Raw genomic sequence first — 72,089 nt, forward strand, 5'->3', positions numbered from 1 at the left:
TTGTTGTTTTGTCTTGTTTTCCTATGAAGTCAGTGACAACAAGGTTTACCATCTCCCTCTTCAGATTTTGTACTTAGGCTGCTCTCTTGAAATCAATACTATCCAAATACATGAAAATATAGTTAATTGTTTTTATTGAAAGATCTTCATGGATAACAAAGGTACATATAACATCTCCATTTTCAGTTCATAGAGTCTTATCTGGATAGACTTGTAAGGAGTAAACATGGACCATTGGTAACAAACTGTATGGGAAACAGCCCTACTATAAAAGCTAACCAGCAAATTGAAAACATGCATTTAAATGCTACCACTTCAATTTAGGGCAACCCAGTCATAACATCCAGTAGTGTGACGTAAAACCTATTAATGCTGGACCACTTGAAGTTTCTCAGAAAGAGGTGTGTGTGGTAAATTGGCTCCCCATCTTGACTTGGGTAGACATCATCTGAGAAAGCTCAAAATAAAGGAATGGATTCCAAGATGATCCACAGGGAAGGTCAGGAGAATGCTGATTGACAATCTCTAGTTGACTTCCTAAGACATTTGATAAAGAGTAAGCAAAAAGGACTCCCATAAGGACTGTGTTCTACAGTCCTGCATTTTATCATAAGTCTGATAGAACTTCAAACAGGTTCATGACTGGCTTTCTAGTCCCTGCAAGGATAAAAGTGGTTAGAGACCGAGGAACAGCTAGCTAGAAAGAAATATTATTTCAGAATATTTGCATCCCAAGTGGAAAAAACCCCACACACAAAGTAGATATGGGTTTCAAAGCAGTGTTAAACATCACGGCATTCCACCTTCTGGAGGTCGCTACCCTCCGTTTCTCAGTTCCAGAGTGAGGAGTCATGCTGCTGCTTTGTATCCTTTACATTTCAAAACTGAATTTAAAAAGAATATATATAATTGACTTTCAGAATGCTATCCGGTGCTGTCTCATTGTAACAGGCTTTTTAATGTTTTCTCCATTAGGAAAGTGAGTATTATTTTGCCTTTCTTTCATATTGTCCTCTATTTGCGACATACCCTTTAAGGAATATTCAGCATTCTGAACTTCTTTGCACAACTAGATTAATTGTATCCTGCTGGTGGTAAAAGAGTGCTGAGGAACAAGGAAAGCCAACCACATGTGTGACTCTCACAAAAAGGAAGAGCTGAGAATGCTGATTGTATTGACTGAAGGGCTTTATTGAGCTGGAAAAAGTGTGTGATGAAAGGCCATTTTCTACAGGTGATATATTCATCCAGAGCCATTCTCACTTCCTACAGAGCATGCCGGTGAAATAGAAGCATTAAATTGGTTGTAGCTGTAGTTTTGTTGTTTTGGAACAGCCCATTTCCTTCCCCCCTTCTACAGAAGATCTACATATATTGTAAGGTTGTTCCTGTCTGTTCACTCTCAATATCTCTCATACATATCATGGGCCCAAACAAAGGCAGGTTACTCTCCCAGTAGCTCTTGCCCTCAAAACTCATGGGACCCAAGGTGTCCCTTGGTGCTGGAACTTGCTTAAGGGCTTCACCCAATATAGGGCTGGTCTCCAAGAGGCGAGTGTCATGAGGATTTAACTTCACCCATTTTTGTAGGTTCTGGCTGCTCCTCTGGCACATGCACACACCCCTCAAACTTCTCCTCCTGCACCTTTCACCCCCTCCAAGGCATTTCTGTGGATATAGTGTTGTTTTTGGCATCCCTCTGTCTTGAGAGACAATGGAGGGTACCTCTGGAAATGAAGTCAAACCATTGCATTAGCACTACTTGTGTAGTGTGTGTGGAGAACCAAAGGTAGACCAAATGAAGTTTTAGGATACAGTGGTACCTCGGGTTACAGACACTTCAGGTTACAGATGCTTCAGATTACAGACTCCACTAACCCATAAATAGTAAATAACCTCGGGTTAAGAACTTTGCTTCAGCATGAGAACAGAAATCGTGTGGCGGCTGTGGGAGGCCTCATTAGCTAAAGTGGTACCCCAGGTTAAGAACAGTTTCAGGTTAAGAACGGACCTCCAGAACAAATTAAGTTCTTAACCCGAGGTACCACTGTATATTGTAAGATTGTCATATTGTAAGAGCCATTGGATAGGGAGCGGTGGTGGACTCAACTATGTTGGAGGTTTTATGGGTGTATAGTTCTGCAGTGATACATTTTATAATGTATTATAATGCATTTTCTATTTTATTTGCATGACTTTCATTTACACAACCCAGAGAACTTCAGTTCTTGGGTGACATAGAAAGGTGGTAGGAAAATAAATAGCATAGCTGTCAGACAACTGGAAGGAGGAGGCCCATCTGGGTAAAAGCCAAGCACAGGCACTGCTCAGCTACCTATGAATCTTCTTCTTTTGCCATGCTGTTGAAAGCCAGAGCTCAAAGTTCAGTGGACTGATGTGAACAGCAATTTGTGTTCACATTCTGAAATAGAGAGAGACCCTTAATGTTATTATTATTTTCCTTCTTGGGCTAAAGAGGTGATGGTGACACAGGTAGCACTGCTTCTCTCGTTAGCCATCCAGGCATGATTCCTTTTATGTCCTCTTCACCCAAAGCCAGTTTTGATGAGTTCCCAAAGATCCACACAAACATCATTCATCAACAAAGAGATTTTCATCTCACTTTGGGGTCACTTCCCTTTATACAGACTGTCCCATCTGAAGGGCAGGGAAAGAATGGAAAAAGAATGAAATTTGGGGAAAGAATGTAATCATTCTTTTCCTCCTGCAAAACTTGAAATTTCCCCGGAGCCTATGACATACTGGGCTGTCTCACACAGAGCTAAACTACTAAGCAAAAACTTCAATTGATATATTCAATATCCTCCTGAAACTTGCACATTATTCGCTGTGCACTTTCTGCTCTTTGCTGAAAGTCCCAGGATTACAGACTCTAAGGAGAAGATTGTGCACATTCCTTATAATGCTAATTATGTTTTCCTAATTTAATAATTTCTTAATATAGCAATTCCTAATGTCAACAAGGATGACATATCTAAATCCTGTTCAGGTATGATATAAGTGATCGTATGCATGATCAACTGTTTAGCAGCACTTGCAAAGCCTGGTGCACAGCAGTTTGCAAGCCCCAATGGGGGCCGTGCCTGCAACCCGCCTTTCAGTTCAACCATATCTTCATCAGTCCTACAGCTGACATCATATAAGGCTTCAGGCACCAGGCCCATTGGCAGACCAATTCTGTGTTACAGAGATGTCTGCAAACATGACATGAAGGCTGGCCACATTAACCCAGCCATATGGGAATCACTTGCAGATGACTGCAGTGCCTGGAGATAGACAATCAGGTAGTACAGTGGCACCTCGGGTTAAGTAATTAATTCGTTCCGGAGGTCCGTTCTTAACCCGAAACTGTTCTTAACCTGAAGCACCACTTTAGCTTAGGGGGCCTCCTGCTGCCGCCGCGCCACTGGAGCACGATTTCTGTTCTCATCCTGAAGCAAAGCTCTTAACCCAAGGTACTATTTCTGGCTTAGCAGAGTCTGTAACCTGAAGTGTATGTAACCTGAAGCGTATGTAACCTGAGGTACCACTGTATATCCATAGCAATGACCAGAGGAGGAATAACCGCTGAGAAGAGTGCAGAGAGAAGTAACGCCACGGTGCATCTGCAGCAGCACAACTGGACACCTTAATCTGCCACAGCTACAACAAAACACATCTCTCCCATATTGGTCTCTACAGCCACAGCAGGTGCTGCAACCTTCCAACAGTTTGACTTCATCTCCAAAGGTGCACTCCCCCATTGTCTCCCAAGACAAATGTTGTCAGGTGTAGAGTAGGTACGCATGGCTTGATCAAAATGATCTTTTTCTGCTAGCTTTTCACTTTATTTTGTTTAACTGAAATATTTTCCATAAAAACATTTTAAAAAATTAAAAATGGCCTGTCAGACCAGATGGAGGTTCCCGATCACTGGATGTCCCCCACCACTGGTGCTGACAGAGGAGAAGGGTTGTGCTTTTAGACCTGCCTCTGATAGAGCATCTTTCCCTCTCCCACTCCCTCATGTTGCATGCAGCTATGTGAGAAGACAGCCCAGACATGGGAGCCCCTGCCTGTGAATACGGATCTCTGCACAGTTGGGATACCTGCAGGTGCCCTGCTCATGTGGTATGACTCCACACAGGTAGGAGCCTGCGGGGTGGGGGCTTTCTTCTCACGCAAATGGATGCAGCATGTGGTTTTGGAGAAAAATGTGGCATCAGGCATGGTGAGTTAAATTGCAGCCCTCCTCCACCAACTTGATCGGCTTTAAAGAAGGGTAAGACAAATCCGTGGACATCAAGGCTATTGATGCCTGCTTGCCATGATGACTAAGTTCTACCTCAGAGGAACCATGCCTCTGAATACCATTTGGTGTGAATTGAAAGCGGGCAGAGTGCTGTTGCGCTCATTCCAACTTGCAGGCTTCCCACAGGGATCTGATTGGCCACTGTGAGAACAGGATACAGGACGAGATGAGTCATTGGCCAGATCTAGCAGGCTTACATTCTCTCTACACCCTTATTCCCTCCCTTGTGAGTTGTGTGGGAATAGGGCGTTAGAGATAATATCTTTCTTTCTTCTTCTTTTTTACAAAAAAATAAAATGCTGGCCTCTGTATAGGTACTTGTGTATCAGAGGCAGCTGGATTTGTTAAGAGGGTGATTTGCAGTGCTTTTTTTTTTCTAGAAAAAGAGGTGCTAGAACTCGCCATAAATCCTCTCTTGTTATCTTATAATGGCTCTGGTGCCCACCTGAGAGGTGCTGGACCTGAGTTCTGGTGAGTTCCCACTGGAAAAAAGCCCTGTTTATTTGTATAGATTTATCCATATATAAAAGTGGTCAGATATGCCATGTTGTTGAAAGCCATGCAGAAGTAATAAACTTGGCTGGATCAGGAAAGCTAGGGAGAGGCTGAAGATTATCCACTCCCAGTGTTCCTGATCTATATAAGACTACCGTCTCTATGCTGTTTGAAGGAGCCTGAGCACAATGGTGAGATGTACTGTATTTAAATTTAGATTATAGTAATGATTTCTAAATTTGCACCCACCTGTGCATATAAATTATCATATGCAAATTTAATGCAAATCCATGTCCCTTTTTCGCTTATAAATCCCCCTCCCCCAACCCACCTCCTCTGTCTCTGAAATCGCACTTTAAAATATATGGACTGCCCAATAAACTCATAATTGACTGGCAGCTATTCTGCAGAACATCGCCGCAGCTAATTTGAGAACTGGCAGTGTGTCAGCCTAAGTGATGAACAGGAGTGCTGGCAGAAAATAGAATGTGCAGCTGTTCGTGTGAGGTTATGATAACTTTCCAGCCCAGTGTACATCTTTGCCTCGGAAGATAAGGGCTATGAAAAGGAAGCACAAATTATTGCTGGACAGATTCATCCAAACATAAAGGACCAGACTGGGCAACCTCTCACCCTGATCCAGCCCACATGCACAGAGGGGAGCCTGCTGATTCATCCATCCAATCAATTTGAAATCGAGTTAAACAGGAAATTGTGGGGTGAGAATTGGGACGGTATCCTAGGCATACAGTTCTTCTTTTCATGGATAAATCATGGGGAAACAGAAGCATACATATACATAAACTGTGGGGTGGCAGCAACTTGTCTGATCATGTCTGCTGTTGTGTTCCACCATGTCCACTGGAGTGAATGAAATTTAGCAATATTTCTGTCAAAAAGCCACAATTCCAGAATGCAACAGGTATTTTTTTTTTTTTTTTATAATATTTTTTATTACGTTTCTTTCCAAATTTTATACATTACAAACAAGGAGTTTACAAGAAACCATTTTTTTTTTTTTTTTAACAAAAATCCCAAATTGGACTTCCCCACCCCTTCCGATTCTGCGTTCTTTATATTAACAATGTCAGCAATTTGTTACCTTATGTCATACCTTATTGTAACTTTTACATGTTATGTATCTATATTCAATGTATTATGTATACCTTTAAAATAAACGTAACATGTTCAATTTCATATTATCTCCTTTTCTCTTTTATCACTTAGTTTACTATTTACTTAATCATAATTGCTAAAGCGTATCATTTTCAAATCATGCACCGTCTTAAGATTCATACAGTTTGTAATACTTTTGCAAGTAGTCTTTAAACTTTTTCCAGTCCACCTCAATTGTTTCTACATCCAAATCTCGGATTCTGCCGGTCAGTTCAGCTATCTCCATATAGTCCATCAACTGCGTCTGCCATTCCTCCAGCGTGGGTAAATCTTGTGTCTTCCAGTTCTTTGCGATGAGTATTCTTGCTGCTGTACTAGCATACATAAACAAAGTTCTGTCCTTCTTTAACACTTTCTGGTCTACCATGCCCAACAGGAAGGCCTCTGGTTTCTTGGGAAAGGTATACCTAAATACCTTTTTCAACTCATTGTAAATCATTTCCCAGAAAGCCTTAACCTTTGGGCATGTCCACCAGAGGTGAAAGAAAGTCCCCTCTGCTTCCTTACACTTCCAACATTTATTGTCAGACAGGTGATGTATCTTAGCTAACTTGACTGGGGTCATGTACCACCGGTATATCATTTTCATAATGTTTTCCTTCAAGGCCGTACTGGCCGTAAATTTCATTCCGGTGTTCCATAACCTTTCCCAGTCTTCAAACATAATGTTGTGTCCAACATCCTGTGCCCATTTAATCATAGCAGATTTAACTGTCTCATCCTGTAAATTCCACATAAGCAGCAAGTTATACATTCTAGATAACAGCTTTGTCTTTGGTTCTAACAATTCTGTCTCTAGTTTCGACTTTTCCACCTGGAAACCAACTTTTTTGTCCATTTTGAAAACCTCTTGAATTTGAGCATAATGTAGCCAGTCTCGCACCTTATTTTTTAGTTTGTCCTGGCTCTGCAACTTCCAATTGTCTCCAATTTTTTCAGTCAATTCCCAATATTTCGGCCAATAGGCCTCCATATTGGGTCTTTTTCGGGCCTTGGCCTCCACTGGTGATAGCCACCTCGGAGTTTTACTCTCTAGTAAGTCTTTATATTTCATCCAGACTGCAAAAATTGCTTTTCTGACAATGTGGCTTTTAAACAATTTATGTGCTTTAACCTTGTCGTACCATAGGTATGCGTGCCATCCAAAAGCATTATTAAAACCTTCCAGATCTAGGACATCGGTGTTTTCCAACAAAAACCAATCTTTCAACCAGCAGAAGGCTGCAGCTTCATAATACAACCTCAAGTCCGGCAGGGCAAACCCCCCTCTTTCTTTCGAATCTGTTAATATTTTAAACTTTATTCGGGGCTTTTTGCCCTGCCAGATAAATCTAGATATATCCTTCTGCCATTTTCCAAAGCAATCCACTCTGTCCACGATCTGTAAGGTTTGAAACAAAAATAACATTTTCGGCAACACATTCATTTTTATAGCTGCAATTCTTCCCAACAAGGAAAGTTTCAATCTTGACCAAATTTCTAAATCCTTTTTAACTTCCAACCAACATTTCTCATAATTATCCTTAAATAAATTCAAATTCTTGGAGGACAAATAGATCCCAAGGTATTTCACTTTTTTAACCACATTCAGTTCTGTTTCTCTCTGAAACCCCTCTGTTTCTGTAATTGTTAAATTTTTGGTCAGAACCTTAGTTTTTTGTTTATTCAACCTAAATCCCGCCACCCGACCAAATTCAGATATAAGTTCGAGAACTCTTTTTGTACTGGATTCTGGCTCCTGCAGTGTCAAAACTAGGTCATCTGCAAAAGCTTTCAGTTTATATTGTTTCACTCCGACCTCTATCCCTTGTACCAACCGGTCCTCTCTGATCATATTCAATAGCACCTCCAGGACTGAAATAAATAACAGAGGGGATAGAGGGCACCCTTGTCGTGTCCCTTTTTCAATTTTAAATTCCTCCGTCACCACATTGTTCACTATTAATTTAGCTTTTTGTTCTGAATAGATTGCATATAATCCATTCTCAAACCCCCGTCCCACTCCCATCCCCTCCAAGTTCTTCTTCATAAACATCCAAGATATATTGTCAAATGCTTTCTCCGCATCAATAAAGATTAACACCGCCCTTGTGTTCCTGTTAGTCTGCAAAAGTTCTAAAATGTCAATGATGTTTCTAGTGTTCTCATATAAATGCCTACCAGGGAGAAAGCCAGCTTGGTCTTTATGAATTACTTCATTTAAGACTTTTTTAAGTCTATTTGCCAAAATGTCTGCAAATATTTTGTAATCCACATTTAGGAGTGAGATGGGACGGTAGTTTTTAAGCTGAGTCTTTTCAGATTCTGACTTAGGTATCAATGTGATGAAGGCTTCTTTCCACGTTTCTGGTGCCCTCTTCCCATCCATAATCTGGTTACATACCTCCAACAAAGGTTGTATCAAATAGTCCTTCAGAACCTTGTAATATTTGGAGGTAAGTCCATCCGGGCCTGGAGATTTGCCTAGTTGCATATTCTGAATGGCACCTTCAATTTCCTGTGTGGTTATTATAGAGTTCAAGATTGATCTTTTATCTTGAGTTATTTTTGATAGTCCATTTATCTTTAAAAATTGATCTATCTCTGATTCTTTCTGGGGCCCCTGTGCATACAGTTCTTTGAAGTATCTGTGGAAGCACCTCCTAATTTCTTCTGGTTTCTGTACGGTCCTTCCATCAATCTCTAGATTTGTTATCGTGTTTAGCTTTTGTCTTTTTTTCAGCTGCCAAGCTAGCAGCTTTCCACATTTATTTGCTGATTCAAAAGATCTTTGCTTCATCTGTTTTATTTTCCATTCAATCTCCTGATTGATCAGTTTTGAGTATTCTGCTTGGTGGAATTTAATTTCTCTCAGCACCTCCTTGGACTTTGGTTTGGTTCTCAGTTTTTTTTCTCCTTGGTGTATTTTCTCCAATATTTTATCCTTCTTTCCGTTCCAGAGTTTTTTCTTGATTGAATTCTGTTGTATCAGAAACCCTCTCATAACAGCTTTACTTGCGTCCCAGATCGTTCTTTTTTCAACTGTAGTATTCAGATTTATCTCAAAATAGTCCTTTAATGTTTTTTGGGCCTTTTTCACAATCTCTTGATCTCTTAGTAGTGTGTCATTCATTCTCCATCTGAAGGAACCGGGTTGAGTTAATCTAAGTTCTATTTTCAAGGCGTTGTGGTCGGAGCATGTTTTTGGGCAGATTTCCACCTTTTTGGTCTTGGGTGCCAGCCCCCTGGAGGTCCAGATTTGGTCGATCCTTGACCAAGACAGGTGGGCCTCAGAGAAAAAAGTTCCTTCTTTACCTAGGGGGTTCTTTGTCCTCCATATGTCGATCAAATCCAGATTGTCAGTCAGTTCGAAAAAAGTTTTGGGCAGTCTGCCATCAGATGTTAAATTTTGGTTGTAAGACTTATCCATATGTGTAGACACCACTCCATTCATATCTCCCATCATTATGATGTTAGCATAGTCCAGATAGTCCAGCAACGTCTCATGCAGCTTCTTGAAAAATTCTGATTTCCCGTCATTTGGGGCATAAATTCCTAATATCAATATTTTTTCTCCTTGGGTTTGAATTTCAATTGCCAAAATTCTTCCTTGTTCATCCTTAAATAGAAATTTGGGTATCAGGCTCTCCTTAGCATAGATCACCACTCCTCTTTTCTTTACTTTGTCAGACGAAATAAATTCTTGGCCTAATCTTTTATTTACCAAAACCTTCCTGTGGAGCCTGGTCACATGGGTTTCTTGTAGGCAAATAATGTCCAATTGTTCTTTCTTCAATATGTGAAATAACCTCCTTCTTTTCTCCGGGGAATTTCCGCCATTTATATTCCAACTGAGTAGCCGCAGAGACATCCTGAACTATTCTGCTACACCTAGAGCGGTGTATCTTCTTTCTCCTCTGGTTCCGAAGGTGCAGGTATTGCTCCACCTGGGTTGGGTATAGGCCAATTAGCTGCTGCTTCTTTTTGGAGGTCTTCTCCGTGGTCGTGCTGGAACTTTTGTAAGTCCTCTGGTGATCTTATTTTAACCTTCTTCTGTTTGTAAGTGAATGATAGCCCTTGTGGGAACTCCCACCTATAAGGAATTGTGTTGAGTCTCAGTAACTTAGCCAAATCTGAGTAGGTGGCTCTCAAGTCCAGTAACTGTTTAGGAATATCTCGATAAATTTCCACCCTTTTCTCTTGTATCACAATTGAGTTTTTGAAGTGTAGGCCTAGTATTTTGTCTCTCTCCTCCCTTGATCTCAAAGCTATTAAGCAGTCTCTGGATCTATCTTTTCTTACTAATCTTCCCAACCGAAAAGCCGATACAATTTTAAAATCAATTTCTTCTTTTAAGTCCCAGAACTTTGTAAACTCTGTTGTCAAAAGTCCTTTCAAATCTTCTTGTTCAATTTCTGGGACTGCCCTTAGTCTAAGGTTGGTCTCGCGATTTTTCAATTCCACCAACGAGAGATAGGTTTGTTGGTCCCCTATCTGTTTATGAAGAGGCTTGACTTCCGCTTTAACTTCCTCGACTTCTTTTTTAGCTGATGTTGCAATTTGAACGGCTTCCCCTGCCAGTTTACGATTCTCTTCTGTTGCTCCTTGCAATTTTTCAATTGCTTGAGTATGTTGGGAAACCTGATCTGTCAATTTCTGAATCGAGGATGTTGCTTGGTCAATTTTTGTTGATTGGTTATCAATTTTTTGATTTATTGCTGACAGTTGTTCCAAAACTTGTTTCAGTACTGCCTCAGCTCCTCCTGCTGCCATATCTTCCTCTTCAGATTTTTCAGGCTTTTCGGTTTCTACTTTTTGTGTCGCAAGCACAGCTGGAACTGATAATCTACGTCCCTGAGTTAAAGTTGTTTGCAAAAGCTGTGCTTGCTTTTTTGCTTTCTCTTTCTCCTTAGCTTCCTTAGCTTTGGCTGCTCTTGTCTTTCCTGTGCCACTCATCAGTCCACGTTCAAGGTCAAGTGTTGTAATCCCATGGGAAAGGCAAGTCCAGAATTAAAAACAGTCTATTGAGAGAAGGTAAACAAAAAAAACTTTCCCAGGCCTCTGTATTCCCAATGTCCTCTAGGGGGAGTGCCACCAAAGTTTTAGTAAGAAGAAGGTAACTTTCCACAATTAAAGTCTCTTTGTTCCAACTTTAAAAACAATTTTAAAAGCAAATTAGTTCCAGCACGCTAAAAAAAAAAAGTCCTGCAGAGCCCTTTTCAACATATAACAAAGTTCCAGCAAGGTGCCTGCAATTGTATCCACTTCAGCTAGATGAGCTCAAAAGTTACAAAAGTATCTGGAAGCTTGCAACAGTTCCGCAGTTTAAACAACTTTACCCGGCCACCCGGGAATTTGGGGTTAGAGTCTTCCCTTGCCCTTGGGGTGTCCGCTCCAGGTCAATTTTATGCTGTATTTATTCTTTAAAAATAAAATTCAAATGTGCACGAAAGTCCCGATTTAAAGCTTCAAAGCTTCCCTGTTCACAGCGCTTTCCGCTCTTTAGACCGTCTGCTTTGATCTTGAAAGCAGTGTCGGAAGACGGACTTCCTCTTTCTCGTCTCCCGTTTTTAGCCAAATTTTCCGATTTAGTTTGTAAAGTCTTAGGTCCTTACTCACGGGTTTGATGTTTCAGCCCGATGTTTCTTGGAAGAAAGGTCAGCGCTCATCCGTGACAGCCGCGCGGCTTCGCCTCCGCAGAAAGAGCGATGAACCCACAGCACCGCTCCCCCTCCTTCACTCCGGAGCCCCTTACGGGGTTCCTTTTGTGATTTCGGGGTCGCTCCAGGTGCCCGCCGGGTCCCACGGCCACGGACTCACTCTGCCCGTGGTTTATCTTGATGGGTTGCCGCTGCGCCGTCGCGAGCAACCCTTTTCTGCGGTGCCCCTCTTCAGAGCTCGAAGAGGTCCGCCATCACGGTTTTGCGCCGCCTCCGGAAGTCCCGGAATGCAACAGGTAAAGCGGCATAAAAGGAGCATTTGGAACTGGAAGAGAAACACTAGCAATATAACTGGGGAAAGCAGCACAATAATCCCCACATCTGAATGAACCTTCAGTGGGGTTTTGAGGCTGGTTGTTTTCAGTTCTTCTACGATATCATAGCCATCACACAATAGTGTTTGCGGGGTACACTTGTCTACTCTTGTAAGCAAACAGCGAGCGCAGTTGATAACCAGTCAATAAGCATTTTCTCATTTCACATGATCTCAGAACCATTTTCTTTTGCCTTTCCCCTCACTGAACTGTGCTGACCTTTGTCAGTTCCCACTGTAATGTGAACCTACCGAATCTGCCTTTCGCAAAACAAGATGCAAACCATCACACAGCTAAAAATATGTATGAGAAAAACATATGCACAGTGAAAGTCTGCATAACATTTAGCATATATTCTCGAAAATAACACACAGGGATAATTATATTAGGGGAAATTGCTTGCAACAATCTGTTTGTTAAGGAGAAATGCACACCAAAATGATGACAAATATTTGTAAGGTTTTATTTATAAATAAATAAATAAATGCAACTGAAATCTGGGAAGCTGACCTTAAGAAACTGAGGCAAGCCAAAATGTACATCCCTGAACCCGATTCAGGGTCCCCCCCGAGTAAGAGCTTGCCTTGTTGTCTGCCAGTACATCTCTACTTGGTTTATTCTCTGTTGTCATTGTTTCCTTCAGAATCCCAAGGCTCAGGCCAACGCATCATCCTGATTTACTGCCAGCATTGCTTTGGTCTACATTCTTCATCAGAGAATTTGCACAGAGATCTATGCTGCATCTGATTTTTGCCTTTCAATAAGCTTCTTGCTTCTGGTCATTGTGTTTCCACCCAAGTAAACTGAGAGTATCATTAAAACCTAGTGTGCAGTTGACCATGATGATGACTATGCTATTTCTGTCCTGTGCCACCAAGTCTTGCCACATCAGGAATGAGTGAGCAGAAATGTGGCAAGGCTTGGTGACACAGGACAGAAATAGCACCGTTATCATCATGGTCAATTGCACACTAGGTTTGAACCATAGCTGAGATGGAGAACCTGAGATGGAGAACTCCCATAATCCCTGACCATTGGCAGCACTGACTAGGCCTGATGGGAGTTGGGAGTCCAGCAACATCTGGCATGCAAAAGCTTCCTCGTCCCTACTTTAGCCCTATCCAATGGCATATGATGTGGCACTTGCATTTGAACAGTACATGGAAGAAACCACAGACTTGCAGAAATGTTGAATATTTGTGTTGGCTTATATGCGCATGGATGTTTCTATGCACATGGATGAATTCCCTTTGCTAGAGCCCACCTATATAACATAACACTTGTAGCACTTAGCATAGAAAAAATGCATTTACCCCTGATCAAGAATGCCTGTCCTTCTCGAAGACATGAAATAATTTGATTCCCTCTTAAAGATAAAGATATCATGTCATGAATTTCCAGTGAATTCCTATTTCCCATTTTATGGCTCTCAGATTGGTTTATAACAACAGTCCCTTTTGGGATTAAAAGCTCAGGAGAGTCATATTTCACTTGTATCTAAATCCAATAACAGTGTACTTTTCTGTGTGAGTGGCTGTCTGTCCTGATAAGCTAGATGGTGGCTAAAATGAATGTGTCACCCCCTAAAATAAATACTAAATTAACATCACTGCTCCAAATCTGTTTACCAAAGCAGAATCCCTCTCCCAAACTGAGGTGGGGAGGCCATTTGAAATGTGTTCTCAAAGAAAGTATTTCTAGAATAAGGATGGTGAGTAAAAGATGCAGTTTTATATAATGGGTAGAAGGGAAGATATAAAGCTTGCTCATATGGAGGAAGTATCCAGAAAAGAGTGGTCCAGACTAGAGGGGGGTGGTTGTATATTTTTAAAATACACTCTCTTTGTTTTTTTAAAAAAATGTTTCTTGTCTTTTACTGAGGATGATTGGATCCAAACTTTAGATAGATACTGTTAATAAATTTGCCAGTTGAAAAATAAACACTGCATGCCCAGACACACACAAATGAACTGATCAAAACTCCCAGTCAACACAAATGGACAAAGGCTGCAAGCCTAGATATGGGTAATAAACTCCATTAGATACAGCAGAACTTACTTCTGAGTATTACTGCATAGCAACAAAATTTGGGGGATTATGCTGCTTCATAAAGCAGGAGGGCAACAATATGCTTCATTGTGTCTTCCCCCAAAAAATCCCTGCAAAGAGAAAACTTCCACACCAGGGAGCAGGCTGGTCTAGAACACACTCTAGTTTTCTATGTGTAGGGAGATGTTAATACCAGGAGTAGGTGGTGGGGTGGAACGAGGAGGGAGAGCTCCACTGCTCTCTGAGCTTCCCAACACCGTAGATTTCTGCTGCTTATTGAGAGAGGAAATGTGTGGTGCGATGAGCTTGGCACTGTGCAGTGCATTGTGGTGGATACAATTCAATGCTCCTGCCATCATGCACTGCACTGAGTTTCCCATGCCTCAGCCCTATCCCTCTTGGTATGCAACAGTGGCCCACAGTGTTGGGAAATTGGGAAGCCAATGCAACCCCACCCTCATTGCCCCACCAACTTCTATTGTTTAATACAGAGAACTCTCTTAACCTGCAACTGCAGTCTGAATCAGGATTCATTTGAAGCACAGACTGATCCAAACAGAGGAGCAGAACCCTTTCGTAATGCAGTTATGCTGAGGTGCTTGAATTTTGCTTGGGTTAGATCTATTGATTTCAATGGTATACAAATCAGCTTAAGAGTTTCATCTTAACTGGGTTATGGATAAAGTCAATTGAATACCAATCCAGTTCAAATTAGATCTTCAGCACAGCTCTGCTGAAACCTGATCATCTTTGTGTCCTGCCTCCTTTAGCACTTTATATTTTGTTTTTCCCTTCAGTGTTGGTTACAGTCAGTCGGGGCATTGCACTTGAAACAATTTTGCTTTCTGGGGACTAGGATCTCAACTTTAAGGACGTTATAATCACTCTAACCCATTTTCATTTTTGTCAATTTGGATCATGTTTGAGTTGGTTTGTTTGAGCATGGTTTGAACTATGGAAAGGTGACATACAAATAAAATTATGTATGTATGCTTAAGTGTGGAAATGTCATGCAGTGAAATCCTGTGAGAGAGAGAGAGAGGACCATGATGAGAATTGTTCTGTCAACCAAGGAATGCACTAAGTCTTGGGCCACATCCACACCACACTTTTAAAGCACGTTTATACCTCCTTAAAATCACGGCTACCCCTAAATAATTTTGGAAACCATTGTTTGTTCAAGAGACCCAGTGTGGTGTAGTGGTTAAGAGTGGTGAACTCATAATCTGGTGAACTGGGTTCGCTTCCCCGCTCCTCCACATGCAGCTGTTGGATGACCTTGGGCTAGTCACACTTCTCTGAAGTCTCAGCCTCATTCATCTCACAGAGTGTTTGTTGTGGGAGAGGAAGGGAAAAGGAGATTGTTAGCCGCTTTGAGACTCCTTAAGGGGAGTGAAAGGTAGGATATCAAGTCCAAACTCCTCCTCCTCCTCCTCCTCCTCTTCTTCTTCTTCTTCTTATTCTTGGATCTGGATATTGTAGCTCTGTGTTGGGAAACTACAGTCCTGAGGATTCTTTGACGGAAGCCATGCTCACCTTTAAAGCAATGTTATATCTCTGTAACAGTCATGGAGAATCCTGGAAACTGCTGTTTGTTAAGGGTGCCGGGAGTTGTAGCTCTTTGAGGTCAGCACCCTTAACAAACCATAGCATTCAGGATTCTTTAGGAGGAAGTCGTGACAATTAAATTGGTGTAGGAGTCCTTTAAATGTATGGCATGGGTGCAACCCACAACTCATACTGGCTTCAGTAATTCAACATCCATCAAGTTTCTAAGAGCATGGGACCTTGCTGTTGACACGTTTTGAGTGCCCGAGTTTCACAAAGAAATAACTGCAACTCTGTATTGATTTTCTTCTTAACCAGACTCCTTTGCCATTGATTTTTTCTCTTAACCAGACTTCATGCCTCAAGCTTACCTTGCTAATTACTTCAAATACCTGAAACCAAGTCTTACAACTTGCTTTCGTGCATTCCATTTAAGCCACCTCACTTCAGAGGGATCCTATTTTATCGACTTCCCTCGGAATGAGGCTGCGTGGACTTCCGGGTTGGCGCCATCGCCGAATGGCGGACTCCCTCCGAGCTCCGGAGGGAGCCTGCTCGGCAGGGGCTGGGTCCTACCGCATCGGCGACGCGGGGACCCTTAAAAACCACGGCCACGGAGGCCGTGGACATGGAGACTCGGCTGGCACTGCTAGCGCCCTCCCGACTCGTGAAGGAGCCTTTTTAAAGGCTACGGATCGGGTGCCGGGGAGAAGCGTGGTGCTTTGAGTCCTCTGCTATCCCTGCCGAGCGAAGCCGCATGCCATCCGGCGGAGAGCGCTGACTTCTTCCATTGAGAATTCGGATTTGTAACAACAACCCGTGAGTAATTTGGAAACCGGGTTTAAAAGGAGAAAAAAAGAATTTTTTTTTCGGATTTGATACGAGCGGGGGGGGGATCCAAAAAGGAAGTCAGTCCCCCTCCCTACTGTAAACTTTCCAAAACAAGGACTGGGAAACCAAGGTCCAAAAAGAATTGAATTGCTGATAAGAACTAAGAATTCCACGATGGGAAACTACAAGAACTGTGCTGGAGGAAGAATTGAGGGAGAAGGAAAACGTAACCCCCCCCCTGGGAACCGGGGTGATTGAGGAGAGAGCCTGGCGAAAAGCGAAGGAGATTTTGACAGCTGTCAAAGTAGCTGTCAAAGTCCGAAATTTAAAGAGGACTTGATTATGAGGACTTTGCTGGTTAATTTTGCTACAATTTGTTACAATTTGTCAAAACTTGGATATAAAATGGCGAAAACATGGATAACAATCGGACTTTTGGACTAGAGAAAACAAAGTTACAACAATCCCCCTAGAGGAGTTTCGGGACATTACAAAGAAGGTCGTAAGTGGAAAAATACCATTGGAATTCTACAGGACTGGTTATCTTCTGGGAAAGCTGCGAAACGGAAACAATATTGTGTCTACAGGGTGTTTAGCTAAACAATAGAATTTTCTATTGAAGAAAGGAAGGGACTGAACGTATGTTTTTGTTCCTGAATAACAATAATCCCTGCAGACCTACTAAACTTCTGAATTAGAACGTTTTGGCAGCGGAACAAGAGGAAACTGGACTACAACTTGGAAAGAACAATGGGGGGAGCTTTATTAAAGATTGGAAATTAAATGGTTTAAAAATAACTTTAAAAATAATTATAAAAAGAAAAAAGCCAGCAAGGAATCGGGGGGAAAATGTGATTTATGGACTTTAAGAATTCCAGGCAGACAATATGGATTAGTGGTCAGGGGGAAATTAAACCGGGGACGGGGGGGGGAGAACTAGAATCCAAAGGTTTGTCAACTATTTTTTGAATTGGCTTTTTTTCATTTACTATACTTTTTATTTCTTGTTTCTTATTTCTTTATTGTGTGAGGTGTCTTTATCACTAAAAAAAAGGGGAAATTGTGGAATGGAAAGGGGGTGGGCCCTGGGGAGAGAACTCTTGTCTTTTATTAAGGAAACAAATTAAGTTTTAATTAGAACTGAGAACTTGTGGAGCCAACAATATGATAGGGGAATATGGTAGGGGTGGGGGAAGGAGGGAGTCCCGGAAAGAGGGTGTTTGAAAAGAAGGCTTTGAATGTATTCTATTCTTTTTCTTTCTGTATCTCTGAAAATCTTAATAAATATTATTTAAAAAAAAAAAGGAATGAGGCTGCGTGGTTCAAGGCTGCTTTACTAATTAGATTGGATATCCGATACTAATTATTTTTGCTTGTTTCAGGGCATTTCATTTAAGCCAGATTACAATTTAGGAACACATCCTGCTGTGCCTGAAATAATCAAGCTTGTACATCTTGTAAGCGGAAGCACCTCACATGGATGGCCTTATTCAGCCTGACATGACAAATTCTTGGGAGTTTCAAAGGCCGTTGTGATATGGCAAAGGGGCAAAGGACTACTTCAAGTCCTTCTGGACATGTGCAAGGTTTTGATAGCTCCTAATCATGAGGTTCCAGATCCTAGATGTCTTATTTTAAGCATAGTGCTTACAACACGTGCTCTCAGACCTTTCCCAGAATCTTCACCTCTCATTTCTAGGGTTGTTTTTCATCTTTGCTCTGTGTTTGGCTAACACAGTCATCCATCTCCCCCACCTCTCATTCTTTTCTTTCCAATCCATTTGTCTGTGAAGGATAAATGGAACTCTACATTATTTTTATCAGTGCCCCCTTCTTCTTTTTTAGTGCAGCAGAATAGCAGAACGGACACAGCTACATGTCTTTCTTTCAAATGCAAAGTATTCAGGGGGGGGAAATGGTCTAGAAGTATCCTGGAGATTATGAAAATGAGTCCAAAGCAATATTTGAATAATGAGAAACAGAGAGAAAGAGAGAGGTGGATATATATTTTTCTTATTACTCTTTCTCCCCTCCCTCTAACTTTTGTTTTAAAAAAAATGCAAGTCTGAGCTAAAGTTTAATTTTAGCACTATTTTCTCTCCCCTTTATATTTGGTGCTCCTTACGAAAGTATTTGTTTGCTTATTTAAATTGCCTACAATTGCCACCAGGGATGTCACCACATGACCAAATATGATTGGCTGTAGATACTGTCATGAGATTTTGTTTTTCACTATGCAATCCCTGATTGGAAAAATGGAGAAAGACGTAATAGAGAAATGAAAGTGTCACTGAAGAAGCAAGATTTGGAGGGGTGTGGCAATGGAACTAAATAGTGGCAGCAACAACTGAATGTTTAGTTGAAGAGATTTCTCAGCAAAGTATTTATTACAAGATATTTCTATCCTACCAACATACTGATGTGAGAACAGGATGCTGGACTAGATGGGCCATTCGTCTTATCTATAAGGCTCTTAAACAAAAACATTCCCTCACTGTGGGAAGTGAAGTTACAGGGAATCAGGCAGAAGGCCTTCTTGGTAGTGCCGCCCGCCCTGTGGAATTCCCTCCCATCAGATGTCAAGGAAACAAACAACTATCTGACTTTTAGAAGACAACTGAAAGCAGCCCTGTTTAGGGAAGATTTTAATGTTTGATGTTTTATCATGTTTTTAATATTCTGCTGGGAACCACCCAGAGTGGCTGGGGAAATCCAGCCAAATGGGTGGGGTATAAATATTGTTGTTGTTGTTGTTGTTGTTATTGTTATTATATAACATATTCAGTTTGTACTTAGATATCATGATGCCAGTCATTTGCAACTACACAACCTTACTTGAGATCAGATGCTGGATCTTGAATCTGCAGGGTATACAGTGGTGCCTCGCAAGACGAAATTAATCTGTTCCACGAGTCTCTTCGTCTTGCGGTTTGTTCGTCTTGCGAAGCACGGCTATTAGCGGCTTAGCGGCTATTAGCGGCTTAGCGGCTATTAATGGCTTAGCGGCTTAGCGGCTTAGCAGCTATTAACGGCTTAGCGGCTTTAAGAGAAAGGAAACAAACTCGCAAGAACTCGCAAGACGTTTCGTCTTGCGAAGCAAGCCCATAGGGAAAATCGTCTAGCGAAGCGACGCAAAAACCGAAAAACCCTTTCGTCTTGCACGTTTTTCGTTTTGCGAGGCATTCATCTTGCGGGGCACCACTGTACTATACTGATTCATTGAGGATATGAATCGTTCAGTATGAATCATCTTCACGCACAACACACACACTTTCTGCCAACCTCAATCAGCAGTAAACTCCATTGGCTGTTGTTTGAAAATCAGCATACCAATACTAGCAATACATAACAGGATTACTGTGGATAGGATTCATTCGTTCATACTTATATTGCCATTCTGCATTCCAGACTTCAAGTATCTTAACCTGAGACTATATGTGTACCAACACTTTATCTTGGGGTGCTCAGTGTGCAACTGCCAGAAGCAATCTATACCAAGCTGTGTTTCTGAACTGAAGTCAAGTCTGACGATCTGAAGAGTCATCAGTGGGAATGACCATGGCATTTCTGTTTAGTCTCCTTGCTCACCACACCAGTCTAGTATTATTGTCATGAATCAGCTCTTGCTTTTTATAATATCCAAGAAATAGAAAGAATATCCAAGAAATAGAAATGTAGCCTTAGCTAAGCATCACCATACTCCTCCAATTATCCCTTTTCTTGAGCTTGGTAACATTAATGTCCATGAAGCCATCATCTCAAGTGATCCAATCCAAGCTATATTTTTGACTGTGTATCAGTTGCTGCAACACAACATTTCAGATCGTAGGAAAGAAATTTAACAAAGAACAATAGCTGTGAACTGAACTGTTGGCATAATTGGTTTTTGACTTTAGAAAAGGCCAAGGAAATCATTCCAAACTGAGTCATTTTCATGTGGATCCTAGCAGTAATAAATATCACGATCATTTAAGCACACCATATGCTTGTTCTGGGTTATAGCAAATCCGTACCATGGTCTTATTTATTGGAAATCCTCTTTCAAATGGGAAGGGTGTAAAGATTGAGCAAAGTACAAAATATTCCATTTGCCTTAACTCATAGCAACACAGTGCTTAAAATGTTGCACTCTGTTCCTATCAATATCGAGTTTCTTCCTTCATTATGTGCTTGATATATAACATGCAAATATTCTGGAATTGTACAGAGGATCTCAAAGTCACCAGCACTTTCAGAAGATTTCCTCCCTTGGCCAATTTTTTCAGCTGGCTCCAATGGACTAGTACAGATGTAGCTAAGCCAAGGTCCTGATCTATTCAGTTTTAAAAGGCACCTTTGCACTATCCATTTGTCCTCATCAGTGTGATTTACTGTTTCTCCGTGACTTTGGGAACCCATGGAAAAATCTGATATTTTCTCATGCCGTGCTTTTCTTAAAAATAAAAAAAATCAGCTGTATGAAATAAACCATTTGGGAAAGAGGTCAAGGGCCCCATAGAGTCAACAGTATCATTACACAATTCATTTTGGCTCCAAACACCAATTTGAAGAGGAGAATAGTTAGTCTATTGAGCCTGACGAAATACATTGCCATCCGTAAATTTTAACTGCTCTATCAGGAGACCTAGCAGTAAATTTCTTTTTAAATGGCTCCATATGATTGCATTCCCCAACAGAGGGGCCTTTACCACGCTACCAAAAATATATATAGAGAGAGAAATGGATCACACTAATAGCACACTTACGCTGTTGGTCTGTGCAGTGTCACTGATGATAGAATGAAGAGACAGCCGGTTAGAGCCTAGGCGAAAACTTGCAACCATCTGAGGGTCCTTAAAAGTTCACTTCTTCAAGAGGCATTTCACATATAATTACTTTTAATGTAATGAGCAGAGAAAGAAAGTTTCAGGCAGGAATCAATAAGGTGTGGGAAAATGCTATTAGACACAGACATGAATGCTGCTGCCTAGATCCCACAAATAGGATATTTGGGACTTCCATAATTTGCCTCCCTTCACAATCAGAAGTTTGCAGGACTCCTGCCAAGATTTAGCATCATATGAACATAGGAAACTTCTTCCTGCTGGGTCAGTATTCTCTTCACTCTCCAGGGTTCCAAGCAAGCAACATTTCCAGCCCTACCAGGTGATGCTGAAGATTGTTGGGAAAGGTACAAAGAGTGTGATCTACCACCAGTGCCGGATTTACGTACAAGCTAAACAAGCTATAGCTTAGGGCGCCACTCCCTTGGGGCTCCCAAAATAATTTAAAGGGGGGAAAGACTGGATGTACATTTCCAAAATATAAGATAAAAATCAAATAAAATAAAACCTACATACAGCAAGTGTTTTGTGTTGTGTAGGCTCCTGTTGTGTTGGCTCCTGTCTTTCCCCTTCATGGATCACTGCCTTGCCGTGGCGAAGGGGCTTGAATAACTCAGAGAAGCTATGAGCAATGCCATGCAGGGCCACCCAAGATTGACAGGTCATAGTGGAGAGTTTTGACCAAACGTGATCCACCTGGAGCATGAACTGGCAAGCCACTCCAGTATCCCTGCCAAGAAAACTCCATGGACAAAGACAACAGGCACATAAAAGTTATGACGCTGGAAGATGAGCCCCTCAGGTCGGAAGGCGTCCAACATGCTACTGAGGAAGAGCAGAGGACAAGTACAAGTAGATTCAGAGCTGATGAAGCGGCTGGGCCAAAGCCGAAAGGACGCTCAGTTGCGGATATGCATGGAAGCGAAAGGAAAGTCCAATGCTGTAAAGAAAAATATTGCATAGGAACCTGGAATGTAAGAACCATGAACCTGGGTAAGTTGGATGTGGTCAAAAGTGAGATGGCAAGAATAAATATTGACATCCTGGGCATCAGTGAACTAAAATGGACGGGAATGGGCGAATTCAGTTCGGATGACCATCATATCTACTACTGTGGGCAAGAATCCCATAAAAGAAATGGAGTGGCCCTCATAGTCAACAAAAGAGTGTCAAAAGCTGTACTGGGATGCAATCTCAAAAATGATAGAATGATCTCAATATGAATCCAAGGCAGACCTTTTAACATCACAGTAATTCAAGTTTATGCACCAACTACTGGTTCTGAAGAAACTGAAATTGACCAATTCTATGAAGACTTACAACACCTTATAGAAATGACACCAAAGAAGGATATTCTTCTCATTATAGGGGATTGGAATGCTAAAGTAGGGAGTCAAGAGATAAAAGGAACAACTGGCAAGTTTGGCCTTGGAGTTCAAAATGAAGCAGGGCAAAGGCTAATAGAGTTCTGCCAAGAGAACAAGCTGGTCATCACAAACACTCTTTTCCAACAACACAAGAGACGACTCTACACTTGGACATCACCAGATGGGCAGCATCGAAATCAGATTGATTATATTCTCTGCAGCCAAAGATGGAGAAGCTCTATACAGTCAGCAAAAACAAGACCTGGAGCTGATTGTGACTCAGATCATCAGCTTCTTATAGCAAAATTCAAGCTTAAACTGAAGAAAGTAGGAAAAACCACTGGGTCGGTAAGATACAATCTAAGTCAAATCCCTTATGAATACACAGTGGAAGTGAGGAACAGGTTTAAGGATTTAGATTTGGTGGACAGAGTGCCTGAAGAACTATGGATGGAGGCTCGTAACATTATACAGGAGGCAGCAACTAAAACCATCCCAATGAAAAGGAAATGCAAGAAAGCAAAATGGCTGTCCAACGAGGCCTTACAAATAGCGGGAGAGAGAAGGCAAGCAAAATGCGAGGGAGATAGTGAAAGATACAGGAAATTGAATGCAGATTTCCAAAGAATAGCAAGGAGAGACAAGAAGGCCTTCTTAAACGAGCAATGCAAAGAAATAGAGGGAAACAATAGAATGGGAAAAACCAGAGATCTGTTCAAGAAAATTGGAGATATGAAAGGAACATTTCGTACAAAGATTTCCATAATAAAAGACAAAAGTGGAAAGGACCTAACAGAAGCAGAAGACATCAAGAAGAGGTGACAAGAATACACAGAGGAACTATACCAGAGAGAAATGGATGTCTCATATACCCCAGGTAGTGTGGTTGCTGACCTTGAGCCAGACATCCTGGAGAGTGAAGTCAAATGGGCCTTAGAAAGCACTGCTAATAACAAGGCCAGTGGAAGTGATGGTATTCCAGCTGAACTATTTAAAATTTTAAAAGATGATGCTGTTAAGGTGCTACACTCAATATGCCAGCAAATTTGGAAAACTCAGCAGTGGCCAGAGGATTGGAGAAGATCAGTCTACATCCCAATCCCAAAGAAGGGAAGTGCCAAAGAATGCTCCAACTACCGCACAATTGCACTCATTTCACATGCTAGCAAGGTTATGCTTAAAATTCTACAAGGCAGGCTTAAGCAATATGTGGACCGAGAACTCCCAGAAGTGCAAGCTGGATTTCGAAGGGGCAGAGGAACCAGAGACCAAATTGCAAACATGCGCTGGATTATGGAGAAAGCTAGAGAATTCCAGAAAGACATCTACTTCTGCTTCATTGACTATGCAAAAGCCTTTGACTGTGTCGACCACAGCAAACTATGGCAAGTTCTTAAAGAAATGGGAGTGCCTGACCACCTCATCTGTCTCCTGAGAAATCTCTATGTGGGACAAGAAGCTACAGTTAGAACTGGATATGGAACAACTGATTGGTTCAAAATTGGAAAAGGAGTACGGCAAGGCTGTATATTGTCTCCCTGCTTATTTAACTTATATGCAGAATTCATCATGCGAAAGGCTGGGCTGGATGAATCCCAAGCCGGAATTAAGATTGCCGGAAGAAATATCAACAACCTCAGATATGCAGATGACACAACCTTGATGGCAGAAAGTGAGGAGGAATTAAAGAACCTTTTATTGAGGGTGAAAGAGGAGAGCGCAAAATATGGTCTGAAGCTCAACATCAAAAAAACGAAGATCATGGCCACTGGGCCCATCACCTCCTGGCAAATAGAAGGGGAAGAAATGGAGGCAGTGAGAGATTTTACTTTCTTGGGCTCCATGATCACTGCAGATGGTGACAGCAGTCATGAAATTAAAAAACGCCTGCTACCTGGGAGAAAGGTGATGGCAAACCTAGACAGCATCTTAAAAAGCAGAGACATCACCTTACCAACAAAGGTCCGTATAGTTAAAGCCATGGTTTTCCCAGTAGTAATGTATGGAAGTGAGAGCTGGACCATAAAGAAGGCTGATCGCCGAAGAATTGATGCTTTTGAATTATGGTGCTGGAGGAGACTCTTGAGAGTCCCATGGACTGCAAGAAGATCAAACGTGTCCATTCTTAAGGAAATCAGCCCTGAGTGCTCACTGGAAGGACAGATCGTGAAGCTGAGACTCCAATACTTTGGCCACCTCATGAGAAGAGAAGACTCCCTGGAAAAGACCCTGATGTTGGGAAAGATTGAGGACACAAGAAGAAGGGGACGACAGAGGACAAGATGGTTGGACAGTGTTCTCGAAGCTACAAACATGAGTCTGACCAAACTGCTGGAGGCCGTGGAAGATAGGAGTGCTCTGGTCCATGGGGTCACGAAGAGTCTGACACGACTAAACGACTAAACAACAACAACAACAGGCTCCTGTTTGGTCCATAAATTACCATATAGCATATATTCAGCACAAAAACCAGCAAATTTGTTGTTGACAAAGGACAGCTGGACATATAAAGGGCCCCATTACCTTCAGTAGCTTAGGGCCTCATCAAAACTAAATCTGGCCCTGCCTACAACTGAGTGACAGCACAGAATTGTACAATAGTATTCTCAGGGATGGTGCAACCCATTTTGCTGTTTGAGGTGAATTGGGAAGTGCCATCCTGCCCTGCTGCCGCACAGAAACATCCTTTACCTAGGTGGCACAAAGCGATGGCAGCAGGTTCCAGTGAGATGTCACAAGATTTGGGTGACGACTTGCAAGAGCTCGCTGGAAATTCACACTGATGCTGGCACTGCTTCAACAGAGGGAGGGAAGGGTGCCCATTTTCTGCCCAAGGTGACCGCTTCACTTTGCCTCATGGTTAGGCTGGCCCAGAGAATTCAACACCAGGTTGCCAGGTCATGTGACTGAGCTGAATGGGCTTAGGATCCAGCCAGATCCCTCCCCCCACCAGCCCTGTCCCACAGCACCACACCTCCAGATTGCTGATTGGCTATTGGAGGGTGATTGAAAACCAGGGGAGTGGCGTATTCTTGAAGAGTCTGTAAGAGTCTGGCACTCTGAACAGGGGTATTCTATACTGCAACATTTTGTTACAGACTCCACTTGCTGACACATATTTATTTTCTTGACTGAAGGGTGGGGCTAGAGGGGGGAAGCCTTCTGGAAACTTTCATCAAATGTCAAACTTGTGACCAGCAACTCATGCAAAGGTGAATGAAGTAATCTCTAAATGCCAGCCTCCGAGAGGGTGTAAAAATCGTTACCATTGCAGTTTGCCGCAGTCAGGGAATGGTCCTGCCCTGAGAAAACAAAGCAAAACAAAAACTGACAGATTCCTACATAATCTCTAGGTATTAAGTGTACTATTGGATTCCTTTCTTTTTAGAGGAACTGATTATATTTCAGGGAAAATAACGCTCAAGACTGCTGTTTTTGTTTTTGTTTTGCCTTTTATGCAAAAAGAAGGAATGGTATTTTTTGTTTAGCTGACACAAGCATAAAACAACGGAATACAAATGTTGCAGGACAGAAAGGATGAGTGAAATTCAGTGGTCACATAACCTCACAACCTGCCACAGATCACAATTTTAAAGGCAAAATAGCAGCCACTGCCCTGCTGATGAACGGGTCTTGGATTTGGTGTAACTTTATGCTGGCATAATTTGCATAAACTTGCTTTATGCCATCTTCCTGTGCATAGGATTGCTCACTTACTTAATAAATATTATTTGTATGCTGCCTTTCTAGAGTGGTTTACTAATCAATCCCTCTTCCCTGAGAAGTGTACCTCTGGGCGGGCAATAGGGATCTCTAACAACATCCAGTACTCTTAACTAACTACAGTTTACAGGATTCTCTAGGGAAAGCTGTGGCTGTTTAAAGTGGTATGATACTGCTTTAAAAGTATCATCAACATCAATTTTTATAACGGTCCAGAGACCCAACAAATCTTTACAAAGCAATACACAATTCATACAGCCTACCTCCAGGTTAAACAAGCATTTTGTTCAGAATATAGGAATCATTGGTTCTTGCAACCACCGATAAAACTTTGCCACTGCTAAAGTTCTAGCGTTTGTCCGGTCTTCCAATAGGAACCTAACATAGTGAGCCTCTGATTTTCCTGGGAAAGGTACCAGCAAAGGTAATATCAGTTCAGTCCTGGCTTGCTCATATTTTGCACAGTGCAACAAAATATGTTTTATGGAATCAATGTCTTGAGCACACGAGCAAAGTCTGTCCTGGTAGGGAACTCCTCTCAACCTGCCATCCAACACTGCAGAAGGAAAGACATTTAGTCTGGCTTTGGTGAAAAGCCTTCGATAGTTTGGTACTGTCAGGTTTTTAATGTAAGATGTTAACTTAAAGACATGCCCATATTGTACTCCTATACTCCTGTATAGTGCAGATGGACCCCTACTAGCCCATACAAATCCTGCTTGCATAATTCCCAAGCAAAATCCAATTGGGTACTGGAGCAAACAGGATGCTGAACTATATAGACCTTTGGTGTGATCCAGTAGGACTGGATGCTCAGGAAATATATGAATATGGATGATCCTTATGATAAACTGCTTTAAATTAATATATTGTAAACTGATGTGAATGCTGCATGTCCTGAAGGCATGGTGATTCCTTAAAATAAAATTTAAAAATTTGCAGCTGTGACTTGCAATATAGAGGTTTCTATGTATCTCATTTGCTAGCATGTTTTACAATGTGGATGGAACACTGGCTAACAGAAATAAGGCAGTGTTGGAAAAAACTTGAAAAAAAATCTGAATTTTTAAACAGCAATCTCATGCAAATTATATGCATTCCCCTCCCCCCACCCCGTTGCTTTGTAATGATCGACCAAGATTTCTACTTAACAGGAAATAATCCAGGTGGTTATAAGGGTATACCTCTGCCTGTGTCTCTGTGTGTTTCCTTCAATAAATCACAGCATGTTTTCAGAAAGCTCAAACTGCAGGGAGCCATTTTGAGTTCTATGGACCTCCAATAAAATGTACTGTGGCTGCTTGATATTAATTTGGAGACAGTTGGGCACACTCAAAATTGGTACCAAATTCAGCAATCATTATTAACTCAGAAGTTGCAGTACAACTTTACTACTTATCCATAGAATAGTCTGATTGCATTAACTAATCAAATTCAATGTTGTTTGGGAAAGGTGTCAGCAGCAACCTCCATGTCTCACAGAGCCACACAAAAAACAACACTCACTTCAGGTTTCCATCCCCATCGTTTTGACCAGGCATGGGGCATCCATGACCTTCAAGGTGTTGTTGGAATCCAATTCCTAGTAGACCCAGCCAGCAAGAACAATGCTCAGGGATAATGGGAGTTGAAGTCCAACCAAGTATGAAGCTTCACTGGTTGCCCATACCTGCTTTAGAACATTGTTGTGTTATATAGTTCAATTCAGATTAGATGTTTGGGGTCTGCAGAACAGTTTTAAAATAATGCTAATTTCGTGATGGCCCAGGAAATGTGAAACAGGATATTTAGGACACTGCTGTACTAATGCAAAATTTAGCATCAACTGTGATTTGATTATGCCAAGCACTCAAGAATTGTGATAATGTATGGGATGTTGTTGTTGTTGTTGTTGTTGTTTTCTCATCAAACATCACAAGGAGTTGTCATAGATTAATGATTTAGCCAGTACATTGCAATTCCCATCCTCCTCTATTTGTTAAAACCTACCTTAAATTCTTTTATTTCATAGGTTAATACCAACGGTTGCTAACTAATAGCCCCAAAGCCCTGGCAAACAATTCTCAGGGGTCTTTGCCCCAGGATCCTCTTATCAGTAAGACTTTAAGGCCTAATGAAGACATGTGAAGCATTGCATTCTCATTGCTTCCTCTCAACTGCTGGTGTTGAAAGCTAATTTAATTTGGGGGGGGGGGACAGAGGCAAGGGTAGCTCAGAAATGTCTATGCTTAGTTATGAGCTAAGCCAAAACTCAAAGAGATATTAAGGAATGCATTGTTTCCAAACCAGAGAGAGAGGGACTGTTTCATGCGACCTCTGAAATCTGTACTAGATTTCTATTTAGTGAACTGGAAAATTGGGATAAACAAAGCCAATTGATTGCTGAGGAGCAGGCTGGCTTCCAGAGAGAAGAATGTTCCTGACTAGTGCTTGGCTTTGTGGTATTTGGTTACAGAACATCCGAACAACCCATTGTGAAAGGGAACCTGAGCTTGCCTGATTCTTATGTAAATAAACTTTTGTTTTATTTTGTTTTGTTTTAATATGTTACTGTCCCTTTTAAGTAAAAACCAATAACTCTAGGAAAAGAAGGGGAAGTGTAGATTTCTAGGGCACTTGAGAAGGGGTTTGGGGACCATTGAGTCCTGTTTTAGGTCTCTGCTAAACTACAGAAATAGTTCTGGGAGGAAAATAAAGTGACAAGTTAACGTCTTCCTTACCTGAAGTGTAACCCCAAGACAATAGATACATGCAGGGTCTTCTTTTTAGACAAGGCTTATCAGATATCAACCCAATAAAGATGAATCCTTTGTGCACCATGTTGTGATACATGTTTGTGATCAAAACCCTGTACATTTCTCAGAATTATAGCTGGCATCAGCTATAATTACTGTTTTTTTATAGGAATGAGAGAGGATTGTTTGCTGGCAACTTTCCTCTTCACCTGTAATAGAAATATGGTGCATGAACAGTTAAAACAGTTATCCTTTCCCATTCTAAAAGTGCCACTATTATTATACCATAGCCCTCTTGTCAATCACTGAAGTAAGACTGAGACATTTACTGAAGGAATTGGGTATATTCTGCTTTAAAGAACAACTAACTGTAAACCAAGACAGATTGTAATGGAGAATGGATTATGACAATATTGAACACATTAAAAGCCTTATGTACTCAGAGGCTCCTGGAATGGGCACAGATCAACTGTTAGATTAGCAACTTTTAGAAAACCACAAGCAAGTCTATATTTTTTCACTGCCAAGGGAAGAAGTTTGATATTTCCAGCAGCCACAAATCTTATAGAGAAAGTAATCATCCAAATAATATCTGGAGCTGAAATATGGGACTTGGGTAATATGAATCCTTTCCTAAAAAATCATGTTGTCCATTTCCTGCTACCATGTTGCATGCCCTCCTTTAAACAAAACCTAGATTACATAAAGAACTTCCAATGTATTGGATAAAGCTTTTTTATTGGAAAAATAAAATATCCATTAATAGTTGGAATAAGTAGCACGAAGCCTTGTTTTCTAGCAAGGCGTCTGTAAACATCTTAAGTGCAACAGGATGCAAACATCTAAAGAAGTCAATCAAAGTCAATATATTTGGCAAAGACGCCCATTTAAATGTTTTGTCTGTTTATAACACTCAGTCCCTGGCATGTTATGAGCACAATAAGATGGATGGTATCCAGCAGACATATTTTTCAAGAGTGGATGACTGCTTGAGGAAGTCATCCATGAGTTTACAATTTCAAACAATGTTTACATGGATAGTAAATACGCTAAAAACCACTCATCTCTTTGTTAGTGCCCAGCAGATAATTGACAATATATTTCATTATATTTGGCACTGTTCTGTGAATAATGCTCCAAGTGTTGGATACTTACTACAATTAGTCTTAAATCATCTGGGATGGACAGATCTTGAAGTTTGTTCTCAGCTGTCAAATCAGGATAAAGCTGTCATTTATTGGACATGCTTTTTCACTATAGGAGCAGAGGAAATTTGAAGTAAATTCATGCAGTAAGTGGCTGTGTCTCATTTAGGAGAATCACTTCATATAGACTGATAAGACTTAATGATGTCAAGGTTACAAAGCTGATTTCTGTATGAAAATGAAGTCGCAGTGTTTATACTTACCTATTGCGGCTGGAATATATTTAAAATTATCCTTTGAGGCATACTGTTGGGTGGATAATGCTGAGTTTTGAGATGGCAACCTATGGTTTAAAACAATTTTTAAAAAGCTTTTACAGTGGTCCCTTGGTTGTTGAATGGCTTGGCTCCCGAACAAATCGGCTCCCGAACTCTGCAAACCCAGAATTGAGTGTTCTGGTTTATGAACATTTTTCGGAAGCCGAATGTCTGATGCAGCTTCCCCGTGGCTTCTGATAAAGTGCAGTAAACTCCTGCAGCCAATTGGAAGCCACACCTTGGTTTTCAAATTGTTCCGGGAGTCGAACAGACTCCCAGAACAGATTAAGTTCAACAACCAAGGTACCACTGTACTGCACATTTGTACATGACATTTGGTGAGACCCTTTTATTTCTTGGCAGGGTGATATGGTTGGAAAATATCACCCTAAGGTAGTTTGGCAATCTGTGCTGGCTTCCTGATTTTGGACCAAAAAGGAACTCTGACCTAGCCCTTGTTACTCTCTTCAGGCCAAACACCCTTCCCATGAATGCCTTCTCTTCCCAGGCCACTTTCATCATTGGCCTTGTTTCACACCCACATTGAGTGCTTTTGCCTGACCTGAATGAGTCCTTGAACACTCCTAATTCCTCTTGTTTGCCTGGATGAAGAATAGAGATGATAGTGTATACAAAGTACCCTACTGTACAAAGGTAACATTTACAGCCATTTACATCCACCTTTGCTTCTGTCTCTACTTCCAAGACATGCCCCTACGCCTCTTCCAAAGGTTGTCATGAAGGGAATGTAGCCCTCAGACTGAAAATGATTTCCCATCCCTGATACAGCAACTGGTTCTGCCACACTGGGTGCCAAACCTAGGGGACACTGCAGTCAGTGGTGTAGTGTGGGTTGTCAGTGCTCAGGGCAAGGCAAGTATTGCACCCCCTGTCAGGGCCAGGCAGTGGTGGCAATGGTGATCAGGAAGGGTCTTTCCAGCACAAGGAAGTTGGGGAGGGAACAGTGGCAGCAGCGGTTTTATCCTCCTCCTCCTCCTCCTCCTCCTCCTCCTCCTCCTCAATTCCATGAATTTTTTTAACACTGCTTGTTTTAAAAATTCCTCAATGCAGTATATTTTTTATTTTCAAATGTTGTACCCAGAGCAACAGGCCCTCTCCCCCCACCCCACCCCATGCTACACCACTGTCTGCAGGGTATCATGACTGTGATGTAGTGAATTGAGCAGAACAGAAGGTGAGAGACACGTTGGCCTTGCACGGGGCATTGCTGAGGACTGAAAGACCAAAATCCACCCCCACAAATGGTGCATGTGGGGGCTTGCACCATTCCCACCCATTTCACCCTAGGCCTTTCCTCAATTAGCTTAATGTGCCTACAGTCATCTCTGCATCTGTGGAATCAACAAGTACACCTGAGCAATCAGTGTTTTTGATTGAGGGAAAGTTTGCAAGTGAATGCGATTAACAGTACCTCTCCACGCCTTCCTGCTCAACACAGAGAGGTATCTAGAAGCAAGTCAAAGGCAACTATCGGGTTGCGGCACTCATCTCTCTTTCAGGCCAAGGGAGCCGGGGTTTGTCTACAGACAGTTTTCCAGGTCATGTGGCCAGCATGACTAAACCGCTACTGGTGCACAGAGGACCGTGACAGGTGCCAGAGCACATGGAAGCGCTGTACCTTCCCACTGCAGTGGTTCCTATTTATCTACTTGCACTGGCATGATTTTGAACTGCTAGGTTGGCAGGAGCTGTGACAGAGCAATGGGAGCTCACCCCATCGCAAGGGGCTCAGTGGTTTAGACCACAGCACCACCCACGTCCCTGGGTATGCTATTGGAACAGCTTGCACATGCAGCCCAAAGCTTCTCTTTGCACATTTGCAGAGGAAAAAGTAAATGGCCCCTGCTTTGTTCAGGAATGCCAACACACAATGCGCGCATGCTAGTTCTCTCTTACTTTGCCTGAAGCCAAAATATACTATGACAGATGTGAGTAATTTTGGACAAAGTGAAAGCATTGGTGCCAAAGATGTTAGATCATTAACCAAGTAGATTCCTGCCTGGGACCTCTGCAGAATGCAGCTGCAATTCCATGGCAGAGAATGAAGGAAAGTGTTCACGCTTGCTATCACAGTTGTAATTTATAAATTATTTCTGTATAATAAAAATGGAGTGTGAAGATACATTAGGATCATCCTTTATTAAAATGTTCTAGCTCAGTTGGAAAAAAGTTTTAAAAACGCTTATGACAAACTGGACATAGATTAAATGAGACATTAATTTTCCTGTCTTCCTGCCCATTTTAGGGGGGGAAATACACACAAGTTAACAGTCCAAATGACTGTTTCCATGCAGCTGAACTGATTATACTTGATATAAAGTGACAATTGATAACAAATTGTATTGACAGACCTTGATTGGATGTAATTACTTCACCCAGAGAATGGTTCTGAACAAATTAACCACAGCAGAATCGCCTTTTAATGATAAAAAGCTTCACTATCCCGATTAAGGTAACCATCACTATTTTTAATTAATACCTTTTCTTGCTTTAGTCTGTTGTTTTTAATCGTCAAAAGGCTTTAGAAAAAAAATAATTAATTAAAATGTACACTCCCCGTTAGCGAAACACCAAGCATTAATTACAGTTTAATAATCAAAAACTGCAACCTCATTTCTTATTGAAGAAGAATTGATCTGAAAAGTTTCCGGTCAATGATACAAAAGAAGATTATTTATTTATTTATTTATTTATTTATTTATTTATTTATTTGGCATTGGAATAAAACACTGAGAAACATCTTAAAGAAAATATCTCAAGAAACAGAATTCTCAGAATAAAAACAACAGCCCAGAGGGATAGAGGCACCTCTCTCTCTCCCCTACTGTCTGTCCCAGAGGCACCAAAAGAGGTGTGAAGAGATGAAGTAGAACCTGCCTTCAAGACAGAATACTAGGTTGCTTGCTAAGCAGCAGAAAAACAGGATACACTATGATGAGCCCTCCCCATTCCTTTATATAGGTGCGTATCAGTGTTGGATCAACATCTCAGCTTTGAGTAGGTAGATCACCTGTTTGTGAATATTCATGCATTGGATGTGTGCATTGCCTGCTGTGCCTTAAACTAGAGATTTGCATATCTATCACACCAATCTAGACATTAAAGCCACTGGAAAGAATCCTTCTCTGCATTCCTGTTCTCCAACAACTGGAAGCCAGAAAACCTATGACACTGGAACATGTTCCCCAGGATTATAAGATTGCAGCCTCCACATCCGTTTGTAGTAATTTACATTCTCTCCTCATAAGGCAGGGTGGGGAACTTACGGCCCTACAGATGTTGTCAGACTACAGCTCCCATCAACCCCAGCTGTCATGGTCAATGTTCAGGGATACTTGAATTGACAAAGCATAAATAAATGTATTAGTTGTGTACTGTGTGCTGCGTCTGAAGCAATGATTCTTCAACAACAACTTTGTTGGACTGGTCATATTGTTTGTATGCCTGGTTATCGTGTTCCAAAGAATTTGGATTTGATATCCCGCTTTATCACTACCCTAATGACTCTCAAAGCGGCTAACAATCTCCTTTCCCTTCCTCCCCCACAACAAACACTCTGTGAAGTGAGTGAGGCTGAGAGACTTCAGAGAAATGTGACTGGTCCAAGGTCACCCAGTAGCTACATGTGGAGGAGCAGGGAATCGAACCCAGTTCACCAGATTATGAGTCCACTGCTCTTAACCACTACACCACACTGGCTCTCATAGCAAATACTCTATTCCTAACTTAAAAATGGTAAGTATAATGCTGGTGGTAAACAGAAGAGGTTTAAAGACTCTAAGGCAAATCTAAAAAAATGTAGTATAAACACCGACAACCAGGAAACACTGGCCTGTGAGCGCTCCAGTTGGAGAACAGCTTTTACCAAAGGTGTCATGGGTTTTGAAGACACTTGAACTCAGGACGCAAGGGAGAAACATGCTAAGAGGAAGGCATGCTTGGCAAACTCTTACCATGATCAACTCCCACCTGGAAACCTATTTCCCCACTGTGGAAGAACGTGTGGATCCAGAATTGGCTTCCACAGTCACTTACAGACTCACTTTTAAAACCGTGTTTATGGAAGACAATCTTGCTCAGCTACAAGTGATTGTCAAAGAAGAAGAAGACGACGCATATGAAACTTAATGTACCACTAGACAAGTCACTGTATTTATATGTTGTACTTGTATTAAATGAAAACCAATAAAAATATTTTGGATTAAAAAAAATGTTCAGGGATAAGGGGAGTTATAGTCATTTAACGTCTGGAAGATATTCCACCTCTGTCCTAAGGAAATAATTATCAAGAGCAGGACACCACAATTTACTGCTATTTATTGCTATTAATGCAATGCACACAATGGTCTCTCTGTGTTTGTGTGTGTGTGTAAGTTTGTTTGTTTTTAGAGTAAAACTTTAAGAAAAAGTTGCCATTGTCTTTCTGGACCAGTTTCACATGTGTTTTCATCTCTCATATAAGACATTCTCCTGCTGTGTAGAGGAAAATGAAAACAGCAATAGCTTGGCTGAGACCAAAGTCTCTTTCCTATCAGTGACACACACATACACAGTGCAGAAAGGATGGAATACATAGGGAAGGGGGTGGGGGAGAGGAGGGGGAGGCTAGGCAACAAAAATGTGTTCCAGTATCTTGCCATACACTGCTTTTCTCTACAAAACAGATAAGGATACATTTCCAAGGATACAGGCATTACTAATTCACAAGAGTATACCAATAACTTGAAAAGATTGCATGAAAAACAGTCATAAGCAAATATGCTGTGGAACCACAATAAAGGGTTTTGCAGCAGCTAATTTGTTCGATCTCATTTTAGTGTTGCCGAGTCATATTTCCTGGCTCAGAAATCCAAATTACAAAGCCAAGTATGACACTCTATTCCTCATATTCAGCTTGGATTTTAATTTGAGCCAGAGGGAAAGTTATGCCGCCCTCCCCTTAATGCAAAGGACCACAATGGAATGGCAGAGCATCTATCTGCCTTGAATGCTGAAGGTCCCACATTCAGTCCTTGATGTCTCCAGCTGGGTTGGGAAAGGTCCTACAAGAAACTCTGGAGAGCTGCTGTTAATCAGTGTAGACAATACTGGGCTAGATGGAGCAATGGTCTGATCTGGAATAAGTCAGCTTCCCAGTTTTCTCTCTGCCTCTATATCCAACCCCTGCCTCTCCATTCAGACAATTACCTTCCTTGTGGCCGGACAGAAGAAAGGCCTCTTTCTGCTCTCCCTCCTCATCTAGCCCCTGGTATGTTGCCACAATTGTATATCAAGAGCCAGAAAAGCAGGGGAATATCCAGTATTAATAGGAAGACTATACTTGTAGCATTTCTTCTGCCAGGCTCATAGCTGCAGCTCATCAAAAGGGAGGCAAGGACAAAGGAATCTGGTGAGAATCTGGTCTAAACTACATTTCTGAGTTTTGGGATGAACAGTTCATATTGCCAAGCCAGATTCCAGGTACAGTTAGGGAGTTTGCTCCATCAGCCTTGTTCTCAACCACATCAATTCCCTCGTTGTTGGCCTCATATTAGTGCCCTTCAAGGATACGTTTCAGCTAGGAAAAAGGAGGCACTGCAGCAGGCTCATTGAGAACTTTATTATTGTTGTTATTGATTATTAAATAAACAATAATTTTTCTTTATTACATTTCCTCACCCAAGGATCACAGGGCAGTTTACAATATAACAACACAAACATACATAACATGTATTTGTTCTGAGGAGATGTTTTGTGCCTGGGGGAGCTTCCAGTGTACTAGATAGAGAGATTTGGAGGGCTACATTCATTCTCTGCACCTGGGGCTCCCCACCTCTGACGAAAACACATACAGAGAGAAGGAGAGAGAGAGAGAGAGCGTGAGAGCGCAAAGCAAACAGTAAAGCAGGCAGAGCATTATTAAGAAAAAGAAATGCAGAACTTCAAATGCATCACAGATATGCAAATATATCAAACCTGTATGAGGGGATCCTCATAACTTCAGTTCAACTTTTATTTCATTCTACAAAGAAAACCCCTCACATACCTCAGATTTTGAGAGAAACCGAATCTGCTTTGAAAATTTTATTTCCCAACATCAGCCCAGCAAAATCCTCAAGAGGAGGCAAACCCTGCACTGAACAACACATAAAAACAAGACGGGGAAATATCAGAAGCCTTAAAATACATTTTTTAAAATGGGAATTCCCCAGTGGAGAAAACTACAAGAGCGCTTCAGAGAAAAAAGAACTTTCTAGCCATAAATTACACAAGAGCATTACCTTCCCCCTCATTCCCAGAGGAAACATTCGTATTACAGCCCAACAACTGTTTGAAATCCACCGTCCTCCTGACTCCCTCCAGCCAATTAAATACAATGCATTTTAATAAATAATAAAGCCACTGGATTTATAGAGAAAATAGACTGTTTACATGACTGGAGAAAGAAGCTGATGCACATGAAAGTTATGGGAACACAGAAGATAAGAGAAGTAGTTTGATAAAGGAAACAGTATTTGCAGAAGGCACAGAATACAAATGGGCTCTCTTTGCCAAAGAAAACATGTTGCAAATGTTGGGCACCCCCCCCCCATCTCTGCCAAGTAGTAGCAAGATTCCAGGGGTTCCAGGGTTGTGTTTCCTTTGTGGGTTCAGAAACAACAGAGGCTTCAGCGTTTTAAGATATTTGGTTTATTTTCCATCGCACACCTGTCACCTCTCACACATACCCCTTGGCAACGTCTGTCTACCCAGGCCCAAGGTTTGCTCTGTGATATAAGCCATCAACGCATTTTGTCATGTTAATGGCACGGCTTATCCCCAGCCAGCTATGTGAAGCTGCCTGGGCTTGCAATCCTAAACTGAATGCAACAACGTTCATCAGTTTGCTCAAATTCTAGCTTTTTTACTGACTCTAGAGATTGATCATAACGATACAAACTGATACTTGACACTGATATCCCACATCTGTTGCCTTGCAAAGTACTAGTGGACACTCCCCTCCCCTCACATTTATACTAGAAAGCCATTGCATTCTAAGCCAGGTGCAAGTGTCATGGGCCAGAATCCGTTTCACTTGCTGAATGGCAGCCTGAAGGGGGAGAAGGCAGAATGACTCCACCTGCAGGTGATCAGCCTTCAGGTACAGGAGGAAAAGGCACTGATGAGAACCAGCTGATTTCAGCTTTCTTAAACTGAACTCTCAGCAGCTGTCAGATGCTGGAAACAATGCCTGTGGTTCCTGGCTTTATCTGGGTGCTTCCTGTTCACCATTTGGGCCCTTGGCTCTGTGATCATGTAGAGGTTAGAATTCTTGCTCCATGAATTCTCATGCTCTCATGGAATTTTTGTCTATCACATCACGGTGTATGTTTTGACTGCGCAAAGTGGGAAGTGACGGAGGCAGGATGTTTGTGTTACTGTGTTCCGTGAAGTGGGACAATTGTCCTTTGTTCTTTCTCTTTGCTGTCTGATGCTAGAGAGAGAGGAAGCCATGTTGCAGTGCTCCGTGTGTGTTTATATGTAAATAAAGTAGATTAGCCAAAATGCTGGGTTGCATTACACAAGCTGCGAAGACTCTGCAGATCCCTAAGTGTGCCGACATCTGTTGGCATTGGATGCTGTGATGTTTGGGCTGAAGAAAGCTTTTGAAGCTCCAGAACAATCAACCAGGAGGGAGAGAACATGCCGGTCAGGCATGTGTCTCTGCCAGGGTCCTACTTGAGTGTAGGACGAGCTCCTTACAGTGGATTTCCCTGACTGCTGGACTGGACCCTTGGGTCTGTGGTCATCTGGGTTCCCTGACCTCTGGACTGTCTGACTTTGTATGTCGAGTCTACTCTCAGGCAAGTGTTCCTCAGCAGTGGGACTCAGTTGGGGCTTCAACAGCATATTGCCATAGGACAAGATTACATAAAATATCCATTAAATAGACCAATAAAATCAGATTCCAGAAGCAATCTGACCCTCCCCACCAAAAGTGTGCTACCTTGGGTCCAGTGATGAAGGATAGGAATGTTTGACAGCAAGGCTTTTCACATCATCTGATCTTTCCATGGCTTGGTGCCCTCCAAATATTTTGGATTAGAACTCCCATTATCCCTAACCATTGGTAATTCTGGTTGGGGTTGATGGGAAATGCAGTCCAGAACAATTGGTGGGCACTTGGATTAGGAAAGGTTGTCCCAACTGAAAATGCCTGCGTGAAATTTACCGCTGAGATAGGGTTTTGTCAGGACAGATGAAGAGAGTACTTCTTCATGCAGTGCATCAGTAAGCTACAGAACACACACCGAGAGGCAGTGATGACCACCAACTTAGATGGCTTTAAAACAGAATTGGAGAAATTGATGGAGGAGTATGCTATCAATGGCTGCCAACCAGGACTCTGCTCCCACAGTTGGAAGCAGCAATGCTTCCACATACTAGTTGCTGAAAACCACAGGAGGGCAGAATGCTCTTATACGCAGATCCTGCTGGCTGGTTTTGCACAGGCATCTGGTTGGCCACTATAGAACAGGATGCTGGAGTAGATGGGTCATTGGCCTGATCCAGCAGGCCAATGCTCTTAAGCTTTTCTAATATTATGTTCGCTGTAGCACATTCCTAAGTTCAAATTTAAGCTTGTTAATTTTCTTATAATCATGGTTCATCACAATGGAAGATGAAATTAATCATTACACTGCATCACAAAGCACCAACGAAACATTCTGTTAAACATGAAGGTTAATTTGGACATAAAGACAGAAAATGAGCTTCCACCTTTTTCTAAGCTTAAAGGATAGCAATTAAATCAAATTATCATTAGTATAAGACTAACACATTTATAAAGAATTTTATGTCACAACAAGTAAAGATGTCCTGTTGGTGACACATTTATCTTGATCTTCAAAGCAAAACACAATTTAAAACTCAGAAAGAACTCTAACTACTTTGATTTTTTTTTATTTTTTTAAAAAAAACAGTTATTGGCTCACCATATAATGGGCAGATTAATAAATAAAGTACAATATCCTCTGTTTCCTCCCTGCTATAGCTACACAAACTTTGCTCACATTTTATTTATTATTTGCTAAAGAAACACAGACAGCGTAGCTTTGAAGTGCAGCCTTTTAAAGAGATGCTATGGGTTGGAATGTAAGATAAGTTTAAGCATGGCTGTTCAATATGATCAGAGTTAATGAAATGATATTGCAAGGAAAACTGGGAATTAGAAATCACTTCAGTCCAAAGTTGTGAGCCTTCTCAAAAACTGTCTCATTAATTTTCTTCTTCTGAGTCATCTTATCAAGTGTGCTATGAAATTCCAAGGGTAAACCATACTGTGAGAGAAGAGTTTCACAATTATAGGCTGCTCTGACAGACAGAATCAATAGAGGATACTTTGGTGGGGTGGTAGTTCTCACCTGTCTTCCCAACAACCGAGTTACTGCTGCTTCCTGGAGGGAGAGAGAAAGGGGTATGGTAGCAGGGAGTTCAATGTGGTGAAAATGCACCAGGAAGAAAAGAGCCATATGCAGCATTATTACATAACAACCAGAAGACATTGTCTCTGTATTGGAATATATGAAAGCTCCCATGAAAAGCATTATCCTTTATCTTACAAACTAAAATGGAAAACCTTCCCTTCCGATTAGGGGAAGGGCTATAGAGCATTTGCCTTGTATGCAGACGGTCTCAAGTTCAATCCTGCGTAGGGCTGGGGAATCTCTTCTGTCTGAAACCCTGGAGAGTGTTGTAATATGAGTGCCCAGCAGCTGCGAAGTAGTAGCTCATTGTTTACATTACATGATGGGTCTGATGGGTCTGAGCGTGAGACCGGATGTTCGAAGCTCTTCTCGGAGTTGTGTTCTCAGTGTAACTTGAGACCTTCCTGTTGTTCCTGTAAAGGGGGAGTCAGTCTGTTGTACGGAGGCTTCTGAGAGAGAAGTCATGTCTTCGTTCAGTGTACAGTCTGTGAAATACAGTAGAACGAAATAGACTACTTTTCAGACTGTTTTCTTTCTCCTGCTGGCATGCAAGGGGGAAGGGAGTGTGCACCTCTCAAGAGGGAGGTGTTGCTTATTGAAGACCTCCGTGGTCTGTCTGGAAACCATCCAGGGTAGATCATCGGCAACAGGCCCCGAGTGCCTGGGAAGAGGAGTCAGCCTTTCCCGAGGGGGCCAGTTTCCAACAAGTAGTAGCAGGGTTCCTGCCGATCAGTGTAGACTATTTGTATTTGGGACCGTGTATAATGAATGTGCTGCTCTACTAAGCAGTGTGCCTGACCTCAAGTACAAAGGGGAACTGTGTGGGATTTGAATCTCCCAACTTCGTAGACTCAAGCCTACCTGGAATGTGAGAACTATTCCACTGAACCACGTTAGGTGGCTAATGTGCATTAAAGGAAGATATGCTGGCCAATAAAAGATCTGGGGTTGATGAATGAGGTGAAACAGGGTGATCTCCATGCCCCCGAAGCCTAATGCCTTTCCGTTTCTGTACTTTTCCATACCATATGCAATTCTATGTTATTTCTTATATAATAGTCTCTAGCAAGTAGTGAGGCTCGTGAGTGTGTGTGATTGTTTGTGTGTGCACAGACACACACACATTGGGGAGTCTATAAAGTTTCCTGAAACATCTCAGATGAACACTTCTTTTTCAGGGTGATCTATTGCAATTTAATTTCTTGAGTTGTTCCATGAGCAGAATTTGTCACCTTGCCAAATCAAACAGTCCCTTACCTCTATTGGCTTGCAAAGGGAAGCCCTCCAGATAGATATTTTCTCATCAATGTCTGTGCTGAAAAATGAGGCAAACCCTAATCACAGAGTCTCCCAGCATCACTTTATGCTTTCAGATTGCTCTCTGCCTACTACAAAGACCTGGTGTGTGTGAGCTCATGGCTCATTTTCTCCTGGTGAGCTATCATTCCATTTGTCAATTCAGAAGGTTTCCACTACAAGGAGTCTCTGACTGACTGCTCATTTCCTTATCTCCATCTTGGCAGAGATGTAATGCTGTTCACCTGTATTATAGCAATCAAATTTACAACCACAATTGGGGGGAAAACCTGAGTAGATTTGCAGGATAATTTTTGAGGTGGGAGTTCCATCACAAAGTTACCTTTACCTGAATATAATGGAGCTGTAAACAGCTGCCCTGGATGCAGAATTAACCTGCACCTCCATGGACAGGGGACGCGGGTGGCGCTGTGGGTTAAACCACAGAGCCTAGGACTTGCCGATCAGAAGGTTGGCGGTTCGAATCCCCACAAAGGGGTGAGCTCCCGTTGCTCGGTCCCTGCTCCTGCCAACCTAGCAGTTCGAAAGCACGTCGAAGTGCAAGTAGATAAATAGGTACTGCTCTGGCAGGAAGGTAAACGGCATTTCTGTGTGCTGCTCTGGTTCACCAGAAGCAGCTTAGTCATGCTGGCCACATGGCCCGGAAGCTGTACGCCAGCTCCCTCGGCCAATAAAGCGAGATGAGCGCTGCAACCTCAGAGTCGGCCAAGACTGGACTTAATGGTCAGGGGTCCCTTTACCTTTTACCATGGACAGCTGTGAATCCAAAACAACCCCCTGGAGTCTTCTGCAATGCAAATGGGCTTCATAGCCAATTTGATTATTTTCCTCCCTAGGCATGAGAAATGCAGAAAGCGTTCCCTAATTAGTTTCTTTCTTTCTTTCTTTCTTTCTTTCTTTCTTTCTTTCTTTCTTTCTTTTGAAAACCACTATATGAGATGATCTGCTCTACTTTCATAGACATTAATGAACAGGAGAAAGAATTTGCCCATGTGAAGATCATCAGGTGGAAACTCTTACACATATGGTTCTTAAATGTAAACTATATGTTGATCTCCGCCAGTAGTTCCTAGATCTACTCTGCATCCCCAAATGGAAACCAGAGTTAGAGGTCATACATTTTCTATTATTGGGGAGAAATCAGGAGCTCGCCAAGTTAGTGGCTAAAGATCTTTATCTGTTTTTTTGCCGTCGAAACACATTGCAGACGTCTGATCTCCCTGGAGACCTAGAGATGTAATGTTAGACTGCTTTGCCTCTTTCATTTGACAAATATTTTGTGTCACTGGGAAGGCGGTAATTCTGTATTGATTTGCTATGGATCTTTGTATGTGATGCCAATAAAAGGTTTGATGATGATGACATTAAGGAACACCTACGTTACAAACATGGGAAGTGCCTGCTGGAACAGACCAATGGCCCAACTAGTCTAGCATCTTGCTCTCACAATGGCCAACCCAATGCCTGGAGAAACCGGAAGGAAGGACCTGAGCTCCCTTCTTACTTGTGACTTCCAGCCACTGGTATTCAAACACATGCTTCCTCCAGCAGAACACAGTAGATGCAGAACACAGCCGCCATGGCTAGTAGAAAAGGGCAGGCTTGTACAGGCATTAAGTCTGTGTATCTTGGTGTTGTGAGATTTCTGTTCTGTTGGAGCCAATGCCCTGGAAGCACACATACACATCCTGGGAAAACCACAACTGAACAGAAACATGGTATTGAATAATCCCTTCAGGCAAGGACTGCCTCTTATTGTGTGCTTCTCCTTTCCTGCTCTTGATGTTAATTGACTCAATGTACGTGATCACCGCACAACAAAGTGAACAGTAACAAACAGCAGCACCAAGCCTCAATGACAGTACGCTTAATATGTCCTCAGTGGAATTCCCCTCAGACCAAATTCTTTTAAAATGTGAACTCATTTCCAGGCTTGCTCTCATCTCCTCAGCTTGAGATAATAACCCCCCCCCCCAAAAAAAAGATAAATTAAATTTGCAGCTGCTTGGGGTGAATTTAGAAAATATTGAATCAGGCAGGTTTCCAGCTGGGCTACAGCTGCAAGACAGCTATTCCAGTCCTCCTGTGGAAAAAGCACACTAATCTGCTTCTCTAAACTGCAGTAATCTACCCAGAATCATCCATATGACACATTTAAAAAAACAACAACAACCTTTGCATACATACAAACAGTTGTTATGCTGGAAATGTATTCTGAACACAGTGCTCCCCCATCCTGCCAATGCAGTTATGTTCTTAAATGCAAGCTGCAAAGCAGAAAATGACCCCACAAAAGTTTTGTATTCAGGACTCTGCAATATTTGGGATGTGCTCAATGGCATGCAGATGGCAGGGTGGAGGTGAGAGAAAGAGCTAATTGCCATCAAGATTACCAGAAAGAACAAATATACTGCCCCTTTTTATTGTTAACATGCACGTGCACTTTGATTTCTTTTTTATTATTATTAAAAAATTTCTTGATTTACAAAAGTGTGTGTGTGATGTCTCTCATATTTTCCCCCCCATGTAACATTTTTACAAATCAGTTTCATTTGTTGAGACATTAGGAAGAAAAGGGGGAAAGAGGTGGGGGGGAGATAGGTGGGGGGTGAGGGCGGGTGGCAATATTTCTATTTTACTTACTATATGCAGGGTTTGGTCTCAGCGTTGCTTGTGCCAGTTCTTTGTTGTTCACTTGTGTTCCTTTGGTGGTGAGAGAGGTTGGGATTGGCCTATGGTGTGGTTATTCATTTGTGGTTGGTTGTGGTGGTCTTTGTTTTCATGTGTAAGTGGGTGGGTGGGTGGGTGTTTTGGATCAGGTTAGCCGTATTGATTCGTATGCTGTTGGTGGATTTTTGTTATTGTCTTGTTGGGCTGTGTATGTGATAAAGGGGAGCCATACCGGGGTGAAGGTGTCTTCTTCTATTTGTCCCCGTGTCAGATGCATGTGCACTTTGAAACTGCACAACAGCTCTCCTGCTCTTGAGATAGAGAGAAATCTCATTAAGTTTGCATTTGAAGGTGAGCTTACCTAATTCACATTTCCAAAATAATGTGTTCCAAAATAATAATCCACACTTCTTCTATATAATTAAATGAAGGTGTTTGAATGGGTTATTCACAAAAGGCCCAAAACTTTTCTTATGGGGATAATAGGGACAGACGTTCCGAAAAAGATAACCAAATTATTTATGTCCGTGACAACAGCAGCTACAATGTTATATGCACAGAAATGGAAAGAAGAGGAATGGCTTTTAAAAGTAATGGACTATGCGGAAATGGCGAAGCTGACAGCAATATTAAGAGGTCAAAATGATGAACTTTTTAATAGAAGAATGGAGGTAATTTTTTGGACTATTTTAAAAAGTATCATAGCCAAATGAAATTGCAGGCAGGATTCGAGATAGGAGCAATAGAGAAAAATTCAGGGATTTTTGTAATAGATGTTTGATATATAATGTGGTAGAAAAGAGTTGGAAGACTCTGGAGGTGGGGGCAGGGAGTCAATATATAAAATAATGTAATTATTCGATTTGACCTCAATATGTGATACTTTGGGGAAATCTAGTAAAAAATTAAAATACGAAATCTTCACCTGTTTGAATTTTGCAATGCAGTCCTCCAGCCATATAATATCTATAAAATGCATATACTAACCCAGTAGAGTCTTACAAATGCTGCAGATCTTGTTGTGTTAAAATTAAAGTGACCCTAGTCAACTATGTGAAACATGTCTTGGAACATTGTTCCATGTAAGGGCACAAGCTGGCATCCATGAATGATTTGCCCATCTTACAAAGTATGCCAAATGCATTATGTTGCCAAAATAAACCAGGAACTATATTGCATTATTATATTATGTTGTATATTATTATAATAGCTGTCTGCTTGACATTGACCCATGGCAGGTGGTTCCATATGTATAGAATGCCTTCCCTAGTATTAACATTCAAGAATTAAAAAAAGTTTCTGTTCACCCTGGCATTTAATGGCTGAAATATCCTGCTCTGTGAAATCTTGAAATTTTTAGCTGCGAGAACAGGTATCAATTTTTAGCTGTTACTAATTGCTCAGAATATTTAGTTACTTGGTTGGTTGGTTAGTTATGGTTTGTTGTTTGTTGATCTGGGCTCCTTTGGAAGAAAGGGTAAGATCGAAATAAAAGAGATGCATAAATGAAACATTATTGTTAACATTAGCATGGGCCTTAAAAGACAATGGGAGAATATTTCAATTCCGTACAAACCCCTTACATTGGTAAAGACATACCGACTTCAGTGGAACTACACCAAAGGAAATGACTTCAGAGTCTCACTGCAGCCAAAGTAAAGCTTGATATTGGATGCAGTCCAAGAGAAAGTAATATAATTTTTGTTGGGAGATAGGAGTCCTTTTATTATTGCTATATCTGCTGTGGTATCTGTTATGACTAGTGCACTGACAATTCTGTAGTATATTAAAAATTTTCTTGTGTGATAACTTGATTAGGGATATAGAAGGGCTGTGTTGTAATATAGCTTCTCAGTTGCTCCTTTCCAACACAATACACACAAACACACACACACACCACTGTTGCCTTTTATGTAATGATAAAGTACTCTCAGTTATTCTCATAGCAAATGTAGTAGGGAATCTAATTGTTCTGAATGACGGTGTTTTGCAGCATCTCAAGTAAGACATTTCAGTTGGCCTGGGAATATATTGAATCCCAAATCTGCTTGCCACTTTCCCTTTCGGCTCAGCCTGGTGTTCCTGGAAAGACATCTGGAATTGATTTAACAAACTTCATTGTATTCTCGTTCATATGTTATATAGTAATTTCAAATAAATTTAGAATGAAAATTGCAAGTCCATGGTGCAATTAGATGTTGAAGAAGTAATAGGAATACCAATGGAATAGCAATCTTCCTGAGACATTGACTGCCATTATTCCCTTCTCACTGAAGGTCTCTAATTGAAAAACTCCATCATTTCTCAGGAAAAAAGTTCGGAAAATCCCTACGCAACAGGAACTTTTCCTCAAATTCGCAAATATAATTTCCTGTCGGTCTGCTTTCTGGAATTTCTCAAGGCAAAAGCAAATGTTAGGGACTCTGAATTCATCCATTATTGACACAATAAAATGAAATCTATCACCATGACAATATACTCCTTCCACATTTTAAAAGTGTTAAGCTATTAAATTATGCATTTAGAAATGTGTGTAAAATGCCAGGCATATTTTATTTTTGAACTTTTGGACCCTTTGTGTTGAAGTTCTTTTTCCAAAAGTCTCCTGCTGACACATTATGTCTAAGACGTACCATCTAGTTCCTTAGTGTGACAGGGTAAAGGTTGCTGAGTAAGTGAACTTTGGCAGGAGACTAAAATAGTACCATAGTAGCGCAGATGGAGCTCAGGGAGAAGGTAGAGAAGCCAGAGGCTTGGTCTACTCATGCCACAGAAAGATGAGATGATAAAATAGATTGAACCACTTCAGCCTACAGATAGGAATCACATTCTTACTTGCTCCCCTACAGCAGTTGTTCCCAGGGCCGGCACAAACGATTTTGCTGCCCAGAAGCAGAGTAGAAAATGGGATATCACCCCCCATCTCCCACCCAAAAATTCAAGGGACATAATCTTATTCAAATGCAGTCAGTCTTCAGAATGCAAGAACATATGAAGAACCTTCTGGATCAGGCCAAAGGACCATCTAATCTAGCATCCTGTTCCCACAGTGGTCAACCAGATGCCTACAGGAAGTCTGCATATAAGAGAGAAGAACTGCCAATGATGATCTGGAAACATATATCTCTCCCCACCTGACATTAATGCAAACCATTTTGCTTGTGGATTTTGATGTTCAGCTGAACGTCCATGCAAACACCACCTTTTGTTTTCAAAAGCTTGATTTCAGATTAGGCACCTCCATATTTCTTTGGACCTGAAAGCAAGTTTAAAATGGAAGGAAGGTAAGAGTTGTTCAGTAATGCTCTCTATGGATGGCTGCTATTGATGGCAATTCAGTGAGCTTTGAAGCAGAACTCTGCATGCATCCTGTTGGAGCAGGTCACTAGAAATCATCTCATATAAGGGCTCCAGCATCTGCAGCTTGCATTCATCCTAGAAATAGCTGAATAATAATAATAATAAATAATAAATAATAAATTTTCTTTATATCCCGCCCTCCCCTGCTGAAGCCGGGCTCAGGGCGGCTAACAACAATAAAATAGTACAACATTCTAAAATCATTTCATTATAAAATTAATTCAACTCAAAATGATGGCAACCATTAGGCTAAAGTTCTGTGAAGATTGCCAAAGGAGGGAGTCAGGCTGTGCCCTGACCAAAGGCCTGGTGGAACAGCTCTGTCTTGCAGGCCCTGTGGAAAGATGTCAAGTCCCGCAGGGCCCTAGTCTCTTGTGACAGGAACTGGCTCGTCACCTGTAAAGTTCACCATGTTGTAAATTTCTCAGTTTTCCAGTTTTAAGTCAGTTCTCCACATTTCTTTATCTGTTTGTGATGATCATGATGATGATTACCATATTTCACTGCATAATCGTCACCACCACATAATCGCCACACCCCTTTTTCCTGGCCCTAAAATTGGTCCCAAAGCTTTTACCGCAGAATCGTTGCAGGGTATAATTCCCAGTGTGCACATTTTCAGTACGTGGCCAGGTGGCAGTGGCAGCGAGAGAGCGAGCAAGTGGCAGCACTACCAAGCTGCCTACCAGCCCAACCCCTTCCCCCTTTGCTCCCCACAAGCCAGCCAACTCTACCCTGAAGGCCCACAAGGGGTTTCCTCTGGGACATGCCGGCCTCCAGCCACCTCACCGGCTTCCACCTACCTTTCACATAATTCACAGCATCATGGTCACAGCCTCCTTTTTTGGAAAGAAAAATCGGCATAAAAATGCAATGATTATGTGGTGAAATATGGTATTCTTACAAAGTCCTCATGAAAAATTCTCATATATTTTTGTGTGTGATTTTCACTGATATTGTCAGGCTTTGGGGAATCAGCTTCTTCCCCCATGGCAGTAAACAAAGCATCAAATGAAAGGAACGTCTTACCAGTTAGAATCTTTAATAATCATAGTGAGAGAACAAAGAACATGTCTCCTTCAACGGCGGTGCTCCCAATTAAGGCTCACACCCCATTCCATCCCTATTAATCCACATCACTCCTATGTCTTGTAATCTGAGCTAGTACCCTCTGTCCTTTCTGTTCTGAGACTATCTGAGCTCTTCACAACCTTGGGAAGGGGAGTAGAGGGATGCTGTCCAACGACTGTGAATCTGTTAACCCTCTCTCTTCCAGTGTTTCTTCTCCTAGCTGTTCCCCATCCAGTATTTCCCAGTTTCTGCCTTCTGAACTATGCCCCTCTGCAAACCACTGTTCCAAATCTATACTGCCCTCTTGCTCCTGGGGAGATTCAGGATCAGAATTAGAATCAGGGGGAGGGGTGGCTCCCACCATTCCTCCATCCCTACACAGCAGTAGGAAAACTTCTAAAATTGTCCTTACTCAAATTCCTCACTGGATTGTGAAATTCCAAGTTACCTGAAATTATTGTCTTTGAAATTCTTGCTTTGAGATATGTGTGTCCCGTTCGAAGAAGCTTTCATGAAATAATTCTGTGCATATATCAACTTGCTTTGAATTCTACAAGAGCCAAAGCCTGCCCTTTGGATCACTTTTCAATTTTAGAAGCTTTCCTCCTGATCCATTAAGGAAAGGTTATATGGCTTCCTCCTCTAGGAGTAGAGTCTTCAGTGAATTAGCAGTCTTGCACCTTCACCTCTATATTCAGACTGACTAGGCAAGACAAAAGAATCAAGTTAATTAAAATGTTTTAAATGGATGCCAGCTAACGTGCTTTCCTTGTGTTTTCCTCTCCTTTGAAATAAGCATCACTTGCCCTTAGAATCATAGAATCATAGAGCTGGAAGAGACCACAAGGGCCATCGAGTCCAACTCCCTGCCAAGCAGGAAACACCATCAGAGCACTCCTGACATATGGTTGTCAAGCCTCTGCTTAAAGACCTCCAAAGAAGGAGACTCCACCACACTCCTTGGCAGCAAATTCCACTGTCAAACAGCTCTTACTGTCAGGAAGTTCTTCCTAATGTTTAGGTGGAATCTTCTTTCTTGTAGTTTGGATCCATTGCTCCGTGTCCGCTTCTCTGGAGCAGCAGAAAACAACCTTTCTCCCTCCTCTATGTGACATCCTTTTATATATTTGAACATGGCTATCATATCACCCCTTAACCTCCTCTTCTCCAGGCTAAACATGCCCAGCTCCCTTAGCCGTTCCTCATAAGGCATCGTTTCCAGGCCTTTGACCATTTTGGTTGCCCTCCTCTGGACACGTTCCAGTTTGTCAGTGTCCTTCTTGAACTGTGGTGCCCAGAACTGGACACAGTACTTAGAATGCAGACTTTTCTGTAACACTCTGTCTTATTCCAGGTATGGTGGCGGCCAATATAAAATGAGTGAGCGGGAACTCATCAAAATTATAGGGGTGGAGAGGAGAGGAATGAGTTCAGAGAAAATATTCCTCTGATTCCAACCCCCCTCCTCTAAGAAGGGCAGTTCCCACTCACAGCTTGAACTACTTCACAGCTACAGCCACTGACATAATTCTGGAAGCCAGTTCTGCACTTGCCCGGAAACCAAAAGAGTGTAAAACCAAAAGACATGTGGTTTTTTGGCACCACATTCATCTGTTCCTGCTGTGCCACCTCTGGAAGTAGACATGTGTGTGGCATATGTCTAAGTGCACACATTAGCATGGCAGCGAGCAGTGGGTGGCAGTGGTGAATAAAGGAGGCTGATGGTGAAATGGGGGGTTGGGGTTGGGGGAGGTGGCTTATGAGTGGGCCTTTCTCCAACCCATCAAATAGCAAGGAGCTATGGTTATGCCTGGGCAGATAATTTCCAGATGATTGTGCAATATCTTGTGATACTGATTATGATATTATGTTGTGAACAGCCCTGAGATCTGCGGATGAAGGGCAGTATTCAAATTTTAATCATCAGACCATGATGACTCTTGCTGTGGGATGAAGATCCAATCCAATGTACAAAGGTTTTGACATTCCCCCAGGGAATGTGCCTGTCTCCACCTTTCCATTTATGTGAGCTGCAATGGCTTTTGACTAAATGTAGGTTAAACTTCTTCAGCTGGCACAGGTAAAGGGGCATGATAGGGCTCAGAACAGGGTAATTAGATATTGCCAAATGAGCTACTTTAGGGAAGATTCTTGATAGACTGCCCACTATACTCAGATCTAAGGATCCATTATCTGGAGCCCCTAACAGCATGTCATAGCAATCCTCTTTCTATTGGGTACAGATTATTAAATGTCATGCAGAAATGTCAAAATTGTTAAATAGACCGTGGAGAAGTGAAAGCTATTGACTGCATCCAAAGATCACGCAGATTAGAATAAATTCATTGCCCTGCTTTTGGGAGGGAATGCTTATAAACAGTATTTCATGGTCATGCATACCATATGTACCTACACTACTGCTTAGTTTTGCTTTGTGGTGTGTGTATTGGTATGAGTGTGTGTAAATGTGAGAGCTGGTTGTCTAAATAGCAACAAACTATTTCAGATTACAGACCACCTTGAAGGTACAAGAAGCACGACAAAATCTATGTATCGCACCCATGTAAATTTCTCAGTATTTTTCACTCCCATTTCATAATTTTTGAAATTCTTTTCTTATAAATGGGTGAGGGATGGCATTTGTTGTTGTTGTCATTGTTGTTGGGGATTTTTGAAAGCAGGCAATAAATTTTCAGCACAGCACTCATCCAGGCTGAGTTTGCCTGCACTTTAGTCCCATTGAAACCAATGGCTAAAGTTTTCCCATTGATTTCAGTGGGACTAAATCATGACTAGCTGAGTCTAATTTCAGAGAATCATCTTTATGCTTTAATTCATTGGCATACTCATGCTTTTCATCACTTCAGAAAATCTTTTCCATAAGTGAGTATGATTCTCATTTTACGTGTCGGGGCTAAGAGTGGAGTAACTAACTATATTCAACCCCATATGGCCAAGTTGGAACTAGAATCCGTATCACTTTTATGGCCAAGTTGGAATTAGAATCTGTGCCAGTTTGGTGTAAATCCCACCAGCAGACAGTGTCGGCTCAGTGTTGGAAACAGTCAATAATTTTTAAACTCCTTTTTCATGCTTCTTTTCTCTGAACCTTAAGGGCATTCATTTATAAAAGATACCCTGTTTTCTTTATAACTAATGTTTGTGTGAGAGTGTCTGGAAGAGGATTTGGTAGAACGGACTGTAACTTTCCATGCACATTTCTTGGCACTTGGTATTATCAAGAGACCCACGATAGTGTGCTTGGCTGCTGGATGCGAAATCATTAAAAGGACTCTGAGCTTCCTGTGCCATATTCTTCTGGGGTTTGTTAAGATACCATTTTTGTGGGTTGTGAGGATTTGATTTTCATCTAAGCATCTTTTCCATATGGATCAGGCTTGCAGTGGAAGAGCACTTGGCGGCAGTGAAGATTTGTACTTCGTGGAATGGAAGCACTGTAGGCATATATATATATATATATATATATATATATATAATTACTCTCATTTTTTGAACATACAGCTTGATCTTTTATCAACAAAAGGTATAAAACTGTTTTCAAACCAGCTCGATGGTAGATTACGTTTGATGTGGTTTCAAGCACTGTCATGTAGCCCATATGACCCATTTAACAAATAAATCCCTCACTATCTTTTCAAAGGAGAAATAACATTTGGAAAGGCAATGAATCCCAAAGCTTAAGAAACCAAAGAGGTTTAACACATCTAGGGGTACTTCAAAGCCACTGCCTTTACAGATGTTGGTACTGCAAACTGCAGTACTCGGGTAACGGAAGATGACGTATACAAACCTTTATCTTTGTTTTCTGTCACCTGGTTCCTTGAGGCAGTGGTGTAGGAAGGGGGCTGCGATGGGTGCAGACTTCCCCAGGCGTCAGTACTGAGGTGGGTGACAAAATGGCAAAAATATGTGTTTTTGAAAAAATAACTCCTGCACCCACCACACGCTCCTTGCTACGCCACTGCAGGGACGCTCTCCCCTTGAGTGATTTCCAGAAACCAGAAGCATTGCTGCCTTCAACTTTGCAGGCAGAGCACAGCCTTTATGGCTAGTAGCTTTTGACAGTCCTCTCCTCCACGAATCAGCCTAATCCAGAGGCATAGCTAGGTGAGGTGGGGGGCACTGGCCTGCAGCGTGCCTAAGCCATGCGTCTCTTCTGAGGAGGAGGAGAAGGAGGCGGGTGGACTGCCTGCAAGCTCCACAGTGTGACGTCCAGTGCCCCACATTTAACCCACTCATATGCAGGTGGGTTCCTGAAGAAAGCTTAGGAAGCACCTGCATCTCAGACCTTTCTGGTAGTACATACACAGAGGATGTAGCTTGTCTCTCGCCACAGCCACTGGAACTCTCCAGCAGATATTAGTCTATTAGGGGGAATGTGGTATGGCCCCACCATGCTTCATCTGTCCTCAGGCAGACCCCACCTGCCTCCAGTGGCGTAGCATGGATTGCCAGCATCCGGGAGGGGTGGTATGAGGGAGGGTAACAGAAGGAGTATGCATGCACATTCTACTGCCTAACGGCATCCACACCACCCAAAAGATCACATACACGGAGATAAGAAAAGAGGAGTCATTCTGTTGTCTGCAAAGGTTACTTCCTGGTTCACAGGGAGAAGCCGTTTTCAACAGAGTCCAGCTCCAGAAGTGTGCAGCTGTATTGAGGCAGCACTGGGTGTTGAAATTTTGTGCCCCCTAGCAATTTTGTGCCTGGAGCATCTGCACCTGTGCACCCCTCCTTAAGAGATGCATGTGCCCCTGGGCCTTAGGTTACCCATCCATGTTCCATAGAGAGCCAGTGTGGTATAGTGGTTAGAGTGCTGGACAAGAACCTGGGACACCAGGGTTCCTAACTCCACTCAGCTGTGAAGCTCATTGGGTGCCCTTGAGCCAGTCACTACCTTTCTGCCAGAACTACTGTACCTCACAGGATTGTGGTGAGGTTAATATGGAGAGAATGGCAACCATGTACACCACCTTGAGCTCTTTGAGATGGGATATAAATGTCACAATAAATCATTGAAGAAAAAGGTATCTTGCTATACGATCCCTTCTTCTCTATATGCTCCAGTCATCATCACAAGTGCATTTTTCTTGTTAAGTGGTAATATTAAATGCTTCAGGGGTCCTAGGATGTTTGCCTAGGATTCTCAAAAATCTGAGGATGGAATTCAAAGAATGTTGTGCCCCTCTAGTATTTCCTCCTCCTAACTACAGTTAAAGACCTCACCCCCTGATTTTTCATAGCAGCTTTTCTCTCTGGTAGCATGAGAGCTGTGTGAGAAGGGAGGGGCAGAGAAGCCCCACTGTGTACTCACAGGAGATTTGCCCAAGGCTTTGTGGTTTCCAGTCTTAGAGGGGGGATTCCAATTAGAAAAATCAATGACACATTGTAATTACATTCGGGAATGAAAAACCTATCTTACATGGATGCTCTAATCCTCTGTCTGAAAATATGCTCTGCTCTTGCTTAGGGCTACTATCCTTTTCACATTTAACTGGAAATGGGTGTTTGCTATAATACATCAATGTCTAGGCTCGCATTAAAACATCTTCCCCGAGGGCACAGAAAAGACTGGGCTGCCATTAACTGCTAACACCGGCATGGACCTCAATCTCAGCACAGTGTTTGCTACACCAAAAAATGCTGCCTTGAAGGCCTCCTTTTGTGGCAGTTTTGAGGTGCAAGACCTCTTGAAAAATGTCTCCACTTTGTCCCTTCCTCAAACTCTAGCCTTGTAGGACTCAAGATGCAATGAAGATTACAGGCTCACCTAGTCCAGCATCCTGTTCTCACAGTGGACCAGAAAGGGAGACTTAAGCTGAATCCTAAACTCAGTCATCTTGGTCAAGTGACCTGCCAAGGTAGAACATTATTATAATGGCTTGCTTTCCCTCTGCCAGGCTTAGGAAGAGCAGCAGCAGCCCTGGTACTGAAATGGGTTACTTTGTTGTTGTTTAGTCGTGTCCGACTCTTCATGACCCCATGGACCAGAGCATGCCAGGCACTCCTGTCTTCCACTGCCTCCCGCAGTTTGGTCAAACTCATCCTGGTAGCTTCGAGAACACTGTCCAACCATCTCGTCCTCTGTCGTCCCCTTCTCCTTGTGCCCTCCATCTTTCCCAACATCAGGGTCTTTTCCAGGGAGTCTTCTCTTCTCATGAGGTGGCCAAAGTATTGGACTCTCAGCTTCAGGATCTGTCCTTCCAGTGACCACTCAGGGCTGATTTCCTTAAGAATGGATAGGTTTGATCTTCTTGCAGTCCATGGGACTCTCAAGATTCTCCTCCAGCACCATAATTCAAAAGCATCAATTCTTCGGCGATCAGCCTTCTTTATGGTCCAGCTCTCACTTCCATACATCACTACTGGGAAAAACATAGCTTTAACTATACGGACCAGGTTACTTTATACTGGCTTAATTTAACACCAAATTGCTTTATGCCCGCTGCATAGGTTTATTCCCTTAAACGAGCAAGGCAAGAAGATACCTGCCAGATCTCTCCTGCTACGAACCAGAGGAAGATGTGCATCATGGCATCAATGGCTTATTCCCAGGTAAGCAAGAAAGAATAGGATTGAACTCTAAACGTATTCCATGCATATGAACATGCATTGTGGTGTGAATAAATTCAGTTGTGTAGAAGACAGAATCATTGAGTGTATCTACGATTCAGACTTAATCTTTGCTCCTGCCACCACTCTAAACAGAGGATTTCTCTCTCTTTTTGCCTGGTTCATCAGCCCTCCCAACTATCAAACTAAAATAAGTGGCAGGGGGAAGCATTTCAGAAGGAGTGTTTTTAAGATGTGTCCCAAATTCAACACAAACATAATTTACAGTTATTATGCAACTCTATTTCACAAGCATAATATAATTGAATGGAGTTACAGTACACAGACAGTTCAGTCCCTGCCATCCCATAATGATGCAATTCACTTTGGTTTCTTCTCCTGTCCTGTCAGGGAACTGCCATCTGAGGAGCAGGAGGTGAAAGGGCTCACAGAGGGTGAGAGAGACCATTCAGCTGAGGAGGGAACCAGCAGGGGGAGAAGTGGAGTTCCAAGGGAAAGTGAGTCGGAGGGAGGGCTCAGAGACACTTCCAGCGAAAATAGTGGGGAGGTTTCAGGACCTCCCATAGGGACACCTACTCCTCGCCGGAAACTGTCACGCCGAGAGTCCAGAAGACGCGTTTCCGTTAAGGAGCTTTTATGCTGGAAGAAGTTCCGTAAACGCCCACTGTCCGATTCTACGAGCGACTGATGGAGCCATGCTTAAGGAGCTCCGTCACAGACAGAGGTTTGTGGACTTAGCCAAACTCTGAGGGACTAGGATTTTACGCACAAGCAGCTCACCATCCCATCACATGTCCTAGCATTTTATTAGCCTTTATTTGCTTTCCTTTGTATTGATGAAGGGTACCCCAAATGGTAACATCAAATTGCAACCCTATTTTTCTCAAAATGGCAAAACAGAAGAGAAAGATGTGAGGATCCTCACTCAGAATGAGACATAAAGTCTTTCCCATAAACCTTTGGGAAGAATGTTAAAAGTACTTGAACGGAGGGGGGAAGAATTACAATTTAAAGAGTATTTGGAAAGCCTGGTATTAAATTTCAACTGCTGAGAAAATAGGATACTGACATTTTTGAGATGCATACAGATAGCAACTAATACCAGAAAAAGGAGAGCTAAATAACGTCAGAAAATATTAATGGATGCTAAATGTAATGGTAATAGTGAGCACAGCTTTTCAAAAAATGAAATGCAGGTTTGCAGCAAGACATTAAGACAGCTCAGTCCACTCCCCACCCCATGGCTTTTTCCATTAAACGCAGACACACACAGTAAAAATAGGGCCACAATCCTCAGCAGAATATTGTGTCTGAATTGTAAGTGGGAAACATGGTCAGGGGGAGCTTGTGGCCCTCCAAATGTTGTGGGACTAAGACTTCCGTTATCGCTGACCATTGGCCATGCTGGAAGGGGCCAATGAGAGTGAGACTCGGATCAGGAGTAGCCATCAATGCACTTGGTCTTCTGGCAATGGAATGACGGCTGCTTACCAGGAGGAGGTGCAAGGCAGCAGAAAGGTTGCCGCAGTGTGGGTGCAGCGGCTGAGCCATTCTGGTGTTCCCTGTTGTGCACCAGCACAGCACTGACCTCCCCACCACTTCAGCTCTTCCAACCTCCTCCTGGTAAGTGGCAATGATGGCACTCCCAAGAGACCAGGTGCATATCGCCGTCCTTCCTAGCAAGCAGCTCCTAACTCTTATAGGGAACCAGGTTACCCACCACTGTTACATCATCTCTTTAACCCTCCAAGATAGACTCCTGTAATTACTTGACTTAATCTGCCTGTAGATTCACTATGATAAGAAGCATGGTTTCTTCATCTTTAGAAGAGGCCCATCATTGTGCTTGGAACAACAGTTTGGGTAGATTGTAGGTAGCAGAGTGTGGCTTGGCCTCTTCTCTATGCAGGCCCAGTCAATCAGAAAAGTGCTGTGAAGAACTACAAGTGATCCGGATATGCTGCTAATGGCCTGGCTGTTGAATGGTTAAACCATAATACATGCCCTCTTCCTTTGTCGAACAAATGAAATTGATTTGTAAAAATGTTACATGGGGAAAAAAATATGAGAGAGACATTGCACACACTTTTGTAAATCAAGAAAATCTTTAATAAAAATGCATTAATAATAATAATAATAATAAGTACCCTCTTGAATGATACCAAACCATCCACAGGTGATGAAATTGCCACTGTGGTGAGGCCTCTAGAGGACAAAAGATGTCAAAAGTTGGTCATAATTCCTGTGGTGGGTGCACTCCCTGCAGTCTTGGTGGCAAGTGGCTTTTTCACTCAACTATCTCCTAAACTGAGGACAGGAAGCATTTTTTCTCACTGTAATTGGCTCAAGAATGCCATGATGCTCATGATGCAATGAGACCTCTTCCAGGTGATCCAGTGGCATAAACTGGAAACAGAGAGTGGTCCAGACATCATTTGATGAGTCAAATATTAGATCATGCAAAGAAGGACATGATATAATTTTAGAAAGCAACAGCCCTGAGAAAATTGCATGATTCTGTATCAGAGTTGAGTGAACATCAGTGTCTCTTATACTGTGCTTTATCCTCTACCTAGCTATATTAGTGCCAAAAGCCCTCCGTTTGTCTGGAAGAAATCCATAATTTAGCATATTGGTTTCACATTTCCTGGCCCAGTTATTCTCTGTAGATTTTAGCAATCTGCTCCTAATATAGCATTTCTTTGGTAGTCTAACTTCTTCCATCTGCTGTGACTTCCACCAATATGAAAGCAACACTCCTTGTGTTCAAGTCTTAATGGACAGAAGAGAATCAGAGTAGGTCATTTGTTCTTACTCTGCTTTCAAGATCAATGTCAGCGGAGAGAGTTTTCACGGAGATCCCTTACTGATATCCGCATTCTGTAATTTAAAACAAAGTCCTTCACTGTCACCCAGATGAAAGGCAAGATGCAGAAGGAACATAAAATTGTTGTTGTTTCTATCACATATTTTGATGGTTTAAAATGACACATTGATCTATGGTGCTTTTTCCTTTACAGAAGACTGTCTGTTTTTTCCTTGTTATCTTCAGTTTCTGCCCCTTCACCCAACCCACCAACTTTCATAATGGAATACATTTTTGAGAGAAAATCCAATAAACATGATATGGGGGGCCTTTTTCCACAACCTTTGAATGTATGGCAGTGTTGTGAATAAATGAGAATATCCAGGTAGAACAGAGTCCCTCCATTCTGAACATTTGCTGAAACGTCGGCAGGCAGAATAAATCTTCTATTGCAATATGTGGCATATTAAAGACACAGCAATAAAACAGCTAGCACATTTGCAAAGCAGGGTCCGGTATGGTTTTCAATTGGATGCGGGACTGTGTGTTGCGCTCTGTGCATTGCAGGGGGTTGGACTAGATGACCCTCGGGGTCCCTACCAGCTGTACAATTCTCTGGTTCCATAACAGATGCTGCAGGTGTTAGTGCCCCTTGTGGTGAACCATTGACCTGCAGGGAGCAGCCCAGAAAGGAGAGTATAAAATGGTCTCCTGTTCTAACTGATATTGGGGTTCATCTACACTTAGCTTTTGCCCTGAAACTTCTAAGCACAAGTCCACATTTTAAAGCATCATGTCCAAGTGTTTTGTTTTGTTTTGGCCCCAATTCAGCAGTAAAGGTGGCCAGACACAACGCGCTAAAGTGTGGACCTGTGGCTATAAATGAAGCCAAAATTGAAGTCTGGATGATCCCTTGCTTGAGCAACAAGATCTTCCTGATCTCTGGTGTGTTCCTGTATTAGTTATTCTTAAGCTTGTCTGCGGAATTGTCCCACAGCCTCTGCTTCCTGACTTAGCTAAGGGTGGAATTCTCTGGAAAAAATTGGCCTCAGCTTACCCATGTTGAAGTAACCAGCATACATACAAAAAGGCACATAAAAACATTTGTGTATTAATACGTATAAAATTATGTTGCAGAAATATAGTACTTCATAGGGCCTGACTCTTTTATATGCAGCATATGTTGAATATATGTACTTTTAGGTGTACAATTTTACACATCATTAGTGGACTTAAAAATAAAATCTGACAATATACAGGAGGCTCAAAAACAAGAGAACACTCAATGCAAGAGTTAGTCAATGCAAGATGAGCACAGTTGGGTTGGAACTGCCAAAGACCCTGCATGAATCTATCAACAATTGTTTTTTTCCCTTCCATCTCTACTCCTGGTTCACTTCCTGCAGACTTGAGATGCACTGATCAGCTTATTCTGTTCCATTTCAGTCGATCAACCATGGGTCCATTCTGTTCTACTTTTTTGTGGATTATTTCAAAAGAATCCACAAAAACGCCACATTAAATTTGCCCACATGTTGTATGCACTTTTTACAGAAATACACAGTTTACATTGCTTTTCGATTCATCCGTTTTGTGGGCATCCTGTGGGTTCTGATGCTCACTTTTTTGCAAAACAAAGATACGGTGTACATAAGAAGACATTGCATTCCTCTAGCAGGTTTGGGAGCGTCGTATTCAGTTGATTTGCTAGTCTGCTAGGTCCGCTTACCTTTTCCCAGTGTGCAGAGTTGCGGCCAGGCAGCTGGGTCCCAACAGCATACCAACCTAAGGGTGGAAGGTTGCCACCTCTCTCCTGCATCATGCCAGCCGCATCATCATTGCATCATTGCTGAGGGATCTGCCCCTTGTGGGACGGCCCCCAGCCAATCAGCTTCCACAGTGTGTGTGGCTGTGGGAAATTTAACCACAGTGCGGCTGGCTGACACCCACTCACTTGCCCCATCCCCGGATCACCCAACCCACCCACCCTCTTTTCATGCTTTGCTCAGATATGACCTTGCTACGGACAATTGTCGGTTGCCATATTGTTGGGGCCGGGTAGGAATTTTTCCACTTGGCAAATTGGCACTGGCCGTTTGGTTTTTGCCCAGCTAGTAGCAATCATCACAACTTTTGTGAGGTTAGGCATTGGATAAGCCTTCGTTTGGATGGAGGGGAATTTGTAGCCTTTGCCTGCCCTTCCCCAGTAAGAGTATCCTGTTAAAGGGATCTGGGTGTGAATCCTGTCCGATGCCTGAACATGGGCTAGGGCCATGTCACAGCCCCTACAGGGACCCCTTGGGGCGCCCCTATTTGATGTAAGTCATAGGGTGCCACCTATTGGTGGATGTGGCATTTGTCTGTTCTTTTTAAAATGTCTGTACAGGGGGAGAGAAAGCGTTAATAGGTAGACCAATAGAAAAGCCAGTTTATAAAACCTGTTTATAAAACGCTTTGCCCGAGGTTTTAATTGGTTGCTTGGTTGGGAAAGCAGTTGGCAGACAGTTGGAAATAGATAGACAGCGCTGTTGGTTCTTGTGTGAGGGGAGGAAGAAGAGTTAGAGACAGGATAAAATAAGACTAAGAAGGTAAAGAATAACAATGTTTTGAATGCAGTTAAAGTTTATTTGTGTTTGCAATAAACTACACTCTTATTTGTTAACTTAAGAACCTGACTGAGACTAAGTGATTTACTGGGGAGGACCTGGTTGGTGGCAGTGGATTAGTGGTGTATGGGTCAATAGTCGGTGAGACGACCGGGGGCTCTGTACGAACGCCACAGTGGTTTACCCTTAAGTGGACTCCCTGCAGATGGGCAGGAGTCAAGACATAACCTGGCTTCACCCCAATGCCTAAGCCAAACTGCTCACATCTGTAACCAATAAAGTAATAAAGTTGAACCCATAAACCATAATACTTTGGTGTCATTCTAGTTCCCCTGATGCCACCTTGGCAAAAAAAGAAGGCATAAACTGCAGGAGTGGAAAGTGCTCCTGCTTATGGGTTTCCCGCAGGCATCTGGTTGGCCACTGTGAGGACAGGATGCTGGACTTGATGGGCAATTGGCCTGAATGATCCAGCAGTTTTTGGGCTGAAAAAACGTGGACCAAAATTTCTCCTCCATCCGTATTCAGATTGTGTCAGGGCTGGGCTGTGAGCAACAATCAAAAGACAGGTCTTCTACATGCCTGGTTCTAAAGAATTTCTCTGGTGGTTTTTGGTAAGGGCATGGTTTTGAAGCTGGGGATTGAAGGCGTTCATAATAAATAAATAAAAGGATCATGCCTATATGAAACTGTGTTGAGAAATAATGGAATCTAGTGTTGCATGAACATAAAGGTCACTTGAAGTGTTGTTGTTGCTGTTTTTATGCTGGATAAGCATCCTGAGAATATAAGCCATATGCTGTGCTGAAAGGTTCTCTGTTTGATGAAAAAACAAAGGACTGGCGGGTCTATCCATGCTCATCCTGCCATTTAGGTAGATCTCTTCAAAAATCCGCTTGTCCTTTGGAGTGAATTTGGTCTCGTTCATGCGACATGCATCTCTGCTGAGGAAGTTGTGCCTGGAGATTAATTAAGATGTTAATGGCAGAGACTTGGTTGTTTTGTCTAAAAGGACAGTGTTGGTGAACTGTCTCTGGGGAGAAGATGAATTCCCCTCCCCTTTTGAAATTTTTGCTTTAGATGCCAGACACAATCAACAGAAGCTTCCCAAGAGGAGACATTAATATTTGAATTAGCAGGAGGAAATGCACGTTTTCCAAACCATCTGTTTCTATTCTGCTTTTGATCTGTATCAGATATGATGTTCCATGTTTCAGACTTAAACTAGCATTTGAATTTAAAAAAAATCCTCAGGAACATTTTATGAAACCTGAATTTTTATATTTTGGAACCAGTTGTTTGATATAGGGATAGTGCCAATAGCTACGGAAATACACAAGCTATAAATTGACTGTGTGCTACTTGTAATCCTTCCTGTATATTGCCAGAGGTGCTGGGATGTCAATAAAATCTATCAGTTTTGTTGGGTTTGCCACCTGGGATTGTTTATGGATAGGGATAGAGTGGGCAGTCAAGTCCATGCACTGATAGCCTCAAAGCTGGAGTAGTAGTAGTAGTAGTAGTAGTAGTAGTAATAATAATAATAATAATAATAATAATAATAATAATAATAATAATAATTTTTATTTATACCCTGCCCTCCCCAGCCAAGGCCGAGTACTGTGCTGCATTTATATTTAAAGCACTATGGTACCATTTTAAACAGTCATGGCTGCCCCAAATAATTCTCAGAGCTGTAGTTTGTTAAATGTGCTGAGAGTTGTTAGGAAACCCTATTCTCCTCCTGAGAGCTACAATTCCCAGAGTTCCCTTTGAAAAGGGATTGGTTGTTAAAACACTTGGGGAATTAATGAGAAATTCGGAACCAGAGTTTCATCACTCATCTGTATTTACATCCCCCTCCTCCCAGAAACATGACTCCATTTGACAGCTACTGAGATGGTTAAGGATTTAAAATCACAACAACAAATCTAGGCTCAGAAATGCAGTTGCTTTTCCTATCCACTGAGATTAAAGTCTCTGTTCGCTCACACGTCCATCGTCCCATTTTTCCTCCAAGTGTCCTCAGCGGTTTTGCAATAGGCTTCCAACATGGGAAGGTGGGAGGGAACAGCTTGCAACCACTAATAATTGATGCATTAATTACAGTGTTGCAGAAAGCCACAGTCTAGCATACGCCCAGCAAAAAGAAAAAGGGAATAGAAAGGTCAGCAAGAAATACCACCCCTTTGCTGGCATTGCAACTGAAGTCCAGGGCTCAGAGTTATAATTAAGTCAGGACCAAAGCCAGCACTAGTTCATCACTGTTAAGAGGAAGTTCATTTACAATGGTTGCTTGTGGTGAAAGAATGGCAGTATGGATTATGAAGGAAGTGGACTTTGCTTGTAGGGACTGTTGTGCACTATATGGGAAAACATTTCTTCGCCTTTTTCTGTTTGCTTTGAAATTATGGGGATCTGCTCCAAAAGAGTGAACTGGGATTCTGAGGAACCTCAAAGTGTGTTGGGGGCTGTATTCATTCTTGGTCCCATCTACAAACTTACCTCCTAGCAGATGCATCAACTCCTAGGGACTGAGGCAGTTTCAGCCCCCCCCCAAGTATTTTTGAGGGGGCCAAGTCCCCTCAGTATTCAGGGGGTGTTTGGCTCTGCCCCCTGGTTCCTCGCAGCATTATGTGTGCCATGTCAGGGTGTCATGCAATGCCGCACACACCTCATGACATTGCACATGGGGGCAATGCAGGGCATCACACATGGGCCCCCTCAATCCTCTTAAGAAGATGGCGCCTCTGCCTCCTAGAGAAATGTGTAACTTTCCTCATGGTTTTTCTGGTACTCTCCCTGATTTTCTTCTTCTTTCTAGCCTTAATGTAGTGAAAATAATTCTGCTTCCCATTTTGAGATGGATTCTAACTATTCTTAATGGCTCTGGGAGATAGTGATAAAGTAATTCTATCAATTAGGAGCTAGAATAGAGTTTTGCATGACCTCCTAAGGGTAAACATATGGCGTACCATTCCCAGCATGGAGACCCCTGGGAATTCTTCAATTACACTCTGGGGAAATGAAGGTAAATTACCACAGTAATTTCAAAAATGCAAAGAAGTCTCTAACATACCTTAGGCTTGTTTGCACATTATGTTGTGATAGCCATAATTCTGCGTCTCCAGAGAAATCCTACCTCTCCCTCCCAATGTAGGATGTTCTTCTTAGGACAGATGGAGTTGTGTAGCAATTTCTAGGGTTATATAACACACCGTTCCGTAGGTAGAAATGAATCTGCATGATATTTCAATGCAGCAAGTTCATGACCAGGGATTGTATCCAGAGTACACCCATTGGAATTTATAAGTCTATGAAATGGACCTGCTGTGCATAGGGCAAAATTTGGATACAACCCCCTACATCCTGTCAGCATCTTGCATAACATATAAAAACGCCCACTGAATGAAAAATACAGGTTCATTGCACCTCCCATGCCAGAGTTGGGGAGCCTTAGGCTGTGGGTGGGGTGTGAGCAAGTGTAGCACTCCAGGCTTCTATATCTGACCTAAGAGTTGGCCGTGCAACTACAACTCTCTCACCACAATAAGAATCATTTTCTACAATAGCACTTACTGTGATCAAGTGTCCCTGCCATAGCCCCACATCATCTCTGGTTTTAGCCTCTGAGATATTGAATTGCTTTTATCTCTAGATTCAGGTAGGTAGCCGTGTTGGTCTGACACAGTCGACCAATTTTTTTATATAAAATAAAAAAATTATCCAGTAGCACCTTAAAGACCAACTAAGTTTGTTCTTGGCATAAGCTTTCGTGTGCCTGAAGAAGTGTGCATGCATACGAAAGCTTATGCCAAGAACAAACTTAGTTGGTCTCTAAGGTGCTACTATCTCTTTGTGAACTTCAAGAGACTTCTACAAAGTCCGCTTGGCTTTCTGCATCAAGTTCAGATCCAAGGGCCTAAGACCAAAAACAGCTTTCTATTTTACACATCTGTGTACAGATGGAAGAAGCTGGTGGAGGGGGGATGTTTCCGCTTTTCAGACAAGGGAAACAGAAAAGGTTAATCCATCACTGCCACCCTTCCTTCTGCGTGTTGACATTACACCTCCTTGCTACTGCAAAGTATGTCACAAGGATGTAGCCTTCCCATTCTCTTACTCTTTGAACAGATTTATCGGAACTCACATATAACTGACACATTATGCTGACTCATGTAGCTTATATTCTAGCTCATGCAAAGTCTCAGCTTTGGAAAAGTGCTGATGAGGGATATTGAAATGACTCATCTCACCAGAGTCCTGGTTCAGGTGTACTTATTTTAATAGGTCTTATTTAATGTGAAGTACAGTACCTGGCCCACTTTTAGCCCAGACCATTAAACGATCCAATTACAAAACAGCCCAACCTTTCCCCCATTGAAATACAAATGTCTCCAAGTTTTTGCTTTTTTACAGGAGAAACAAATTACATTAATTGTCTGTAATATGAACAAGGAATGCTTCCATTTTAAGAATGGAAAATAAGAAGGACAGCCTAGCACAATGAGAACACTAGATCTGATCTTCCTGCTTGCATACTCCTATAATGGTTGATGGAGCTATAGCTCACTGGAAGAGCACATGGTCTCAAGTTCAATCATTTGGAAAGTGTTTTATATAATGAGTTGGACTATTGGTCTGTCTAGCTCAGTATCGCCCACATTGGGTGGTCACAACTTTTCAAGGTTTCAGGAAATGCCGGGTATTGAATGTGATACCTTCTGCATGCAAAGCAGATATGATATGTCCTTTCCCACAGTGTTTCCAGTTAGTATCTCCAGTTAATGGATCTCAAGAAGCAGAAGAGGGGTGAGGGACATGGGACAAAGCAGGAGGGACATAGGACATTACTTTCGGATCTTGTACAACCTCCTATCTGCAGCTGCTCTTTCTATTTCAGGAAAGTCTCCATAGACACCAATGGAGACTTCTCTTGAAATGCAGACACATTTTAGTGTGCATTTGTGGCGTTCATACGGAGCCCCCGGTCATTTCATGGACTATTGACCCCTTCACCACTAATCCGCTGCCACCAACCATGTTCTCCCTGGTAAAACACTTAATCTCATTTGGATTCTCAAGTTAACAATGAAGATTGTAGTTTATTGCAAACACAAATAAACTTTAAATGCATTCAAAACGCTGTTACCCTTTACCCTCTTAGTCTTATTTTATCCTGTCTCTAACTCTTCTACCTCCCCTCACACAAGAACCAACAGCAATAACTGTCTATCTATTTCCAACTGTCTGCCAGCTCCTTTTTCCCAACTGTCTAAACCTCTGGCTAAGCCTTTTAAAAACAGGTAGGCTCCGCCTCTGGGCTTTTCTATTGGTCTACCTATTAACCCTTTCTCTCCCCCTGTACAGACATTTCCAAAAGAACGTGCAAACGCCGCAGCATCTCTCCTAACATGCACATTTTTTGCAAGCAATTTCCCCTAATATTGTGCATTTGTGTATGTTACTTACACATGCATTTTTAAATACGTTGCCCGTAACATATGCATTTTTTTTTACATGTCATTTGGTTGGAAAACTGCATTGTAAAATATAGACAAGTGTGAATTTCAAATAATTCTGACCTCATTTTAACTGCATTTTCAGTCCTCTGTCATTTCAGGAAGTGCAGATTTGTTAGATTCACATTCAAATTATTCACATTCATATTTTGATTATGTATTTTGTGGTTTTAGATTACGATTCTATCTTGAGAACTGAGACCTGCGGGTATAGGCCAGCATACAAATTTAATAAATAATAAAATAAAAGGTGCAAGCCAAGCCAAATTTCTTATGATTGGTGACAAAAGTACGATTCAGAATCTTGCATGCAACAGGACTCTGGATTGCTTTAGGTGTTAATTCTACCTGTTGGAATGAGCAGACATGACTACTTTACACCCATTATTTTCATTGGGTCTAATCTGAGTAGACCACAGTTCACCATAACTCCCAAATGAGGTCAGAATTATTTGAAATTCACACTTGTCTATATTTTACAATGCAGTTTTCCAACCAAATGACATGTAAAAAAAATGCATATGTTACGGGCAACGTATTTAAGTACTATGAAGCATTGTGATGTGACAGACCATGTTAACCTTTGATAAGGGCTGTGGAAGAAAAACCTAAATACTTAGAAAGCTGGCAGAAGTTTATTTACATAAATGAGAATCTCCTGGGCAGGGAAGGGGTAGCAGCATTGCTTAGTATTATGGGAGGAATATCTTACAGTCTTGTACAATATTTTAACTGCTCCACAGAAGCCTGAAAGCAAAGCGTTCCAAAAGAAAGTTGCAAATACTTCAGCAGCGCATATCACCAAAACCCCTGATTAGGTTTCCGATTTTACAAGAGGCACGAGCTTGAAGGTGAATCTGCTTCCTCATTTGCAGCAGGATTAGAAAAGGCTTTCCTAACACTGTGACTTCAAGGAGGGGGCTTAATGATGCATTAAGAGACAAATTTGTATGTGAATTGCACAGTGAGCATTTATAAATGAGACTTTTAACTGAGGAAAACCTGGCTTTCAGACACACAGTAGAAACTGGAGATGCTGTGGAACACAACAAGGTGCCTTATACTGAGTCAGACCATTGGTCCATGTAGCTCAGTGCTGTCTGCTCTGACTGGCAGCAGATCTGACAAGCCTGTAGCCTGATAACCCCCAATATATGTAATGTGTGGACTACTTAAAGTCAATGGCACAGGGTTACAATTTTCAAGAGATTTGGCACCTTTGTTACAACCATGCAGCCCAAGATACCCTGTTTTCTAAAGAATATTGCAATGTTGCTGAGGGATTGCTATGGTTTTTCTGCTTTCTCTCCTATTGTATATTATATATGGGAGTTCAGGATCCATATATATATAGGATCCATATATATATATGAAATGGAAAGTGGAGTGGCAACAATACAGATGGAATGCAGATGGGCCTGGTGTAAGGAACTACCTGGAAAGAGAAAATGTGAAGAGAAATCTTTGCTTTACATGAAGGTTAGGTATCTAAATAATGGAATCTTCCAGCACTCCAGAGCTAAACTCTTGTGTTCTCTCTCTCTCTCTCTCTCTCTCTCTCTCTCTCTCTCTCTCTCTAATGAAAGTTTTATTTTTATGCTTGCACATATTGTTCCATTAAGCATTGCTTGTACCTCCTGAAAACGATATGAATTAAATTACATCTTTAAGACTATATGGAACATTTGGTTTTCCTTGAAAATGCAAATTATGCTATTACAAAAGCATGTCAACAGGGACAATAATGACTCCAAGGTGTTTCAGGCTTACAAATTAGAAACCGTGTCTTTCAGCCTACAGGCTGAAATGTTAATTCATTAACTATGCACGTAACCCTTTGTCCACAACCTGATGGTATTCCAGTTTTATTATACAATAATTATTATTGCTAACATTGAAATATACTCTCCATGCTTTTAGTGGCTTTGATCAGCACAGTGCCCAAATATCCTCAGCTACCTTCCTCGGCTTCTAGACTCCATGTAGCATCATACTGAAAAAATGGAGCATTGCAGCAGTTCTGGGCCTCTAGCTTAGTCTCAAAGCATCTACTTTGAATGCAGAGGTTCCCAGGTTCAGTCCCTGCATCTCCAGGTAGGGCTAGGAAAGATTGTTATGTGAAACTCTGGAGAGATGTTGCCAGTGAGTGTAAACGTCTGAATCAGACCAGCATCCCATCTAGTCCAGCATTCAGTTATCACAGTGGCCAACCAGTTGCCTATGGTCAATTCAGAATTGGGACATGCATGGCAAACAGCCACATCTCACAGCACAGGGGTGCCAACTTGAATAAAATATTGTTGGGGCCCAGGTAACCCCTGCCCACATAATTGATCACATGACACAGTGCACACTGGGAATGCCCATGAACTTTGTGAGGGCCCGCCCCCTGCAAATATTTTCTTGTGGAGGCTGAAGCCTCCGCGACCCCTAGGAGTTGGCTCCTATGTCACAGTAGGTCATAGGGACCACTTAAGATTAAGCCATAAGAATGTAAAAAGAACCTGTTGAATCAGGCCAATGGCCCACCTAGTCCAGTATCCTGATTTCACAGCAGCCAGCCAGGTGCCTATAGGAAGTCTACAAGCAGGAGCTGTTGTAGATATTAATACTGCACAGCTTGAAGTGACTGGATGCACAAGAACTGACTCCTTTGGGGATAAATCATTGTCCAGACCCACAAAAGTACTATTCAAACTTTTACTGGCAGAACTCTTTAAAATAAACCAGAATACAGTAAATGATTCATCCAAAACGTCCATACAATGTCTTGTGCTGTCCAGCACAGGCTCAGCATCTTACAAAATATGGGAGAGCTTCATTTTACGTCTTCACTCCATTATATTGGGAGAAAAGACTCAAAAGCAATTCCCTTCCAAATGGAGATTTTGCAACCTAATACCTCCCACATGATCTAAAGTTGCAACACTGACATGTTAGCTACCAGAGAAACAACCATCAGTTAGTTAATCATTAACTCAACAAGAGCTGAACAAGAGCTCTCCTTGGCTTTAATATAGCCCCCTGGAAAAACCCCATGTCAAACCTTCTGCAATATGTCTTTAGCCATTTTTCATTTTTGTGTCAAACCATTATACTTAACGGGACCTGAGCACTGATCATTTCCATGACCAGCTGTTCTACAGCAACAGTCATCTCAGGTATCTAGAAATTGTAGATCTGTGTGCATGCATGTACCCAGTCTAGATAATCAAGGTAAAGGGACCCCTGACCGTTAGGTCCAGTCGCGGACGACTCTGGGGTTGTGGCGCTCATCTTGCTTCACTGGCCGAGGGAGCCAGCGTACAGCTTCTGGGTCATGTGGCCAGCATGACTAAGCTGCTACTGGTGAACCAGAGCAGTGCACAGAAAAGCCGTATACCTTCCTGCTGGAGCGCTACCTATTTATCTACTTGCACTTTGTGCTTTCGAACTGCTAGGTTGGCAGGAGCTGGGACCAGGCAATGGGAGCTCACCCTGTCACGGGGATTCGAACTGCTGCAAGCCCAAGGCTCAGTGGTTTAGACCACAGCGCCACCCACATCCCTATAGTCTAGATAATACTGAGCTAGATAAACCAATGGCCTGATTTGTAATAAGGCAACTTCCTACACTTGTCGATAATCTAAGGCAAACCTTTTTATTATGACTCCCAGTTTGATTATGGCATAAGCTTTTATGGACTACAGCCCACTTCATCAGATGCAAGATGAAACAAACACAGCCATGCCTCTGGAAATGGTGACAACCCCTACATGCAAACATTTCCCAGGTGCTTTTTTCAGCTGCAACACTTACCCTGCTGGTATCAACCTCTTTTAAAATTTACCATCCAATTTATATGTACAGTGAGAAATCCCAGAGCAATGTTTTGTGCTGGAGCAAAGAAGCTTTATTATTTTTGTACAGAATCTTGGAGAGGGGAAGGGTTCGGCCTTAGGTAGAAATTCTGAAGTCTAGTCAATCAGTGTATAGATATGTGCCCTCAGGACTACCGAAACCTCAGCTCTTTAATGAAAAGCCAACTCTCAGCCAAGTTGTAAAAGGCATTGCCTTGTTGGGAAGTAGGCAAGCCTCAGATGACCCAAAACACATGATATGGTAATCTTGAAAAGCAGGTGCCTGTCTCAGAAATCCTTTATTTTTCAAGCCTACCCACTGTGCAATAAGATACTCTGCATTATGCCTCTGGGTACCAGCTGCTGGGAGTCACAGGTGGACAGAGGGCTCTTGTGATCATATCCAGCTTACAGACTTCCTACAGGTTGGCCACTCTGAGAATGGGATATTGGACTAGATGGGCAACTGGTCTGATCCAAGAGGCTCATCTTACGTTCTTAGCCTTTCAAGAGGAAGAGGATGGATGCCTCTGAAGTCAGCAGTATTGCCAATATTAATATTGCACAGTTTGAAGCATAAAAGCTGAGTCATTTTGGAATAAAAACATTGTCCAGGCTGATTAGATATTATTCAAACTTTTACTGGCAGAACTTTGTTTCTTCAAAACAAAACTGAAACATCAAGGATACATCCAAAATGTCTATAAAATGTCTCAGGCTGTCTTGCACAGGCTCAGCATCTTAGAAATAAAATAAACTTATAATCAGAGCTGACAAACATAGCTCTCTCTGTGTGTCTTTCTGAGGGTCCATTGCCTGCATTTCAGCCTGCATCTTGTCTTAGGCTGCTTAGCTGGAGATCTTCATTTATATCCTCACTCTCAAAGAACTTGAGAACAAAGAAACTAGCCACCACCCTTCTAAGATGGTGAATTAGCAATTCAATACTTCTCACATGATCTAAGGTTAAACACTCACATGTTAGCTGCTAGAGAACAACATCAGATAATTATTAACCAGTTAAAGCTCAGAGAGAGAGAGAGAGAGAGAGAGAGAGAGATTCTTGCTGTTCTTTAGCTTCAATGGAATCTTCCAGTTAAACCCTTTCACCAATTCACACAGGTATTCCCATCTCAGAAGCAATTAAACCAATTATGCTTAACAAGCAGCTTGGACCTCTCAAGCATAGAGCCTGAGCTATCTTCTCCAATTACCTGCAAATTCTCTCCCCAACATCCCTTCTCCTGAGATAGCAGCAGATTTAGAAAGGCATCATAATGGAAGGTTTGGCCCTTTAAGAACCTTCCAGCATGCAGCTGAGGTGCAAATTCTAGGTAATCATCAGGGCTGTCCTTGTAATGAGCAAGTGTAATGAGCATCACTTCAGACCTCTGTCAAGAGCAACCTGCCCCTCCCTTCCCTGGCAGCCTGCTGGAAGGGAGACAGAGAGAGTTGGGGGTACAGTGGCAGGGAGGGAACTTAATATAACAAAAAAAAATTCTCTGCTCACTGAGAGGGAGGTCTGTTTTATCTTATGACCACTGAAATACTCTCCTAGGGACCATAAGACCGCAAAGTAAATGTATTTTCTATCCAAGTACACTATTCTAAATGTATATTCACTTAAAATATGCATTTTACGTGCATGTTTATCCTTCTTCTTAGCTGACAATTGAACCAGAACATCTGGAAAGTTCGAAAACAGAAGATAGCCAAGTTCTGAATTCCAATCCATACATTTGTCTGGAAGATGACAGTCAGGTCAGTTTGACTCAGAATTTGCAGTGATCTAATCCCTTGAGCATTCTTTATGCAGCGCCCAAAATTATACCTGGTTGCTCTGCAGTTGATCTTTTGGAACAGGCCATCAATGAAATAAACCATCTTCAACTGTTATGCATGCATTTTATTCATCTCCCATCCTGTCCCTTTCATTTCCCTTAACTTTCTTTCTGATTAAAACATTCTTTATGTTTTAACATTCACATTATGGCTGCAGCATATTTTATCATTCTGCCATGGAGTTGTTTAAAAGGTTTTGCATCTCAGAACACGTTTGGAACTTTAGCAATGGGCTTCAACAACTTGAGAGATTTGTCTCTAATCCCACATAGGATTTTTCACTTATTAATACTTTATTTACGCTTTTTCTTCAATCCAAATTATGACTCACCGGGGGGGGGGTAGATATTGTTCTTGCTTTAAGCAAAAACAAAGCATATAATCTTACCTGATGTGACACTTCTGCATTTGTTTACTAGTGTTTTCTTTGACTCCTGTAGAGGAGATTAAGTCAAGTA

At 41.9% G+C, this 72,089-nt stretch overlaps 1 pseudogene; it reads left to right on the plus strand.

The window, feature by feature from the left end:
- Window positions 1–21,993: 21,993 nt before the first annotated feature.
- LOC128417136 (craniofacial development protein 2-like) lies at window positions 21,994–23,436 on the plus strand (annotated as a pseudogene).
- Window positions 23,437–72,089: the final 48,653 nt, after the last annotated feature.

The sequence above is a fragment of the Podarcis raffonei genome, chromosome 7 (genome assembly GCF_027172205.1).
Source record: "Podarcis raffonei isolate rPodRaf1 chromosome 7, rPodRaf1.pri, whole genome shotgun sequence".
In the NCBI taxonomy this organism is placed as follows: Eukaryota; Metazoa; Chordata; class Lepidosauria; order Squamata; family Lacertidae; genus Podarcis; species Podarcis raffonei.